Genomic DNA, 72,089 nt, shown 5'->3' with positions numbered 1-72,089 from the left:
AGAAAAGAACAAGTAAAATACATTCTAACGGAAGACTGCTAAGACCGGCCTCGACGAGCATTCGCTCAGTCATAATATGCTGAAAATGAGTGTGCCCTTGTCATGAATAAGAGCATCAAAAGTGTAGCACTCGTTGACATCAAGCTTAAGGACGTGGTCGGGGTGGTCCACGATGTTGCAAAAACTAGTTCGGAAGAGGTCACCCCAGTCACCATCTTCCAATTCTAGAACAAAGAATTTCTTTTTCCACCCATGTTATGAATCTGGAAGAGAAAGCGAGTTGACAATGTTGTCAACCCCGGGTCTATGATTGATTTGGATCCAGCAAGCTCTAATTATTGGACATTTCTTAAGCATAAAGATGCTTTTGAAAATGGTGGTACTCAACGGGATGCCCAACTGATGACATTTTATTATAAAGACTATAATAACTGCCCAGGCATTTGGGTAGAGAAGGAAGGGATAAGCTCCAATCTCTGCTAGCAACTTTACTATAAATGGATGGACCAGAAATCTTAGTCTCGTAGTAATGGCACACTTGAAGACAAACAACCATTTTGGATCCCAGTTACAAGTTCGGTCGTTGTCATAAGCCATGCGGGCTTTGACCCCTTGAGGAAAGCTATATAATTGTTTGATATGTCTAAATTCACTTTTATTGAGTTCATTTATTTGACGAGAAGCGTCGAGATGAACACCTGCGGTAAATTATTCTGTTAAATCTTGGAACATATTTGTCATGCTCGTAGCAGCCGAACAAGGTTGTAGAGACATAGATGAATTAAGTGTCATACCTCGATGAGACCTTGACTTGGCACATCGAGTCATGGCCTCGGTAAGGGAGATGAAAGTGGCGTTGCTCTATTGAGACATCTTCGAAATAGCTTGAAAGGCTTGAAAGAGCTAAAATTAGAGATAATTTGGGAAATTGAGAAGTTACGAAATGAGAAGTGAATGAAAATGAAAACTTTTCCTCTTCTTTTATAAGAAAAATGACACTTGCTATGTAGCAAGTTGCAACCCAGATTGGTTTGCGTTTGCAGGTTGTTTACAAGTTAATGCCTACAAATGACTAAAATTGCTCGTTGTTAGTAGGAAAGGTATACAAAGAATGAATAAATGTTTCGTCAGGGCTGAATTTATGGAGACAGTCCTAAGTATGCTTAATTTAAGCTAAGATCAATGTATTAGTCTTAAATTAAGATTAGCGATGCTAATCATTCAAATTAATGAATGAGTTAGAATTTATCTGTAAATATCTCAAATGGTTTTCAAGGCTTTTCAGCCCCCAAGGATGTCACCTCGTTTACTCTCGGAAGAGTAAGATTATTTTGAAGGCTTTTCAGTCGCCAAGGATGTCACCTTGCCTACTCTCGAAAGAGCAGAATTATTTTGAAGGCTTTTCAGCCGTCAGGGACGTCATCTCACCTACTCTCGGAAGAGTATGATTATTTTGAAGGCCTTTCAGCCGTCAGGATGTCACCTCGCCTACTCTCGGAAGAATAAGATTATTTTGAAGGTTTTTCAGCCTCCAAGGATGTCACCTAGCATACTCTCGGAAGATTATAATTATTTTGAAGGCTTTTCAGCCATCAAGGACGTCATATCACCTACTCTCGGAAGAGTAAGATTATTTTTGAAGGCTTTTCAGCAGCTAAGGATGTCACCTCGTTTACTCTCGGAAGAGTAGACATATAATAGTAAGATTATTTTGAAGGTTTTCCAGCCACCAAGGATGTCACCTCTCCTACTCTCAGAAGAGTAGATTTATTTTAAAGGTTTTTCAGCCCTCAAGGACGTCGCCTCACCTACCCAAGGAAGAGTAGGATTATTTTAAAGGCTTTTCAGCCGTCAAGGATGTTGTTTCTCTAACTCCCGAAAGAGTATAGCGTCAACGCCACAAGCTCCCGGAAGAGTAGGACGTCAACATCACAAGATTCAAGAAAAAAGGATTTAACTTGCAAAACAATAGGGTCGAGGACCCCGGGGTAACGAGGCTTCAGGGGAACCACTCGAGCCGAGTGAACTCGACCGAGTAGGCTCCCTGGAGCTCCCGGCCGAGTAGGCTCTCTGGAGCTCCCGGCCGAGTAGCCCTAGCTGAGTAGGCTCCAAAGGAGCCTCTCGGCCGTGTAGGATGTCATAAAAAAAATGAAATTTTTCAGCCGAGGAGGCCTATACCAAAGCCCCCTAGCTGAGTAGGAGGCCATGGTGAAGCCTCTCCGGCCGAGTAGAATGGGTCGAGTAGAGTGGGCCGAGTAGGCTCCAGAAGAGCCTTTCGCCCATCATCGCGGTCACGATTACGCCAAGAAAAAGGGAGGAGGTTCCCACCGAGTTGGCCTCCACCATGGATCCCCTCAGCTGAGTAGGAGGAGCCAAGTAGGCTCCAGGGGAGCCTTCGGCCCTCCGTCGCGGTCACGGGTGAAAATTTAGCTCCCTTGTCACCACCAGGAATGAAAATTTTGGCTCCTCATGGCGAACACTGAAAATAAATTGATGATTTTTTGCCGAAAAATTAAAAATTTTAGAATTACTAATTATCCCTGATAAAGGCCGATTAGTGAAGATTAGTTAAAAAAAATTAGTCCTGATTAGGACCAATTAGCCTCGATCGAGACCAATTAACGTAATAAAACTTATAATTAACCTTTATAAATGTTAATTAGTAGCTTACGCTTAATATTTAACCCGGGTTAAGACCAATTAGCCCTGTTTAGGGCTGATTAGCTTTGATTAAGGCCAATTAGCATACTTTAGCTCAAAATTAGGTTACGTTGAGCTTACTTAGCAGCTGTTACCAGGAAATTTAGCCTCGTTTAGGGCTAATTAGCCTTGACTGAGGTCAATTAGCATACTTTAGCTCAAAATTAGGCGACGTTAAGCCTAATTAGCAGCTGTTACCAAGAAATTAGGGCCAATTAACCCTGATTATAGTCAATTATTAGTTGTTACCCTGAAATTAGTCTTTTTTAAGGTTAAAAAATGATTAACGCTCGTTTATTAGCCTCGATAAAGGCATAGTATCTTTAAAAGCTATTCAATTAGCCTCGTGATGGCCCAAAAGTGTGAAAAAACACTTAAGAAAGTATAACTGTACAAGCCATTGTGAATGTGTAGGTCGCTCCACACTTCGCAACATGACTGAACCCAATAAGGCCCAAATTAGGTCATGGCGGCCACAATACAAAGTAGGTCGTCGTGACCACGACCCAATATTGGCCCTAATACCTCAGAGTCCGAGTAGACTATGACGGCGACGACCCAATATAGGTCGTGAAGTCCATGGCCCAATATCAGCTATAAGATAGGTCCGCCGAGTTGACCTAAAAATTAGGTCAATTGCAACACCAATAACAACATCCAACATGAAAACGGACTCGTATAAGGAAGGATCTACAATTCACCATCTTGAGTAGTCCTACTTACCATCTAAGTAGAAGGCTTGTACCACAAAATCTCCCAACCCTAGTGTAACCTTATACTCAACATCTATATAAAAAGGTTCTATCCTTCAACCTAAAACTATGTTTTGGTTTAATTCTCTACAACACAGAGATATGTGGGCATATTATAAGGACCGTATAATTACGAATACAAGCACAGTCATTAAATACAATCACAAGCCTAATTTTTATTTTTATTACACAAGAGCGTGCGCATATAAGTTATAGACGGAACCATTTCTTGGGCTATGGCCAACGAACCCTGTGTTAAGTCCAAACTGTATAACAATTTTAAAGAAGAAAGTCTGAAGGATACGTCGAGTAAATGGAAGCCCAAAACAATAAAAAGAACCCAATACAATTTGTAATTCTATTGCAGCAGCTGGAAAATGAAAAATAAAACGAAATACCCTCTTGAACTCTGTGTCCCTGTTCGCCGATATTCTACTAGTGCAGTGCCGAGGCCGAGTGACCAATCAAGAGAGATATATTTCTACATGGAACCCATTCGAAAATATTGATGGGTCCGCCAACAATAATTCTATACATCATTCCTTAGAACTGGGCAGCTGATAATAGAGGGTAAGATGCCAATAGCAGACTTGCTTTCCGGGATTCTATTAGCTGCTGTATTGATCAACTAAATTGAGGAGGAGATGTTCCTGTGCCTGGAGGACGCATTGGTAGCCTTAAACATGTACATCAGCAGCATCACAAAATGACTGTTAACTTCAAGCATAAAACATATCCAATCTTAGCAATAAATTTCTTTTTGCCAAAATGAAAAAAGTTTATTCTGTTCTAAACTTTTTATCATGCATGTCACCGTAGAAATAAAGATTTAAATAAAACCAAACGCGTGTTTATGTATCAATATAAGAACCTGGGCAGAGAGTACAACTGTTTTGATACTTTAAAAGTGCTTTACTCCTCTAGCTAGTAGCAATAGTATCCATTTTACAACATTAGATTAAAGGCCTGTTTGGCAATATACTTATAAGCCCGTAACAGTTTATCGACGAGTGTTCGTCGATCCAACTTATAAGCTGAATTTACAACTTATAAGCTGATAAGTTTAAAGTTGACAGTGACGTACTTTTTTCCAACTTATTTTCATTTTTTCACTTTTTTCTAAAGTTTTGATTTTAAAATATAAATTTTTAAATATTTACTAATTTAAGATCCATGAACTAAGATAATTGTATTTAATAATTATTTGTTTTAATTCATTTAAGTAAAAAAACTTCTGACTTATAAGTAAATTTATTCAAACACTTATAGAATTTATAAGTATTTATGAACTTATCACTTATTTCGCACTTAATCATTTTAAGTCATAAGTTACTTATTTTAAGATTTCTCAAACGGGCACTAAACACCTGTTGCTATTACGGTTACTTGATTTCCATTAATGTTTATATTAGTACCGTCGAGTTTAAGTCTTTGATGAAAAAATAAACGTGTATTAAAATTTTGCGAATATTAAATTACACGCCTTAACTTATATTTTAGCAATTGTTATACACCCATTTTCATAATTTCACTAAATTAGGGTAAATTCGGAAATGTAACAAAAATATTAAGTAAATTATATTTATATCTTTTAAATAATCTTAAAAATTGAATTTTGATACAAATTTGTAAGTTTTTAATTTTTAGATGATAATAGTTTTTTCAGTTTTGATTTTCATTTTATAATGTTAATATTTTGTAATTCTATAAAAAATAATTTTAATAATTAGTTTTGATTATAAAATTAAATTTAATTAAGTAGAGTAATAAAATTTTGAAATTGATATTATAAAATGAAAATCGAATGTAAAATTAATAGTGTTATTTGAAAATTGAAAATTTATTATTTTATAGTTGATATAAAAAATATAAAAAATTAATATTATTTGAATAAGATAAATTTTATTTTGATTAAGTATATTGCTGAATTTTCAGTTTTACCCATACCCAATTCAACAAAATTCTGGAAAAAAAATGGGTAATAAATCTCAAAATTGAAGTGTACGAGTCCAAATTGAATTTTTCAAAATTATGATACATATTTGTTTTTGAAACAAAGTAGTATGATACAAAGTGCATTTAATCCTATAAATTATTAAATATTACTAAACTATATTAGTATGTAAATGTTGGGCCAAAGAAAGAGGAAGAACTTAAAATAGGAAATTAGAACCTTATTATATAGGTTTGTAACAAAAAGCCCAATAGAGGCCCAATTGTAAGGGAAAAAGCCCATTAAAGGCTCCCTATAAATATAGGCTAATTGCCCTACTTGTAGGGGGTTGGAAAAATAAGTATCAATAAAGAGTATTGTTATCACATAAACATGGCTCATATTTAGGGTCATCATTTGGCGCTAGAAGGAACTCTTAAATTTGATACTTCAACATGATTATTGAAGAAGCAGATCCAGTGTGGAAACACGACTGAGATCCAAACTGTTCAAAAATCAGAACATGTTGCTCCAGCAGAAAGAGATAAAGCACTGTCGACCCTCAAGCCAAGACGGTTGTTTCCAGTGGAGTAAAACCCCCCACCTGAGGGATCTCAGGCGCAGAGACCACCAGTCAAACGCAAGAGGAGAATCGTTAAGAATACTTGTTCTCGTGTTTTAACAGAAAAGGGAAAGCAGGTGCTCTCCAATGATGCTAGATTGCATTTACAAAAGTTGAAGAAGAAGAAGCTCTTACGAGAGCAAGAGATAGAGGGTGTGGAAGGTTCGGACGAGGAGCTCGAGATGTTAGAGGCTGAAACCCAAAGACTAGAGGCGAAGCTGGAGAAAATAAGGGAAATTCAACGTTTGCAGCAGGAGTTAAAACAGGCATCAATTAAGGAAGGTGGTGATGAGGAACTCGGTTATGTGGAGCTTTTAGAGGATGATGAGGATTACTATTATGACGAAGAGGAGGTTTCTACTGAGTCTATATATTCAAGACCCCAACGCCCCAAGACATTCTCTTTAGAGGGAACTCCGCAAGGGTCGATGTCAACAGACCTGATATCACATGAGGAGTTCTTGAAAATGCAAGAAGATATGGCTCAGTTGCGAGATTTAGTTCGAACTCAATTAAGATTCGAAGCCCCGGTGGAAAGCCCTCTCCTCGAAGAATCGAAAAAGCTAAGATAGACAGGTCTCTGAAAACCCCGACACTCGACCAACCGACCCATCAAGATTCCTGTTATGGATAAAAAACTAAGGTTATTATTTGCTGTATTTATTGCTAAGGTTCGGGACCTCAAGGCCTTTAATGGCTGCTCTCGTGTTTCGTAACTTAACTCTGCCTTTACGAGATGCCTACGTATCTCTGTGAATTGGAGAATCAAGCCAAAAAACGTAGTTCTGATTTGTGGGGTGAGGCCCCTTATATAGATGTTGGGAGTCCTTGAATTGGACTTGGGTTAGGAGACTTGGTGGGAAAGTCTCTGAATTAGAATGGACTTTGGAGTCCTATATAGTAGGAAACTGATTCATTATCCTTCTAGGTCCCTTAGAAGCTAATCTGCAAGGATTTATGTCCTTATTGGGACTCTTCTCAGTAGCTGATTTTTCCCTTATCAATTAATTACGAAATTAATTAATATTCAGGGTTTTGGGCCTTTTTTGTTCCATCAGGCCCGATCTGGTCCATCAGGTCTGACCAATGTGTTAACCTTTTTGGTCTGAATGTCATACATCTTCTTATTGGGCCTGGCAGCCCAAATCATGTATAATTACTGTAATATTTAATTACATAATCAGGATTTATTTATCCCTATCATTTGTCCCCCAACTTTTGGGAAACCGTATAAGATTTCGTAAAAATTAAATTCATTCATTCCCTTCCAGGGTATCGTTTTACGTAAAGTGTGGAGCGACATACACGCTTACAACGATTTGCCTTGTACGTGGCTTCAGGGTCGTTTAAAAACTTCCCCTTCTATTTTCTTACCTTCTCCCTATTTTTAGGAATTTTCTGGTATTTTTCAGGAATTTTCCCTTTTTCCCGATATTTTTTCATATTTTCTGCAATCTTTCACAAATATTCAAATTTTCAACCCTTTTTCGACCAGGATCCTAGTCGAAATTTTGACCTGGATCCTAGTCGAATTTTGGGCCAGCTTTCCAATCCTGGTCGAAGGACTTTGACTAGGATCCACGACCTGGCTTTCGACCTGGATTTTGGTCGAAAACTAGTGTCTTTCTTTGCTTCCTGGTCATTTGGTTTCGACTAGGATCCACGACCTGGGTTTCGACCAGGATCCTAGTCGAACCTTCGACCTGGATCTTAGTCGAGACTTCTATGCTTATTTGCTTCCTGGTCGTTAGATTTCGACTAGGATTCACGACCTGGGTTTCGACCAGGATCCTAGTCGATTCTTCGACCTGGATTTGAGTCTAGGTTTCTGCACCCATTCTTTAAAAATATTATGCTTGATTCAGGAATTCGACCTCAATCATGGTCTGACTTTCGACCTCAATCCTGGTCTATCATACCCGTAATTTTTGGGTGTCTGTTCGAAAGAATTCGAGCAGAATTCATGACTTGAAATTCGACCTCAATCCTGGTCTATTATACCCGTCATTTTCGGGTGTCTGTTCGAAAGAATTCAAGCAGAATTCACGACCTAGAATTCGACCTCAATCTTGGTCTTATTGGGCTTCATTCTCATCCAATTTTGGATTGGGCCTTGTTTGGGCCTTATCTTTTTTAAGGGCTTTGATTTGGGCCTTCTATTTTTCCAAATCCTAATTGGATTTGGGCCTTCTATTTTCCAAATCTTAATTAGATTTGGGCCTCCTATTGGGCCTCTTATTAATCTGGGCTTAATATATTAAAAACCTTCTTTAGAATTCTCTAGAATTCTCGAAAAATTCTTTGGAATTCCTTGGAATATTCTGGAATGTTCCATTTCTGGGCTTTTTTCTTTGGGCCTTTATCCTTCTGGGCTTTTTGTCCCTTCAACTTCACTTTTTCTCCTATATAAAGGAGTGAGTAAAGTCTACTGCTCCTCACTTTCTCATTTCTAAATTCTTCTTCTTTCTTCTTCTGTTAAGAATCTCATAGCAATAACAGTAAGTCGGAGTATCTTAAGCTCTAAAGCCTTTTTTAGGAGCATTACTTCAGGTAAGACTTCTCCCTTTACTTTTTGTGCTTGTTTTTGCATAGTTTGCGTTTTAAAATTGTCTCCTTATGTGCCCCTTTTTTCTTCAGATGGCTGATAACAAAATGACTCGTTTGGCCAAGATGAATGTGGCCAGAAAGTCCAATGAATTCCCCATTCGGTCAAGGTACACTTCCTTGATTGATATAATCAACACTCGAGGGGACGAGTACCCGTCAGACGCGCATCTAGACGCGCATGACCATATCAGCACCTTGCGGGATCCAAAGGAGCTGGACAAGTTGAGCGGTTGTTTCAGAATCAAGGATCCTTTCAAGCTAGTTCTTGCAGGTCCGGCCGACAGGGCCTGTCAGTGGAGGAAAGACGCATTATGCGTCTACAGGGATACTTTAAGGGCAGGTATTAGACTCCCCTTTCACCCATTCATCCCTGTTTTGCTAGCTGATGTGGGCATCAGCCCTTGCCAACTCCCTCCTAACTCTTGGAGGTTGATTCTGTGCTATCTGTCGCAATGCGCCCAGCACAATGCCTCTACCTCTGTTGTTGTTATTAGAAAGATTTTCCAGTTCAAGAACAGTCCTGACAAGAATCCAGGGTGGGTTTCTTTAAACCAGCGCCCAATCGTTCCCCACATAGTGAACGGGAAGTCCATCCCTGACAACAACTTGGGGTGGAAGAAAGATTTTATGTTCGTCGTTCGGGAGGGTGGCGATTGGGGCACCCTATTTCGCTCGTCTTTTGGGCTAGCCGTAGATGGGAGCCCAAACGATATAATTTTGTCTGAGGAGGAGACAAGAGCTTTTAACCTCCTTATGCAATATAATGGGACTTCCCATTCTTGGGATCTTATCAAGGAGACCGTTCTTGTAGAACGCGGCCTTTCTCCCGTCCCTAAGAAGAGTACGTGTCCTTCCTTATCTAGTTGTTTTCGTTCCTTCTATCTTCCATTTTGCTAACTTCTCAACTTACTTATCTTATTTGTTGCAGTGGCTGAGAAAATTGAGGAGGCTCCAAAGCCTAGACCTGGAAACGACCAGGATGAAGCGTGCTCGAAAAGTCTTTAAAGACCCGCACCTTGGGGATCGTTTCCCAGAGTTCCTACTCCAGGCAAAGGAACCGGGCGAAGAAGGCCCCAGCCAAGTTTTACGAACCATGCAAAAACCAGGGGCTTACTTCCAACCTGCTTGGGGAATCCGGGGCAAGGATTCGATTGTTGGCAGCACAGCACTTGCCAAGGAATGGTCTATGCATTCCATTTCCCCGGTTGACTATCAAAACTTTGTCCTCTAACAGGACTTAGAGTCTAACGATCTTTTCGGAGCTCAGGCTTTGGCGACGGTACGTCTTTTTCCTTTGCCATTCATAATTTTTTGCCTTTTTTATTTTTTTCATTTCTTACCTTTCCTGTGTATCTTGTAGGCGAACGCCCATTTTCAAGGGGCAATTCATCAAGCCAAGGCTTGGAAGGTTGGCCTCGAGGATGCGAACAAGAAGCTGGAGGAGGCCAACCAAACAATAGAGGCCCTTGAAGCCCAACTTGCATCATCTACTTCTGACTTGGAAACAGCCCGGGCCGAAAATGTTATCCTCAAGGCTCAAAAGGATAAAGCCTTTGACGGCTGGATGGACACTTAGGAGTTCAAGGATTTAATGGTGGAGCACGATGCCCTCCTTCATCCAGTCAGCTATAAGGAAGGCTGGGACGCCGCTGTGGAGGCCATTCAGGACGAATTTCCAGAAGTCCTCAAACAGTCCTCCTTCCATTGCCCTGTGCGAGTTTCGGCACTTGGGGCGTTACAGATAAGCTTGCTGATTTGATCAAGGACGGCCCATCGGAGAGTCAAGGCCAAGGCCAAAAGAGGAAGGATCTTGAGTTCAGCTCTGAAGAGGAGGAATCTTCTTCTGAGGAGGAGCCTGAGCCCGTTGTAAAGAAGGCCAGGGTAGAAGAGCCTCCAAAGACAGCGTCTCCTAAACCAGCGTCTCCTGCAGCATCCAAAGCGTCCGAAGATAGTTCTGAGGGAACCTCTACAAAGATTTCCGAGGGGACTTCCGAGGGACCGACTCAAGAGACATCCGAGGAGACTTCGGATAGTAGTTCCGAAGAATCCCAGTCTTCCAAGGCCTATGTTTTTATGTATTTCTTCTTTCTTAATATTGAACTTTGTAATTGACTTTTATTGTTTTCAGTAGTATTTTGCCCAAGTATCGTCGTATTTTTCTTTCGATTTTTCAAACTCAAGTTTATAACTCGGTTTTATCCTTCACAATGCATCAATCTAATAAGCTGAGATTAAGTCGAAGGCTTTATATTATAACTTAGTATTCTTGATACCTTACATGAAATGGGTTCAACCCTGATAAAATCTAAACATAGCTTCTATATAGAAAAATCCTAAGCAAGCAAAGCTTCAAGATTCTTTTAAACCTACTTGTCATACTGACAAGTGAGAATCGTACTTTAACTATTCTACACATAGTAAACCTTCAGGTTTTGGGCATGCCAAGTTCTCGGGACTTCAAAACCATCCATAGTCTCCAGCTTTTAGGTTCCTCTACCCTGAACGCTCTTGACTTTGTACGGCCCTTCCCAATTTGGGGCAAGTTTCCCTTTCTGTCCAACACCAGAAGCTTTCACTTTCCTCAAGACTAAGTCACCTTGTTTGAAGAACCTTTCTTTTACCCTTAGGTTGTAGTAGAATGAAGCTTTTTTCTGATATTCCACTATCTTCGCATGTGCCTCATCTCGTACTTCGTCAATTAGATCTAGGGCTAACTTTTGCCCTTCTTCATTTTCCTCAATATTGAAAGCTTGAATCTTGGGGGAGGAATGTGAGATCTCTACAGGAACAACTGCTTCTGCACCATATGCTAACATGAAGGGAGTTGCTTCAGTCGTGACTCTACAGGTAGTCCTATAGGCCCATAGTATAGGGAGTATTTCATCCACCCAGTTATTCCTTGACTTCTCGATCCTCTTCTTTAGTCCATCCAGGATTATTCAATTTGCCACTTCCGCTTGCCCATTGGCTTGCGGGTGAACCACGGATGTGAATCGCAACTCAATTTCATTTTCCTCACAATATTTCTTGAATTCCTCGTTGTTGAACTGTGTTCCATTGCAGTGACTAGGATGCGGGGAATTTCATACCGGCACATAATACTTTCCCACAGGAATTGTGCAACCAGCTTAGTAGTGATCTTGGCCAAGGGTTTGGCTTCAATCCACTTGGTGAAATAATCAATGGCTACAATCAGAAACTTCCTTTGTGTCGTGGCCATGGGGAAGGGCCCTAGTATATACATTCTCCACATAGCAAAGGGGATGGGCGAGTTAATAGAGGTCAGCATCTCGGGGGGTTGTCTAACAACTGGTGCGTGCTTCTGACAGCGGTCACATTTTTTCACATATTCTTTAGCATCAGCCATCATTTCTGGCCAATAGAAGCCTAAACAGATTATCTTATGAGCCAAGGCCCTGCCCCTCAAGTGTTGCCCATATATGTTTCATGTACTTCTTCAAGAGCCAAGCGAGCCCATCGGGCCTAAGACATCTTAAGTAGGGAACCACGAAAGACCTTTTATACAGAATTCCATCTATCAAAGAGTATCTCAGTGCTCGAACAACCAATTTTTGTGCCTCAGTAGCATCGTTTGGTAACCAACCGGTTTGAATATGAGCCTTAATGGGATCAATCCATGATGTCCCCAGGCCTATAGGAGCCACAAGCTTAACATCAATGCTCCGTGTTTTCAAAACGTGATATTATACACTTTCAGAACTTTCTTCCATCTCAGGTGAAGCAAATTTAGACAACGCATCTGCCTTGGCATTTTCCTCCCTTGGAATGTGCTAAACATGGCATTCATCAAATTGGGTCATCACGGCCCTTACCAGGCGGACATACTTAGCAATCGTTTCATCTCTTGCCTCAAACTCTCCCTTCACCTGGGATATGACCAACTTCGAGTCTCCGCAGACTTTTAAGTTCTTGACTCTAAGTGTCCCTGCTAAGCCAAGACCAGCTATCAGAGCTTCATATTCTGCCTCATTGTTTGTGGTTGGGAAGTCTAACTTCATGGCATACTCAATTAAGAACCCATCAGGGCTTTGTAAAACCAAACCTGCTCCACTTGAATTTGTTTTTGATGCTCCATCAAAATAGAGAACCCAATATTCTTTCTCCTTATCAACCTTCTCTTTGTCCACCTTATCAACTTCCTTGTCTTGAGGTATGATATCCACCTGCCCCCCCGACTTCTTGGTTGGGTATGGTACATTCCACCACGAAGTCGGCTAATGTCTGGGCTTTTATTGTCGTCCGTGGCTTGTACTTAATGTCGAACTCTCCCAGCTCTATTAGCAACTTGATCAACCTCCCACTAGCCTTGGGACTATGAATGATATTTCTCAGGGGCTGACTTGTTAGCACCTCAATTTGATGAGCCTGAAAGTAAGGACGTAACTTTCTTGAAGCCATCACCAAGGCTCGAGCAAATTTCTCAATAGTTGAATAATTCAACTCAGCACCATGCAGAATTTTGCTGACATAGTATACGGGTTTCTGGATTTTCAGTTCCTCTTTAACCAATACAGCGCTCAAGGCACTCTTTCAAACAGCTAAGTACAAGAATAAAACTTCATTCAAAGCTGGCTTGGCCAATAACGGGGCCTGGGCCATATATTTCTTTAATTCTTCGAAAGCCTTCTGGTTTTCCTCACTCCATATAAAGTCCTTAATGTTTTTTAGTGACTTGAAGAATGATAGGCACTTGTCTCCTGACTTGGAGATGAATCGTCCCAGCGCAGCAACCCTTCTTGTGAGCTTCTGAACATCCTTGACAGTTTTTGGTGGTTCCATGTCCAGGATTGCCTTTATTTTATCGGGGTTAGCCTCGATCCCTCTCTTGGAGACCATCAATCCCAAAAAATTTCCAGACCCTACTCCGAAAGTACATTTTGTAGGATTTAACATCATCTTGTGTTACCTCAGGACCTCAAAAGCTTCCCTCAAATGGGTTATATAGTCAGTCTTTACTAGACTCTTGACTAACATGTCATCGACATAAACTTCCATAGTCTTGCCAATAAGATTCTTAAAAATTTTATATACCAACCTTTGATAGGTGGCTCCTGCATTCTTAAGGCCAAATGTCATAACTAGATAACAATAAACACCAAAGTCAGTGATGAATGATACCTTTGGAATGTCATCCTTGTGCATCTTGATCTGATTATATCCACTGAATCCATCCATGAAGCTCAGCATTTCATGCTCAGCAGTGGTATCTATCAAAGTATCGATCCTTGGTAACGGGAAACAGTCCTTAGGACAGGCATCATTTAGATCAGTAAAGTCCACACACATCCTCCATTTTCCATTGGCCTTCTTCACCATTACAGGGTTTGCTAACCACTCTGGAAATTGAATCTCCTCAACGAAACCAGCCTCCAAGAGCTTCTCCACTTCCTGTTTTATAGCTTATTATCTTTCTGGAGCAAAACTTCTTTTCTTTTGTTTTACTGTCTTCCGATTTGGGTCCACATTCAGCTTGTGAGTAATCAGTTCCGGGTCTATCCCTGGCATATCAGCTGCTGACCATGCAAATACGTCACTATTTTCTTGCAAAAATTTCACCAACTTCCCTTTAAGGGGCTCCTCGAGTGTTGCTCCAATAAAAGTCACCTTCTCAGGATCTTCGGGGGCTAAAAGAATTGAAACCAAGTCTTCTGCTGGCTTTCCTCTTTTCTCATCATTCTCTCGGATATCCAGATCTTCAATAGGAAGAACCTGCCCCCCAACTCCATTTGCCATCAAAGAGGCAACATAACAGCTTCTAGCCATTTTTTGGTCTCCTCTCTCTTCTTCGATCCCATCCCGGGTTGGAAACTTCGTAACTGAATGGTAGGAAGAAGGGACTGCTTTGAAGGCGTGTGTCCCTGTTCTTCCCATAATAGCGTTATAAGTCGAACTAGCCTTCACCACCACAAAGTCCAACATCTGAGTTGTTTGCCTTGGTTCCTGCCCTATGGTTGTTGGCAACTTGATTATCCCCTCTACGGGCCACTCCACTCCCGCAAACCCATATATTGGCATGTCGGTTGGGGTCAATTGGGAGTCATTATATCCCATCCTCAAAAAAGTGTCATGGGGTCTTCATGGGGAAATTTCACACCCTCCAGATCAAAATCATCAAAAGACATTGTTACTCCTGTCCTGGCCCTCTTCGGGGCTTCCCCAACAATATGCATAACTTCTCGGGCATACGTTTTCCTGGAGTTCTTGGATAACCCAGCACCAGTTGGTCCTCCAAAGATTGTGTTTATCACAGGCCCTCGGGGTCGTGGTCCTCCGAAGATTGTATTTATCACAGGTCCCCTAGGCTGGGGTTCCGCCCCTGATCATCTTGGTCCCTTCTACGATCTTCAAAGTTCTTTCTTTCATTGTTATTCCTATCCCCTCCATCTCCAGTGTATTTATTCAATCTTCCTTTTCGAATGAGGAACTCAATTTCATCTTTCAGTTGTCTACACTCATCAGTGTCATGACCGACATCTTTGTGAAATCTGCAATACTTGCTCTTATCTAGCTTGGCAGGATCAGCCTTCAAGGGATTAGGCCAACGAATATCTCGATCTTTCTCGATTTCCATCAAGATCTGGCTTCTAGGAGCATTCAGCTTAGCTTATTCACTGAACTTTTGCCCAGGTCCTCCCTTCTTGGGGGTTGAATCAGGGTTTTGCTCGGTTCTAGGATACTTGTCCTTAGCGATATACTCCAGAACAGTTTTCCACTTCTTGCCTTCAGTGGGCTCATTACTCACTACGGTCTTCCTCATGCTTTCTTCCACCTTGATGTACTTCCCTGCCCTATCCTGGAGCTGCAACATGCTTTCAGGGGCGTTTGGCTAAGGACGTCTTGAAAAACTCATCCCTAGTTCCTTGTTGCAGCGCTATCATGGCTACCTTATCATCAAGGTCTGGGACTTTTAAAGCCTCCTTTGTGAAATGATTCAAGTAGTCTCTCAAGGATTCCTTTGTTCCCTGCACAATGCTCATAAGAGATGCTGAACTTTTCTCATGTACTCTCCCGGTGATGAATTGCTTAATAAAAGCCTGACTTAATTCTTTGAATGACCCAATAGAGTTCGGGGCAGATGACTATACCACCTTTGATCCATACCCGACAGGGTTTGAGGAAAGCCCCAACACTTAATAGCATCATTCACGGGCTGCAATAGCAGTGCATTAGAGAATGTTCTAACATGATTAGTGGGATCTCACGTGCCGTCATAAGCTTTTATAGTTGGCATCTTGAACTTCCTTGAGATATGGGCATTCATTATATCTTCAGTGAAGGGTGGAGTAGGATCATCAGGATCTCCAAGGGGAAGAAGATTGCTTGGATCAGCCCTTGGGACAACAGCCCTTCTCTGCACTGGACCATCCAGGTCTATGATAGGAGGAGGATTTTTCCCCTAGGAGGTACTGGGGGTCTGGTGGTTTGGTGCGCCTCCAAGTCGCGCCTCAGCCTTTGAATCTCAGCCTCGTGAGCCCTGATTCTTTCCTGCACTTCTTGGGGATTCGTCCCTTGGGTGCTTTGAAGGCGTTGGCTACCATCATCCATCGGCTCTTTGCCAGCACGTCTCCTTCTTGGGGCTACTTCATCATCCGAAGATTCGGAGTCTCTCTCAGTGTAAGGACCAGAAAATTCTTGATCCTCAGGGATAGGAGCCAAACCTCGTATGTATGGGGGCGAACGCCCTCGTGCTTCACTACGTCCAGCATGTCTACTTCCTCTAACCTCGGGGTAAAGGGGCATCCCATAAGGGGGGTTAGTAGTAACAATAATTGAATATTCATACCCAATGGGTCTAGAATTCACAGATGCATGTACTTGTTGAACTTGAGGATTCGTACCTTGAGTAGCCGGGGGAACCGTCCCTTGTGGATGAGGTTCAGTTGCCCCTATCTGGGCTTCTCCTTGCGTGGTTGTATAGGTTGAGTGAGGAGGTACCTCCACAGTTAAAGAAATCACGTGGGTTGTCCCCGTTGGTGTTCCTCCTCCAAGGGCTCTAACTGTTCTCCGTGTTTTCATCATGATTATTGTTGTGCTTTCCCACATACGGCGCCAAATATTATGGATAAAAAACTAAGGTTATTATTTGCTGTATTTATTGCTAAGGTTCAGGAGCTCAAGGCCTTTAATGGCTGCTCTCGTGTTTCGTAGCTTAACTCTGCCTTTACGAGATGCCTACGTATCTCTGTGAATTAGATAATCAAGCCAAAAATGTAGTTCTGATTTGTGGGGTGAGGCCCCTTATATAGATGTTGGGAGTCCTTGAATTGGACTTGGGTTAGGAGACTTGGTGGGCAAGTCTCTGAATCAGAATGGACTTTGGAGTCCTATATAGTAGGAAACTGATTCCTTATCCTTCTAGGTCCCTTAGAGGCTAATCTGCAAGGATTTATGTCCTTATTGGGACTCTTCTCAGTAGCTGATTTTTCCCTTATTAATTAATTACAAAATTAATTAATATTCAGGGTTTTTGGGCCTTCTTTGTTCCATCAGGCCCGATCTGGTCCATCAGGTCTGATCAATGTGTTAACCTTTTTGGTCTGAATGTCATACATCTTCTTATTGGGCCTGGCAGCCCAAATCATGTATAATTACTGTAATATTTAATTACATAATCAGGATTTATTTATCCCTATCAATTCCTTAACACCTTTGATGGTCGAATGGCATTTTACGGACACTCAGAAGTCGCCTTTTGCCAATTCTTCTCTACATGCTGTTAGGGCGAAAACACGCGCTAATAACACAGGCAAGTATACGCGTTCGCAAGTAATATAGAATACTTTCTAGTTCATTCCCACAGAGACTCAGACTAATTATGTTCAATTAAACTCACTCACCAATGTATGATTACTTCTCAATGTTAAGACAATAACACTTAGAATTGTTAACTAATTATTAACTACAATTAACTACTAAAATTAACCACTTAACTAACACTTCGAATTAACAATATTAAAACACTCATGAGATCACAACTTCATTACTACTTTCTTCAATAGTCATTGTTATTACCCTTAGCATGCAACAGTGATGATATTAATCGAATAACACGAAACTGATAAAAGCCAACTTTCATTGTACTAATACCATTCTACCAGACATCCACAATTATGATAGAAGTTGAATAGGCATCAATTATGTTGAGTCCCTATATGTCTACAGAAATTGACAACATAATGATTTAAGCACAAATTATTCATTTTGATTACACAGGCGAATAAAACGGTTAGAGTTACCCATTAATCATACAACATCATACATGAACCTATGCTAGCATGGGAAGTTCTAAATCTCGAGATCCACCGTCGCTTCACAAGAGATTAACACCCTATCTTATATGTTCGCGACGTACATAAGACGAATACGTACAACCAATACTAGATATCATGCAATCATCACACACTAAGGTATTAAACAACTAACTAGAGAATTCCATAGTAAATCCGTTACGACCCCATGATCACGATTAGCCCATGTTAGCACTTATCGTCATCATGGGTTCATATGAAAACATGATAAATAAACACAAGAGAATAATAACTAAACTAATTATATTAAACCAGAGTACGACACAAGAGTAAATAGGTTCAAAGCAAGAAAACTAGCATCCAACATTACAACGAAATAAAGAATCACAAGAAAATATGCTTCCTCTTCGTTGCGGTGTGCTAAAATGGTCTTCTTCCTTATCTCCTTCTCTCCTTGCTTAATAATACGATCCAACCTTGTGAAAACGTCTCTGAATCTACTTATATAGAAGTCCCATAAAACTCAGATTAAACAGAAGTTGGAAGCCAAACAGAAATAGAAGTCTAAAATAATTTATCTAATTTCCCAACCCTGCGCGGCCGCTCAGCATAGCTGAGCGGACGCTCAGCTTCCTGCGCGGCCGCTCAGCATAGCTGAGCGGGCGCTCAGACCGCTACTGGATTTTTTCTGAGTTTGCTCCGTTTCTTCGCTGTAATCTGCTTCTCTCTTCCCTCTCGCAATGCTAAACACATGCCAAGGTTTATTCTTGATGATTACTCCCCCGAAATGCAACTATTACCCTGAAATGCACAAACACTAGAAAAACGCATCAAATACACAAAATACTTGATTTCAAGACACCAATTTAAGCTATTTTAAGACGTTCTAAGTGGTATAAAATGCCACTTATCACACCCGCAAACTTAAATCGATGCTTGTCCTCAAGCGTCACAGACTCAAAAACAAATAAAAACATGCATGAATATAATCTATATGAAATGCAGCGATCCCCCTTACTCCGACCAAACCAACCAACTTACAACATCTCAATAAATGCAATTAGGCAACTAAAGAGATATCAAATCATGCAAACGAACATACATCCAGAAACGTGGTGTGTGTAGATGCTTAACAGATATGCTTCGGAACTAGATCACTTATTATGACTCAACTATCATCAAGGCAATCACATGATTATACAAAGAATAAAAATTCTAGGCACAAAGTGACTTATAACACTACAAGAATTCTGGAGCTTATTACGGAATCATGCTTTTTATTCACAACAGCAATGCTTATTTGACCGTGCAATGAGTGAGGTCCACAAAAGACTTATACAATGGTATCCATGTAGCGAGCGTTAGGTTAGCGGATCCCAGACTCTAAAGCCTTAGGTCACTAGGCACAAAGTCCCCTAAGAACTTAATAACTCGAATACCAAAGAGCCCACTCGTGATCAATTATGCATAAACACATACCTTTTTTTTTCTTTTTCCATTTTTTTTATTTTTTTTTATTATTTTTTTCAAAATTTCTGAGGAAGTGCGTTTCGCTCCATCTTGCTCAACACTAGACTACTCGCATAACATACGAGCTGGCTACTAGCCATTTGACGCCTAGCCACAATTAGCAACAAATTCCATTTTTTACTCCATTTTTTTCTTTTTCATGCCTTTATCACTAAGAACCTATTATCAAATTCTAAGCATAATAAATAGATTAACCTCGAAAACAATCAGATCATAACAATAATCTAGTCCTTAAGCATTCTCTAAGATTTAGTGAAAATACAAGTGCTTCTAGCATGCATATTAACCTACATGACTCAACGTCACTTTAATGATATCATTACACTCGCATCAACATCACAAATCAGTCGGTAAATCATCGCAAAAGAGATCATGGCATATGCATGAGCTACATGACATGATAAACAAATAAAGCTATAAATAAAATAAAATAAAATAAAAAACTATATGGCAAAAATTATGCAACTATATGAACTAAACTATCATGAATATGCAGCTATATGACACACACACAAAATATTCCTTAACTACCACCCCCAAACTTAAAATCTTCACTGTCCCCCGTGAAGGTAGTAGAAAGAAACACAGGGTATACCTACTCGGAGTCATCATCATCATCATCACCCTCAGTGGGTGGAGTATCAGGCGGTGGATATGCAGAGTCCTCACCAAAAACTGGCCACTGGATGTCGGCTCCAAGGCCTCGAAAAGCAGTCCCTAGCGCAAGGGTGAGCTCCTGAGCAAACCTGCTCTGCGTCTCGTACATAGCATCCATCCTCCGTGACAGCCTCCTATATTGGGTATCAGCCATCCCAGCACCCTCCTGAGCTCTCAAAGAACCAGCCTCATCACGCCTAGGCCTCGCCATAGTAGCACCTCATGTTGGACGTCCTCCCGGAAGATGATAACCCAGCCCATGCTCCTCGGGCTCACCACCGGTCCACTCCTGCATCCCATTCAGAGTCCTGGAGTCAATCGAAGCGGCCGGCAACTACAACTGCTCATAAGACGGCCATTTCACTCCCACTGCTCGGCAAAGCTTCGTAACCGTGGATGCATAAAGGATGTTCATGTGCTTAGCTCCCCTCAAAAACTTCAGAATTCCTTGGTAGATAAACTCACCAAGGTCCACATAGTACTCCTCATTCAAAATTCCCCACAACAATTGTGCTCTCTCAACTGTGACCTCATGTGCATGCGAAGAAGGCAGAATATTAGCACAAATAAACGCATTACATGCACGGGCATACATGTTTATCGCGATCGCCGGAAAGTGACGATACTCATTAGTTCCAGTCTTGAAGGTCCAAACTATGCCCGGCCTACAGAGAGTAGCACAAATCAAATCCAAGTCAAAATCCTCAGCAGTCTTCTCATTCCAGTTCTCCTCCGTGGGCTTCCTCTCTCGCTGCCCAATCACACGGTGAATCACCGCTGGGTGATAATCAACCATCATCCCCCGGACCACAGAAAACCCATTCTTCTCAGCCTTCGCGATCGCATAGAACTCACGAACCACACTCATAGGCACTACTTCAGGTGACTCACATAAAGCTATCCACCCCTTCTCTGCAATCATAGGTAGCAAATCACCATCCCTCCCCGATGGCAAAAATCCTATCTCCTTCAGAATCGGCTTTCCCAAAAGCCTAGTGTACTCCTCCTCCGCAGCCCTGTCATTCAACCGAAGCCTCGCAGCAGTACCCCTCGAAGAATCAGCAGTAGGGACTGTGCTGCTGCTATCGATAGTTCTCGCTCTCTTGGGTGCCATTGAATCTGAATAAAAGTGATTGAGAACTATGTTTTTGTGTTTGGGAGAGAGTTTGAGTGTAGAAGTTGTGTGGGAGATATGTGGGATAGGTGTATGTATATATAAGGATTGGATTAGGTTAGAATTTGAATAGGAGTGGGTTTATGGCTGAATTTTATGTTTTATTTTTCTGAATTTTTTTGTATTTTTATTGACTAAAAAAAAATTTTGGCAGCCGACCCCTAAGCGGTCGCTCAGCAAAGCAGAGCTGAGCGGGCGCTCAGGGGGTCACTGGAAAAAAAATTTCGAAGCCCGATTTGTCTGATTTTTTTGTGGTTTTGGATAGGTTATTAACTCCTAAGGGTTCCTGTAACAACAAATCATGGATTGCCTCCCATGCAGCGCTTCTTTTTCGTCAGTAGCTTGACGTTACGTATCTTCCTCAAGTTGACAATAAAACGGCACTAACCACTTCTCGGTTTGTCGTGTCCCTATAGTAGTGCTTCAAACGCTGACCATTAACCTTGAATGCTTGGTCCGGATCATTCTTAAAAATCTCCACCGCTCAATGTGGAAATACAGTTTTGACAATAAAAGGCCGAGACCACCTTGATTTCAACTTCCCAGGAAAAAGTCGGAGACGAGAGTTGAATAAGAGAACTTGTTGCCCCGGCACGAATAACTTAGGATGTAGCTTCCTATCGTGCCACCTCTTCACCTTTTCCTTGTACATTTTGTTGTTCTCGTACGCTTGGAGTCAAAATTCATCAAGTTTATTAAGCTGAAGCATTCTCTTCTTACCAGCTGCATCTAGATCCAGGTTCAACTTTTTCAACGCCCAATAGGCCTTATGCTCAAGCTCCGCAGGTAGATGACATCCCTTACCATACACCAGTTGAAACGGGGACATACCAAGTGGAGTTTTGTATATTGTTCTGTAAGCCCAAACAGCTTTATCGAGCTTTAAAGACCAATATTTCCTTGACGGACAAACAACATTCTCTAGAATGCGCTTGATCTCTCTGTTAGACACTTCCGCTTGACCATTTGTTTGCGGATGATAGGCAGTAGCAACTCGATGATTCACATTATAATGCTGCATCATAGAAGTGAACTTACGGTTGCAGAAATACGACCCTTCATCACTTATGATTACCCGAGGCGTTCCAAACCTTGTGAAGATCTGCTTATGAAGAAAATTCAACACTGCCTTTGCATCATTTGTCGGTAGAGCTTTGACTTCTACCCATTTTGAGACATAATCGACTGCTAGCAAGATGTACTGATTGTTGCAGGATGAGAAAAAAGGCCCCATGAAATCGATTCCCCAAACATCAAAGACCTCGACTTCAAGTATCACATTTAACGGCATTTCATCCTTTCTCGTCAAATTTCCCACTCATTGACAACGATCACACCTTAAAACAAACTGATGAGCATCCTTAAACAAAGTAGGCCAGAAAAAACCTGTTTGCAGAATACGAGCTGTCGTCTTCTCACCACCATAATGTCCACCATAAACTGTGGAGTGGCAGTCTCGTAATATCCCCTCCGTCTCACAGAACGGGATACATTTCCTGATGATCTGGTCAGCTCCCTGTCTAAACAAGTATGGTTCATCCCACATATACCACTTCACCTCATGAAGAAACTTCTTCTTTTGAGCTGAGGTCAAATTAGGAGGCAAAATATTGCTGACAAGATAGTTTACAATATCTGCAAACCATGGCTCTTCCTCCTGAACTGAGAACAACTGCTCATCTGGAAAAGACTCGTTGATCAATGTCTTATCCTGTGAAGTAGACGCGGGATTCTCCAATCTAGAAAGATGGTCAGCTACTTGATTCTCAGTACCCTTCCGATCCTTGATCTCTAACTCAAATTCCTGAAGTAAGAGCACCCAACAAATGAGTCTCGGCTTCGAATCCTTCTTGGAAACCAAATAGCGAATGGCCGCATGATTAGTGAATACTGTCACTTTTGTCCCAAGCAGATAAGATCGAAATTTCTCAAAACCAAAGACTATAGCCAAGAGCTCCTTCTCAGTAGTGGTGTAGTTCATTTGAGCCCCGTTTAAGGTCTTGCTAGCATAGTAGACCACATGAAAGAGATTATTCTTGCGCTGCCCAAGAACTGCGCCTACCGCATAATCACTCGCATCACGCATCATCTCAAAAGGCTCTGTCCAATCCGGTGCTGTAATAAATGGCGCAGTGATTAAACTCTTCTTGAGAGTCTCGAATGCCGTCAAACATTCATCATCAAATTTGAAAGGCACATCTTTCTCCAGCAAGTTGCACAACGGCTTAGATATCTTCAAAAAGTCCTTGATGAACCGCCGATAAAAACCCGCATGACCAAGAAAACTACGGATTCCTTTCACAGAAATAGGTGGTGGAAGATTTTCAATGACTCCCACCTTGGCTTTATCCACCTCAAGACCCTTGCTAGAGACCTTATGCCCAAGAATAATTCCTTCACGCACCATAAAATGACATTTTTCCCAATTGAGCACCAAATTTGTTTCCACACACATTTTGAGCACGGCACGAAGATTATTCAAATATTCATCATACGAATGTCCAAAGACGGAGAAGTCATCCATGAACACCTCAACATTATTTCCAATCATGTCAGAGAATATAGCCATCATACATCTCTGAAAAGTGGCTGGTACGCCACATAACCCAAACGAAACTCTGCGAAAAGCAAACGTGCCAAATGGACAAGTGAAGGTAATCCTTTCTTGATCCTCTGGTGTAATACAAATATATTTGTACCCTGAATAACCATCCAGAAGACAATAATACTCATGACCAGCCAATCTCTCAAACATCTGATCAATAAATGGAAGAGGGAAGTGATCCTTCCTCGTGGCATTGTTCAACTTTCGGTAGTCCATGCATACTCTCCATCCTGTAACTGTTCGAGTGGGGATGAGCTCATTCTTCTCATTTGCTACCACAGTGATACCTCCTTTCTTAGGCACACATTGCACGGGGCTCACCCAAGAACTGTCAGAAATAGGATAAATGATGCCTGCATCTAGCCATTTCAGAATTTCTTTCTTCACCACCTCCTTCATGATAGGATTAAGTCTGCGCTGTTGCTCAACAGTTGGCTTACTACCCTCCTCTAGCAGAATCTTATGCATGCAATATGAAGGGCTGATCCCTTTGATATCTGTTATGGTCCATCCAATAGCCGATTTGAATTCTCTCAAAATCCTTAAGAGCTTATCCTCCTCACTACCTGAAAGGTCAGATGCAATAATAACAGGTAAAGTAGATGCATCACCTAAAAAAGCATACCTCAAGTGTTCAGGCAATGGCTTAAGCTCCAAGGTAGGTGCTTCCTCGATTGATGGTTTGAGCTTTCCTTCAGCATTCTTGAGGTCAGAAGTATCAAGAGATTCAAACGGCATGTCCAGCTTTCGCCTCCAGGGAGAAGCATTAAGATATTACAATTGCTCATTGCCATCTTCATCATCACTGTCAAAATCCCCCACTAAAGCCTTTTCTAATGCATCAGACATTAGAAAATGATCGAGTTCGGAAGTAACTGCGGAATCAATCACATCCACTTTTAAGCACTCCTCATCATCTATAGGGAATTTCATTGCTTTGAATACATTGAAGGTAACATCCTGATCCTGCACCCGCATAGTAAGTTCACCTTTCTGCACATCTATCAAGGTACGGCCAGTAGCCAAGAAAGGTCTTCCCAAAATTATGGGAATCTTCTTAGCCTCCTCGAAATCCAGAATAACAAAGTCTGCAGGAAAGAAGAGCTTATCCACCTTGACTAGCACATCCTCCACTATGCCCCTTGGGTAAGTAATAGAACGATCAGCCAATTGTAGAGACATGTAGGTGGGTTTTGGATCAGGCAAATCCAACTTTTTAAAGATCGACAACGGCATCAGATTGATGCTTGCTCCCAAATCACAAAGGCACTTGTCAAATGACAACTTGCCAATGGTGCAAGGAATGGTGAAGCTACCTGGATCTTTAAGCTTTGGAGGTAACTTTTGCTGCAGCACAGCGCTACATTTTTCCGTTAGAGCAACGGTCTCAAGGTCATCCAGTTTCACCTTCCTTGAAAGAATACTCTTCATAAACTTCGTATAACTAGGCATTTGCTCCAGAGCCTCAGTGAAAGGTATATTGATGTGAAGTTTCTTGAACACCTCCAGAAACTTATCGAACTGCTTATCCAGCTTTTGTTGTTGTAATCTCTTAGGGAAAGGTGGTGGAGGATAGAGCTGTTTCTCCCCTGTATTAACCTCAGACAGAGTGTGTTCAACAGTAGTCTTCCTTGGTTCCGCCGCTTTCTCCTTTTGCTTAGCTTCTTCATCTCTAAATTCAGCTTCTCCTTCTTTTGCCTTTTCATAATCAGCAACTTTCCCAGACCTTAAGGTAATAGCCTTGACTTGCTCTTTAGCTTCCTTCCTGCCTGGTACTTCCGTGTCACTGGGAAGTGTTCCAGGTTGACGATTGAGCACTGCATTGGCTATTTGTCCGATTTGATTTTCCAAGATCTTGATAGAAACCGCCTGACTTTTGCACAACAGCTTAAGTTCCTCAAAATCAGCACTAGTAGGTGCAGCTGCACTTCCCTGTTGAGGATATGATTGCCTTTGAGCATATTGATGCGGTTACTGAAATCCAGGTGGATTGAACTGTTTACTCACACCTTGCTGATATGGTGGCTGACCCCAGCTGAAATTTGGATGATTTCTGTTGTTAGGATGATAAGTAGCTGGCACAGGCTGCTGTTGTCGCTGATAATTGTTCACATACTGAATGGATTCGTTGACGAGAGAACACCGATCCGTAGCATGAGAACCTGCACAAAGCTCACAGACCATAGCTATTTGATTGACTCCATAAGTAGCTAGAGAATCGACCTTCATAGACAGCGCTTGGAGCTGTGCTGCAATAGCGGTGACTGCATCGACTTCCAGAATACCTGCTACCTTACTAGGCATCATCCTATGAGTTGGGTTTTGATGCTCATTTGCAGCCATAGTCTCGATAAGATTATAAGCCTCAGTATAGCTTTTGGCCCACAAGGCGCCTCCAGCTGCTGCATCGAGCATGGGCCGAGATTGGGCCCCCAAACCTTTATAGAAACCAGTGATCATCATCTAATCGGGCATTCCATTATGTGGACACTTTCTCAACATTTCCTTGTAGCGTTCCCAAGCTTCGCACATAGATTCTGTAGGTTGCTGCGCGAACTGAGTAAGAGCACTCCTCATAGCAGCAGTCTTTGCCATTGGATAAAACTTCACCAGAAACTTTTGCGCAAGATCTTGCCAAGTAGTGATGGACCCAGCTGGTTCAGAATGTAACCAGTCCTTAGCTTTGTCCCTCAGTGAGAATGAGAAAAGCCTCAGCTTGATAGCCTCATCAGTCACACCATTATATTTAAAAGTACTGCAGATCTCAAAAAAATTCCTTATGTGCATGTTGGGGTCTTCAGTCGCAGCTCCTCTAAAAGAAACAAAATTCTGCACCATTTGAATAGTGCCCGGCTTGATTTCAAAGGTGTTAGCTTAAATAGTCGGATGAAGAATGTTTGACTGAATATCATCAATTTTAGGCCGAGAAAAGTCCATAAGAGCTGGATCGGCCGGAACAATTCTCTGGAATATCAAGAACTTCGTCTGTCTCCTCAGCTGTATCTAAAGTCCTCTTGCGAGTACGAAAACGAGTTTGCATAAACGCTCGCTAAAGTACCTGAAACACAAATGGAAACAATAAGTAACAAAAATGTTTTAATCACTGAGTCCTAGCGACCAATGATGGTAAGTACATAAACTAAACAAATACGCCGAGTCCCGGCAGCGGCGCCAAAAACTTGTTAGGGCGAAAATACGCGCTAATAACACACGCAAGTATACGTGTTCGCAAGTAATATAGAATACTTTCTAGTTCATTCCCACAGAGACTCAGACTAATTATGTTCAATTAAACTCACTCACCAATGTATGATTACTTCTCAATGTTAAGACAATAACACTTAGAATTGTTAACTAATTATTAACTACAATTAACTACTAAAATTAACCACTTAACTAACACTTCGAATTAACAATATTAAAACACTCATGAGATCATAACTTCATTACTACTTCCTTCAATAGTCATTGTTATTACCCTTAGCATCCAACAGTGATGATATTAATCGTATAACACGAAACTGATAAAAGCCAACTTTCATTGTACTAATATCATTCTACCAGACATCCACAATTAAGATAGAAGTTGAATAGGCATCACTTATGTTGAGTCCCTATATGTCTACAGAAATTGACAACATAATGATTTAAGCACAAATTATTCCTTTTGATTACACAGGGCGAATAAAACGGTTAGAGTTACCCACTAATCATGCAAAATCATACATGAACCTATGCTAGCATGGCAAGTTCTAAATCTCGAGATCCACCGTCACTTAACAAGAGATTAATACCCTATCTTATATGTTCGCGACGCACATAAGACGAATACGTACAACCAATACTAGATATCATACAATCATCACACACTAAGGTATTAAACAACTAACTAGAGAATTCCATAGTAAATTCGTTACGACCCCATGATCACGATTAGCCCATGTTAGCACCTATCGTCGTCATGGGTTCATATGAAAACATGATAAATAAACACAAGAGAATAATAACTAAACTAATTATATTAAACCAGAGTATGTCACAAGAGTAAATAGGTTCAAAGCAAGAAAACTAGCATCCAACGTTACAACGAAATAAAGAATCACAAGAAAATATGCTTCCTCTTCGTTGCGGTATGCTAAAACGGTCTTCTTCCTTATCTCCTTCTCTCCTTGCTTAATAATACGATCCAACCTTGTGAAAACGTCTCTGAATCTACTTATATAGAAGTCCCATAAAACTCAGATTACACAGAAGTTGGAAGCCAAACAGAAATAGAAGTCTAAAATAATTTATCTAATTTCCCGACCCTGCGCAGCCGCTCAGCTTCCTGCGCGGCCTCTCAGCATAGCTGAGCGGGCACTCAGACCCCTACTGGATTTTTTCTGAGTTTGCTCTATTTCTTCGTTGTAATCTGCTTCTCTCTTCCCTCTCGCAAAGCTAAACACATGCCAAGGCTTATTCTTGATGATTACTCCCCCGAAATGCAACTATTACCCTGAAATGCACAAACACTAGAAAAACGCATCAAATACACAAAATACTTGATTTCAAGACACCAATTTAAGCTATTTTAAGACGTTCTAAGTGGTATAAAATGCCACTTATCACATGCTTACAAGGCACAGCCCTACGTTGGTATAACAATCTCCCATCTAGGTCAATCGATTCTTGGACTACATTGAAGACCAAATTTCAGACAAGATTTTCAAGCAATTACAAAGGGGGCAAAATCACGGCATCTTTAATTACGATGCGTCAAAGGCCTAGCGAGTCCCTGAGAAGCTATTTAGGTCACTTTCGTCAAGCTATATCTGAGATAACAGACCTAGAGGTGCCTTTGGCGGTGAATTATTTAGCAGCAGGCATTGATGGAAGCCGACATGGCATTTTACTAGAAGAAATCATAGAAAAACATCCCCAACATCTTCATGCGGTATTCCAAATTGTTGAACACCAAATGACACTCCAAGAAGCAGTGGGTAGTATAAGATCTCCGCGACGCTCTAGTTACAAGTATGACAGGTCAAGAACTCATAGTCCCCGGACCCCGAGACCGCGAAGATATAACTATATATCCCCTCGACGTTCACCATCAAGAAGAGATGTTGGAAAGGAAGAACATCGAACCCCAAGAGGTCAGGAATACCAGCGACGGTCTATTTCATATCAAAAATGGGAGCCCCGTGACAGAAAAGATAAAGAGTTTACCAAACTCACAGTCGATAAAGCAACAATTTTGGCAATTTTAAAGACAGAACCTGACTTTCGACCCCCGAGTCCGATGAAGCCGGGTCGTCCTCCGAGCTCTCGGTATTGTGACTATCATGAAGATATTGGACACACTACAGAACAATGCTACCAACTAAGTAATCTCATTGAATAAAAAATCAGAAAAGGCCATTTCGTCCATTACATTGAAGGACGGGGCCAAACTCATCAAAGACAAGACAACAGAGTAGTCGATGTAATCTTCGGGGGTTACGCCGCTGGAGGCATGTCAAATAACTCTCGTAAGTCATAAGCCCGAGAGGTGTGTAACGTTAATCCTCAATGTCCCAAGAGATACAGACCATCTCCATCTCTCAACATATCCTTTTCGGACGAGGATTATGCTCCAAACATTATATGAGGTCATCAAGATGCGCTGGTTATCACCGCCAAAATCGACACTAACACAGTAAAAAAGATCCTTATCGATAATGGTAGCTCCGTCAACATCCTCTATCATCATGCTTTAACGCGAATGGATACAGGTGATAGAAAGCTAGAAAATACCCTTTCGCCTCTTTATGGCTTCACGGGTAATAAGGTAAAAGTGGTCGGAACAATTGACTTTTCAGTGCTTTTCGGAATGATGCATTGCCAAGTATGGAAAATAGTTAAGTTTCACGTAATAAGTGCAAACTCAAGCCACAATGCCATACTGGGTCGAACGAAAATCTCGGCATTAGAAGCCATTACGTCGATTCCCCATTTGAAGATGAATTTCCCAACTTAATTTGGAGTGGGAGAGATGTGTGGCGACCAAGCGGTGTCAAGATAATGCTACTTTACTATCGTCGTGCATAAGAAGCAAGATAATAATTCTCAATTTGTCAACGAAGTTGTTCAGATAGACCCCAGTAGCATCATCGACATTCCAAGGGACCCCTCGTTCTCACCTGTTGGTGAAACGGTCGAGGTTGCGATAGATGAGAATTCTCCTGGTAAAACGGTTAAAATTGGAAAAGATTTAAGTCCTAGGATAAAAGATGAATTAACAAGGTTACTTTGGGAATTTTCAGACATATTTGCATGGTCACCATCTGACATGCCCAGAATTTTAACCGATGTAGCGAGACACTCCTTGCATGTCGACCACCAAAAGAGTCATGTCAGAACAAAGAGGCGCACATTCTCAGAAGAAAAGCGTCGAGCTATCGACGAAGAGCTTGATCGGCTATTAGTGGCCCGTTTTATCGAGCCGATGAAATTTCCTACATGGATTGCTAATGTTGTCCTGGTGAAGAAAAGTAATGGAAAATAGAGAATGTGTGTCGATTACTCCGACCTCAACAGAGCATGCCCTAAGGATAATTATCCTTTGCTGAATATAGATCAACTTATCGACGCAACGGCTGGTCATGAACTGCTATCTTTCATGGACGTGTTCTCAGGCTACAACCAAATCAGTATGGATAATCAAGATTGGGAACAAACGGCGTTAATCACACATCAAGGTGTTTTCGCATATCGGAACATGCCTTTTGGGTTAATCAATGTTGGTGCAACATTTTAGCGCATGAAGGATGAAACATTTCAGTTGGGTCGGAACCTCGAGGTGTATGTCGACGATATGATAACAAAATCAAAATTTTCAAATGGTCATGCCATCGACCTTCGAGAGACCTTTGAGAACGTTTATCGTAATAACATGCGATTGAATCCGTAAAGTGTTCTTTTGGCCTAACATCTGGAAAATTCTTGGGATTTTTTGTCTCCCAACGAGGGATCGAGGCTGACCCCTCACAAATAAAAGCCATATCTGAAATGAAAGACCTTTCATCCTTTAAAGAGGTTCAACGTCTCACTGGATGTATAGCGGCCCTTCAGCGTTTCATACCACAGGCCTCTAAAAAATGCAGTCCTTTTTTCAAGGTTATCAAAGAGGCTTCAAAGAAAAAGAAGTTGATATGGGATGATCAATGTAAAGAAAGATTTGAAGTGCTGAAAACTTTCCTGACAAGCCCACCAGTTTTAGCAAGAGCATTGCCCCGTGAAGCTTTAAAGGTATACATCTCAGTGATGGGTCGGTAGCCTCCGTTTTGGTCAAAGATGTCGAGGGAAGTGAAGCCTCAGTTTACTATGTCAGCCATACTCTGAAAGATGCAGAAACGCGTTATCCACATGTGGAAAAACTAGTTTATGCTTCCGTTGTAGCAAGCAGGAAGCTCCATCACTATTTTCAAGGTCGTCTTATAAAAGTTATGACCGACCAACCCTTGAAGCGCATCTTGCACAAACCGGATATGACAGGGTTTCTCGCCGCTTGGAAGGTGGAACTTAGCCAATTTCACATCGAATATCTACCCCGGAGTGCAATGAAGTCTCAAATCCTATCAAACTTTGTTGTAGAATGCAAATTTAATGATCCTATAACTGAGGAAACATCGTTCTCACAGAAGGCTTGGACTCTTTACGTTGATGGATCCTCAACATCATCATCAGGGGGTGCAGGTGTGATTTTAATCAGTCCAGAAGGCTTCAAAATACAACAAGCTTTGAAATTCTCATTTCTAGTAACAAACAATGTAGCCGAGTATGAAGCTTTGTTAGCAGGGCTACGTCTAGAGATTGAGTTGGAAGTGAAGATTTTAGAAATATTTAGCGATTCTCAGCTTGTCGCCAAACAGTTACAAGGGGAGTTCAAGGCACACGATGCTCGAATGTCGACATATTTGAATCTGGCCATGTCCCTTATGGAGAAAGTTTCATCATGGACAATCAGAAACATTTGCAGGGAAGAAATCAATAGGTCGACGCCTTGTCCAAATTAGCATTGTTCGTCTTCGCAACATCAGAGGCAATTTATGTCGAGGAAAGAAGTGTTCCCTCTATTGATATGAGTCCTTTGTCCCCCGACATGCTGAAAGTTAATGAGATCTCCTCTATTGCAGATTGGCGTCAACCTATTTTGGAGTACATCTTGCTGAATAAGCTGCCGCAAGATTAAGGTGAAGCCAGAGCCATATCATACAAGGCAAGGAACTATTTTGTGCTAGAAAATAAATTATATCGATGAGGTCTCATAGAGCCACTGCTTCGATGCCTAGGGCCAGACCACTCTCAAACGTCAATGGTCGAAGTCCATACTGGAATCTGTGGGGATCATTTAGGGGGCAAGAATTTAGCCCTTAAGATAGTGAGGCAAGGTCTGTTTTGGCCTACAATGCGAAGTGATTGTGAAAATTTTATACGAAAATGTAAGTCAAGTCAGTTATATGGGTCGGTTTCTCATCAACCTTCGGTAGAAATGATTCCCGTCGTCAATCCATGCCCTTTCTTTCAGTGGGGCATAGATATCGTTGGCCTCTTCCCAAAGTCCAAGAACCAAGCCCAGTACATTGTCATGGATGTCGACTATGCAATAAAATGGATCGAGGCACGACCCCAGGCCAAGATCTGTGAGAAGGAGATGATTGAATTTTTGATGGAACATATTATGTTCAGATTTAGGGTACCAAGAATCGTTGTAACTGACAATGGAACCCAATTTGTGGGAGAAAAATTAGCATAAACACTTTCGCAACTCAAGATTAAACACATTAAGTCCTCGGTAGCATACCCACAGGCCAATGGACAGGTCGAAGTATCTAACAGGATAATCCTACAAGGGCTCAAGAAAAGGGTTAATGAGTTACAAAGGCCATGGGTCGATGAATTGCCAAATGTACTTTGGTCTTATAGAACGAGCCCTAGAGGTTCAACGGGCATATCTCCTTTTAAAATGGCTTTTGGCTTGGAAGCTACCTCGCCGGTCGAAGTATCTCTGAAATCCCCAAGGGTCGAGTATTTTGATGTTGAAGCATCACGAGAAGGAATCCAGCTTCACAACGTTCTTATAGAAGAAGTCAGAGATGAGGCATCAAAGAGGGTCTTTCAACAATAAGCGCACACAGCAGCTTACTTTAACAAGAAAGTAAAAGGTAAATAGTTTTTGGTTGGGGATTTAGTCCTCCGAGAGTCGGCAGCATCCCAACCCACCATAACAGGAAAGTTCAAGGCCCCGCGGGAAGGACCTTATCAAGTGACAGGGGTCGTTGCACTAGGCACTTATCATCCGTCGACACTCGAGGGTACACCTATCAAGAATGCTTGGAATGCTATTCACTTGAAGAAATTTTATCAGTAGATTAAGTTATTTGGATTGTGTAAGGAAAAAGAAGAAAGTCGTCTGTTAGACTATAAAAATTAGTTTTAACAAAAAGGGGTTGATATGAGATCCCCGTTAAAAAATAAAATCTTCCATTTTAATCTATCTATGGAAAATAGTACTTATGAATAAGTTTTAAGTTCGAAAAGTTACAAAAATCAAACGTTATTGCACAATCAGTTCTGATTACAAAAAAAACACAACAACAAAGAAAAAGTCGCGTAAAAGTCATGAAACTTGAATACTGAAACAAAGTCCGTCTTTTTCTTGCTTGTCACTACAGCAAGTTTCTTTACTGCAATTATGTTTCCATTCGCTATAATTCCCTGTTTATGACATAAAAATTAGCTCCACAAAGTTAATCACATGTGTTTAGGTAAGTGGGAGACTGAACTCGCCTTGTGAATATCTCTAAAACCCCTTTCTCCTACTTTGTATTCTAAGCTAAAATTATTTGTTGTTAATTTTTAAGTCTTTATAAGTGTACATAATTGCTCCCTGCAACTTAGTTACGCCTAACATATCATGTAACACCCCCAGCTTCGGGGTCAAGATTCTGGGTCGTCACGCAATCCTTCAATCATGTGTAACCTGCATTAAGTCAATAATCCAATAATTCCATATCACAGAACCCCCCCCCCCCAATCTCACACACTCACAAGTTATAGCCTTAGAAATGACGTACAATAAGTATCATCTGTTATTAAAACTCAAATGTACTTTACAGGATCTCAAACAATTATTCATAACGTCTACATGAAGTTACAATAATTACGACTGATATCTTATACCTATCTGATACTCTGGCCCACCTGAGACAAAGTTGCCAGGGATTCTTCCCATGACTGCAAGCGACTAAGTCTCACACCGGCATGCTGGTTCTCCGTTGTGTTGTTTTATTTAAAAGAAAGCAAGAGTGAGCTATAATGCCCAGCATAATAATGTACCGTATGAAATGACTATATGATAAACTCAAGTAAAACGTCATATATGATAAATACATTTTCTTTAAAAATAGTTTTCCTTGGTGATACACACCTTCTTATGAAAACAATTCTTTAATGGATTATTATCCTGCGAATACCTTAATGGTAAACCCGACACCTAGGCTCGGGTTACGGTATTGCATCACAATTCCAATTGGAAGAATAGGACATTCGTTGGAGCCACCGCATACGATGATCAGTTGTACTACGAAAATAGTAACCTCTTCTACTAGTAGAATGACGACACCTTCGTATCCCGGTTATCACCCTAGCCGCATTCGGGATTTATATGCTTCCCCATTCATCCCGGGTATATTTTGCATACTTCGTATGTCCTTCAATACACATGGTACATTCTCATATGGAAAATAAATATGGTAGTCTCCCCAGTCCATGAAGTACTGGATCTCTACCCCTCCCTTGTCCTTTTAAGAATCCTATCATATACTTGGAATCATCGAACTATATCGAAATTTTCCTCAAGCGTTTTTCTTGTTGATAGGCACAGTTTTACCTCATATATATATGTACTTCCGAAAGTTTTCGGAGGAAGTACTAAGGATGTGAGTTGACCGTTGTCAACATATAAGTAAATAAGGGGGAGAGTTTCCTTTGAAACTATATTCAAAATATTTAAAATAAGTCGAGATGATACTCTCCGACGATCTAAAAATTATTCGAATGATTTTTCGAAAATCAGAAAGTATTTTAAATCCGGTTTTATGATTTTTAAATCATAAATAAATCCTTTAATAAATAATTAATAATTAAATATTAATCGATAAATAATTAAACCTCGAATAGTTATACTTTTAAAAGAATATTGAAATAATATTCCTCAACTTATTTATGTTTAAGTAATATAATAATCTTTAATATTTAATCGAGTTTGAAATAAATATTCGTTGGAGAATACTTCATCCATAATAAATGAATAGTTAATAAATATTTATTATTCGAGCAATAAAATATAGTTGAGGGAATACGATCTTTGGAAATTGCTTTAATAAAAGTTCGAGGTGTTTAATATTTCGTAAGTGGACGTTGAGTCCCTTGGAATAAAATAATTACGGATTTTTAATCGTCCAAAAGATCTCCGGGATGATTCCCGGGTTTATATTTTATAAAACAAAACTGACCGACTCTCGGTCTTACGACTTATACATCACGCTCTACTATAGCATTAATATTCTTAATTAAAATACCTCCGGAATACTTCCGGGTTTTTATCAATTTTTACCGACCGATCCTTGGTCTAAATTATATACGTAACACGCTACTCGCTAGCGTTAATATTTTCAAATATAAACTCCTCCGGGATACTTCCGGGTTTTTATAACTTATTCCGACTGACTCTCGGTCTAAATACTGAGCAATGTGATATATCTCAATTTCATAAAACTGTTTAAAACAATCTTATGTATATATCACAGTTTGTAAAATATTCACAACACAACAGTTCTCAAAAGGTAGGGTTTGAAAACTTGCCAGGGTATCTCGAGGTGAAGGATGCTCTAGGTTCCGCTCGGAAATCTATAATCATAAACAAAATTCGTTTTGTTAGGTCCCGTTCTAATTTACGGCGACTCGCACTCACACGCTATTTATTATGCACCCTCTCAACTTATATTACCCTTATTATTTCTTTAAGTCCTTGTTCTCATTGCGGTTGTTTCCTTTTTCGAAGTGTCTTAAGTCCGTTTTCATTTTCCTCGTCGGTTCTGCTTATGGATTCTACGATTTTCTAATCGCGCGGTCTCGGCTCTGATATTTTTATAAAATTGAAAAATTATTATTTTCACTTAAAATTTTTATGAAATTTAATAAAGTTAATTTAATACTCTCTGCAAAAATTTCATGATTTATGAACATTTTTAAGTCTATCCTTTTTATTATCAAAGTTCGTAATTCGTAGCAGTTTTTGTCACGTAAATCACTTTTTGTAAAACGGCCATAACTTTTGATCCGTAAATCGGAATCACGCGATTCAAGCGCCTAAACGATCCTTATAATATTTTATATCATAATCAAGTGTTATTTTTGAAGAAACTGCAGTTTACATCTTCGGGACTTTCTGCAGAAACTTAAAGTTGCGTTTTATTCATTTTAGCGAGATTACTGTTACGATCGGAATTTCGTTTATGCCTTAAATCTTTATACTACCACCAACAATAAACATATCATCATCACCACACTAACTCCTCTTAAGAACATCATGTTCTTGAGGCAACAACAATCAACCTTAAATCTACTTAGCTAAACATCAAGATTACAACAATACTTCCACCAAAACTAGGTTTATAACTATGTTCTAAAAGAATCTTGAACTTAAATCTTAAGTAAGGATGGGTCATAGATTTAAACCTTTCTTGAGAGCTTGAGATGTGTTCTTGATGATGGTAAAGTCTTGGGAGTGCTTAGCATGGTTTTTGGAACCTAAAACAACCATTAAAATCAAGAAACCAAATCAAAGTTACTATTCATACTATTCACTATCATTTTTCTTGAATTTATTTCACCCCTCAAACGTTGATAAAAAGAGATTAAAGATTTATCTATCTTACCTTAGTTTAGGTGGTATGAAGTTTGAGAATTAATGGGGGAATTTTTCCATGGCTAGAGCTTGGTGTTTTGATTTTGATTTCTCCTTTCTTTTTGATGAAGCCAAATGGTGATGTTTGGGAGAGAGAGAGAGAGAGAGAGAGAGTTTTTGTGTTACTTCTTGATTGCTTCTTACAATAATGTGTGATATCTTGTTTATTCTTCTAGTATAATTCATAGGATTGATTTTTGTTTCCAAATCTCTAGACAATTCTAGCTAGGCTTTTTAGATTACAAGCTAAGCTAATTAGCTTAGCCATTAGCTTCACTATTCTCTAGCCCTAGTTGATCATCCTACTTCCTTAGCTCACTATTTAATAAAGTAACCATGGTTACTTTTCTACCACTATTACGTTTATTTAATCATTTACGCGTTCGTTCGGTCGCTTAAACATTTTCGTAATACTTTCTCGCAAACGGTTCACGACGTAAATCCTTTCATATTTATTCCTCATGTTTTTAAGTATCGTCCTTGGATATAAATCCGTAGGGTTTTAAATTCATAATTATATTGTGATCCTCGTAATCCTCGATGATTCGTAACTATGGTCGTTTTTCAAAGTTTGTTTTCTTCGAAAACTAATAGCGTTTATATACACTCATTTGGTACGTATACTCATAATATCAACTTCGAAACTCATTTTCTCATGCACAACATAGTGTGGGCTAAAAAGTTTTTTTCCCGTCTGTCAGGGTTACTATTCATTAATCGTTTTACAAGGTCTCAAAAATTCGAGTTATTATATTACTATTCATAAAGGACTTTTACTGATGACAAAAATTTTGGTTTTTACATATCACCTACAGTACGAAGAAAACTAATAAATCAACAGATTGATATAAATCTGAAGATTTACGGAATCATTTATCTCATTTGAATGTATCAAAAGTTTGTGCAAAATATGGTTGTCGGTTAATATTTATCTCATTTGAATGTATCAAAAGTTTGTGCAAAAGTTTGTACACACACGAAAGCATCATGTAAAATCTATTGGGAAAAATACCCCAACTACAAAACCCAAAGCAAAAATATAAAGCAAATCTAGTAACTCAAATTAAGAAAATTCTCTCTTCAAACACGAATAAATCATTTTTCATGGAAACATCAAAGAATAATCAAAGTAACAATAACTTAACCATCGTCTTAGAAAATAGATAGTCTGAAAAATATCTGAATAAAATAATAGATCCAACGATTACATTATAAACGAGGCATCCATCGCCTTTAAGGGTCGACAGAATCAGCAGGGGCCTCAGTTTACTTACGCTCTGCAGCATAATCTTACAAATAGTCTTCAAAGCAATGACCTGATACGTCGAAACCCGCGGACTCAAATCTCTTACAACATCGACCGTATCCGTCTCCCAGGGCCCAAGCGATGTCCTCTACCCCTTTCTCTACTTCTAACTTTAGCTCGGAATTCTCTTTCTCCAAGGCCTCGTACTTCCCACGGAGGTTGGATACCTCGATATCCAAAGCTTCACAACACTTTGTTTCGCTGCTCAGTGAATCCTCCATATTCTTCACTCGAGATCCAATTCCCTCCAAGTCTTTCTTAAAACGGTCGTTGTCAATTTCAAGGTCACTGATCTAAAAAAAACAACAAACAACAAAGATAGAAGCTCCACCATGATGTCCAAACATATAAATATATAAACATATAAATGCATAATGATGAAAGGGAAAGTTATAAAGTAAATTAGCCTGTCTTGGTCCAATAGCTAGAGCTCGCTTTAGATAGCTCGATAATACGACCCTTAGCCTCTTCTAAATCAGCGGAAAGCTTTTTATTTTCATCCCTCAACATATCACGCTCCTTCTCGACCCCCGAGGCAGGACTTTTACTATCATCAGCTTTTTATTCCTCAAGAATGTGTAAAACATCAGATAAAAACTGACAAAATAAAAGAGGCAATGATGTCAAATAAATAAAGCAAAAGTAAAAAACTTCTTTTGATTAACAGAACTTAAAAAGAAAGTGGTTAGGTTAAATACCCTTCCGACACGTCCCAAGCAGCGATCAACAAGCTCGCCCCTCGACCTCTTCGCATAAGCACTAGAATCTTGCGGAAGATTAAACACACGAAAAGCCCGAAGGGGGACGTTCAACCCCCCAACCCACCTTTCAGACGGCCGAATTTCCACACGAATAACCTCTTTACTGGCCTCAGGGTCAACTGTTAGAAGCATATGTTGGGTTCCGAGGCATAAAACGCAGCGGATAAACGTAAATAAAACAAAAAATTTGAAACCCAAGAACAGGATCCATGTATAATTGTGGGCAGATTATGGAGATAACGAATCATACTTTTTAAGAGCTTAACTTTCACGAACTCAACGGAGATCCTAGCTATCATGCTTTGTGTCTACCTCTCAGATAAACACCTCTATGGTATCCACACGAGCACCTCCAAGAACGTCTCACGAACTTGACTACGGAATGGATGTACTAGCCTCCTTCTTGACGATCCGAATTGCCTCTGCCTCTCTTTGCTGCTAGGGTTTTTCTCCAAAACGTTACTTACCTCTTAACCTATCATTATCTATTTATGATAACTGATTAAAAGGCCCATAACAGCAAAGCCCAACCCTAGTAGGTATAGGATTAAATAATAAAAACAAATTTCTATTTTTAATTAATAACTAAGTCATACTTAATTATTATGGGCAAAAACATTCCCTTTAATTCGAATTTATATTATCTCAATTAAGTCTTACTTAATTATAATAAAATTTAAATAATCATCAATTAATTTAAATCCACAATTTAAATTAACTATTCCATTAAGTGCTCTATTTGTGTGACCCTATAGGCTATTATTTAATTGGCAATAATTTTATTTTCTAATAAAATTATAAACAATGAGCGGTATCTAGTAATACATCATTGTTACCCAATTAAACAATAATTAAATCGTGATTAGATAAAACATTTCGTGATTAATGTTTTTCGTGTAATATAATCCCTTTAACCATACATATTATAGATTAAACTCGAGACATGTATTTAGTCATCCTCTTCAACATTTAATCCGGGTTTACTTGATCCATGAGTAGACTATCAAGACAAATCATTATTTGAGCATGGCCATGCTTTTTATAATCTCACTCAATCAAGAGGCCAATAATATATCTCCTAATTATAGGAGGGTTAAATCCTTTATCTATCATTCATATTTCTCATACGATTCATGATATACCCGATGTCCACTTTTATCATCACCCGATCAAGAGTAACTGTTAATGTAGTCAACGTATATTAATCCTCGTATAGAAATATAATGATTTCAAGTCAAAGGATCGTTATATCATTATCACTGTGAGTCTTTCTTATAACTTTAGTAAACATGAAGAATCTCACTGTGGGTCTGTCCAGTACCATGTTCTCTCACATGTACCTATGTATTGACTTTAGTATCCCCATACTTATAACCAATGAGATGTGGTTATCTTGTCAAACAACATACTAGTCTATCTATATATTATTATTGTCCTATATAATAATACTCGACTAGGGACCTTTAAGAATATGATATATTATATAATCTCAAGTTCAAGTCATGTACTTAAACTATACAATGTGTATCATGATTCTAAGGACATTTATTATGCAAACAAAATATCGTAGTAATTAAGGTCATAATAAATACATTTATTAAATGATCAACTGAAATAAAGATTTAAAAGAATAATGTATTGCCTCTAGGGCACCTACACTACCAGCATAATCCCTCGATTACTGTAACACCCCCAGATCCGGGGTCGGGGATCCGGGTCGTCACGGTCTTTCTTTCCACAATATCACTTCACTTAATTAATAATAATAACCTTATGCTGTGACCCCACACTAACACACACCACAACCCGTTATAGTCTCAGAGATGAAATTTAAATAAGTACAAGTCTTTGAATCCACAATTTAAAAGTTATTACAACCCAAAATGATTTCTTGATAAATTTACAGTTAATTGCCATTATCTGCCACAAGTTATAATTATACATAATTGATTCTCAAAAGTAGATGGTCTGATCTACAATAGATCTACCTCTGCAGCTATAGCAGCTACAACATCAACGGGAAGACGCGGGACGCTTCCCACGCGCTTGCGCTGGGTCTGCTGGAGTCTGGCCATCTTTCCTAACTGTTGTTGTGTGATGAAGAAATAAAGCAAGGGTGAGCAGCAAGCCCACCAAAATAATATGTATAATGATTTACAATATATGAGCCTTCTCATAGTACTCATGAAAGTCTTGGTCAAAAGAAATGAACCAAGTTTGATATCTTAATGCGATGAAGTCGCAAAATATTCAGTATATATACATATATACTTTTCAAAATCTTGGAAGTCCTCTTCCATGCATAATATACACAGAGTTCCAGTGTATAACTGTATAAAAATATCGTTGCAAGGTGATCTCATATATCTAACCTTGTCTCAACGTTTTTCTGAAAATCTTTGTCATGCATAAGATAATCATTAACTAGATATAAGTTGAAAATATGAAGTTACAAGATACCCCAATATACTTATATCTTTTCCAAATATTACTTGAACTACCACCGTTCAAGTTATAATCAGTTCAAAAGTTCATCACATAGATGAGACTACAAGACAAGATTTGAATAGATTCAATCTTTGAAATATTATTGAATGAAATAAAGTTACGAGATACTTTATTTAGTCCCGATATATATCCACATATATATCTCTCATACATTTCCTGAAAACCTCTGTCATGTAAAGTATGAACAGAGTTGCAATATCCAATGAATTTGGAAGGAAAAGAATTTTGGCATAAACCAGATATCTTGCTGATCAGGCAAAGATACCAATAAGTAACCTTTTCTACTGTAGATGGATGAATTCCTCACCGGTCATCACCCTGGCCGCATTAGGACCTCGCGCTAGACCGTTACCCGGCCACTCACGCGTTGATGGACTGCCACCCAGCCACTTACACATTCATAGACCGTACCCCGGCCTGTCGCTTATGCCGACTCAATCAGATGGACTTACTTCCCGAATATTGGGCAAGTAATCAAATTGTTTTCTCAAAACAGCAACCATGTTGCGAATATAAAATACACCACAGAGCCGGATCCCCAAGATTTTTGAGCGAATATTCAAGTCTCCTTCGAAAGGAAGATCTTAAATCGGAAAACGAGTTTTGGTATCCGCTCTAACTTTTAAAATCATTTTGAAGACTCGAAAACATTTTTAAGAATGTTTGGAGTAAAGCTGATTTAATGAAATAAATCAGTCCCGATATATTAGAAAATATCTGAATATTATTATTTAAATAATATTCCCATAAAGAATAATCTTTATAAAAATAATTGAAGTAGAAGTTTTAAAACTTATACTTGAAATGAGTATTAAATAACCAAAGATACACTTATATGAAAGTATTATCTTTATTTGAATAATCGAAAATAAGTTTGATTATTGACACCTTATTCTTTAATAAAATAAAGAATATATTTCAGTAATAAGCGGAGTCATAATACCTCGAATGAATATTATAAATAATATTCACTAAATAAAATAAAGGAGTCATACATCCTCAAATGAATATTCAAATAATATTCAATTAATAAAATAAAAGGAGTCATAAGCCCTCGAATGAATATTCAAGATAATATTCAATTAATAAAATAAAAGGAGTCATAAGCCCTCGAATGAATATTCAAGATAATATTCATTAATAAAATAAAGTTATCAAATAAACCTTATTCGATTAATAGTTTTGAAAACTATAACCATATATATATATATATAATCTACTCGGGATCCTCGACTCCCGGTTTTAGAAAATGTTTTCACCTTTGGGTCCCTATACTAAGGGTATACGCAAATACCGCTTATCTCTAGAATAGGTATTATCAACTGAACCAACAGATATATATGGCAAGAATACGAAATAGGCATGCATATATATACCATATCAGCATGCTTCAATATATCGCAACATTTGCTAATAACAAATATGCATTTATCACAAGATCATGCATATATACATATACATCACAACAACAGTATAACGGGTAGAAAACTTGCCTGAGCGACTGGGGGTTACGAATGGCTCGGGACGAGTCTGGTAACCTATAAACAACAAGTAAGTTGGAATTAAACCAAAGTCACTTGTAAATCTATACTTTAACTAACTTAGACTCTAACGCTTGTTTTGCGCTCACTGATTCGCTTAAGTCACTCGGGTACCCTCGGCTCCACCATTTTTAATAATTTAACCTTTACGAGTTTTAAGGCGATTCCTTCGCGAGTGTCTTACTAACTGCCTAGCACACTTACCATAAATGTTTCATACATTAATTAACCCTTTTTGGTCTTTAACCTATGTTTCAAAGTAAGGCGAGGGGAAAAGTTTCGTTCGCGAAACGCCGTTACTTGAAACGGTCGTTTCTCCAAAACCGTGCATCGGAATCGAATGAACTACATATCAAAACGAAGCTCGTAACATGAGCTATCTAGACATGGCAATGGTCATAATCTAGAAGGGGGTTCTCGGGTCCTAATGTTATGCACAAAAACAGTCTAAAGAAAATCGGACGTTACGACGGCTATGTTTACGCGATTTCCAATATTTTAAACCATTCAAAACCATCCCAAATCAACCTCAAATCCAACATACCACCAACATCCATCCTTATCACATCATAACAACCCCAACCAATTCAATTTTAACATTCATACTTATGCCTAAGCTTAACTTTAACCATTCTTAAGTTCTTTTAATCAAAACCACAACATTTACCATTCCATTTCACTACCATTTCAATTCCCAAACTCTAATCACAACAACAAGCTACAATATCATCCTACTAATCAAAATCATCTTATAATACATAGGGATCTAGGGTTTGGAGATGGTATACCTTCCTTGAAGTGGTGGGAGGAGCTAGGAAGCCTTAAGAAGCTTTGAGAAGTCTTAGGAATGCTTGGATCTTCAAGGAAAACAAGAAAAACTTCAAGTTAAAAACTTGAAAACACTATTCATAGTCTTCTTCTTTGATTAAATGAAGAAGATGGAGAAGGAATTGATGGCTTAAACTCATGATATAGCCCTAACTAAGCATGAAGATGATTAGGGAATTAACTCACCAATTTAGGAAGCTTGGATCTTTGATTTTGAATTTCTTGCTCTTTTGAATAGTAAAAAGCCGAGAGCAAAGATGAACCATGCCTTGTTTGCTTTTTGATTTTGATGAAAAATGATTTTGCTTGGCTTGGTTGGCTTGTTTTTGTGTTTGATTTAGTTAATTACCTTGTTGCCCTTGAATTTGTGTGGTTCTCATTCAACCACACCTCCTTCCTTCTCATGTCATGCTTGTGTCATCCTCATGATGTCATCCTCCCCTCCTTGTCCTCTTTCTATTGGTTGGATGACATCATCCCCACTAATCCCTTTGATTAACTTCCTAATTGTTTGCCTAATGACCGCTGATCTGTTATACGGTTCGCTTAACTTTCGTTTTCGTTTATCGTTTGAAGGATCATACCCGGGATCTTATTACTTAGGTTCCCTTAACCTTTCTCAATACATTATATTCCTTTTTATGATCCTCTATTATAATCCTTTAATTTAAATCCTTTTTATCTTGTTACCTTATACTCAATTCTCTCCGTATCTAGTGGATTTCCGGGAAAAATCCAAGTGTTCGGAAATTGGATTCTGACGATCTTTACATACACTTATATACCACATAGAGTACTAATAATATCCCAGAAGATCAATAACAGAACCCCTACATAGTGTGGCATGAAAAGTTTTCTCATTCAGCAAAAACACTATTCATAAGGGTTTCAAAATCTCCAAAAATTGGGGTTATTACAGTCTCCCCTCCTTAAAAGGATTCCGTCCCGGAATCAGATAGAAAACAGTTGGGGATGCTTTTCTAGCATTGTGCCTTCTAACTCTCTAGTCAATTTTCCACATTGTGGTCCTACCACCAACTCTGCCTAGTTTGATAATCCTTCACCTAAGCACTTGTTCCTTTTTCAATCTATAACCCTTCCTGGTTGCTCCATATAGGTTACGTCTGGTTGCATGTCTATGCGCTCCTATGCCCCTATTTATCTGGCATCCGAATTACCCTTTCTTAACATTGATACGTGGAACACGTTATGAACTTGCTACAGGTTCGGGGGTAGGGCTAGCTCATATGCTAACTTCCCAAACGTCTTAATATATCTGAGGGTCCAACAAATTGTAGACTTAGCTTCCTTTCTTTCCGAACCTCATCAATCCTTTCCAAGGGATACCTATAACATTACTAGGTCCCATATTTCGTACTCTTTATCCTTTCGTGTCAAATCAACATACTTATCATGTCCATCTTGGGCTACTACCAGCCGTCCTCTGATTAGATCTATCATATCCTTGGTCCTTTAGACCACTGCTGGTCCGAGCATCTTGCGCTCTACAACTTCATCCTAACATAAGGGAGATCGATATTGTCTTCCCTCAAGGATCTCATAAGGCGATATCTCAATAATGACATATGATCTATTGTCGTAAGAAAACTCAATCCGTGTTAAGTGATCATTCCAATTTCTTTCAAGTCTATTGCACAGACTCTCATTATAGCTTTTAGCATTAGAGCTTTTGCTTCTCAATACCCATTCTTTTCCAGTTCGTAATCGCTACTACCTTCCGTTCCTAATATTATACTGGTTATACTTTTGCTCGTTAGCGTTCTATAACCTTTTAATAACCACGTCAACCTTAGTATCACGAATGTGTTTCCATTCCGCATACTACCACCACTTTATTACTCCTTTTTCAGTTGTTTCTATTTTCCAAAATTTTATCAATCAAATAGAAGTAAAGGAATTTGTTGAGAGATCACTAAGATCATGAACACTTGTTATATTGCATAGTTAGTACAGAAGGTGGCCAGCCTTTAGTACTTGACAAGCAATTAAACAACATGTGGTATCCTACTAGGCTTCTATCACAAAGATAGATAGTCATTCGGCAATACCTCCCCTTCTGGAAGGGTTGTTCTTCTCAGCTTACATGAAATGAAAAGAAGAGAAAAGAACGAACTGAAGAGAATTGTATATATGAAAAAAATATACTGCCACAAAATATCTGGCTTGGAACCTACCTCTGAACTATAGAGGTTTGTCATAGGAGAACAAAACATATACGTATTTATATCAGCATCAAGCATTATAGCCTCGTATTTCCCATGCCTAAATATTTTCGCTATCCCGTCCATCATTCTATGGACCCACACTCTTCCTCGAGCTTATACATAATCACCTTTGAAACTCCCTCGACATCGAAAATCGAATCTGGGATCTCATTCTATACATCATCGTTACTAGAATTCTATGCTTGCACCGCAACCTTCCTCGTATAATAATACGACTCTCTATTGATAAGAAAGAATAATTATTCACTAGGTAGATACTCTACTTAATTAGTCTATCAATGATAACTTATACACTACCATGACCCGATTAGTGGTACTCAATCTCAACACCCATTCCAATACAACTCTCATGGTTGTAATCAGCTCACTACTCGCAGAATCATTGCTGCCTTACTATGGTCCACCACTGACCCACTGTAGTCATTCATTTTCCCTGAAGTCTTAATAGCTAACCATACAGAGTCCATACATCTCGTATCAAATCCTTCTAAGGAGGTAACATAATCACCATTCCTGATTCATGAAGAACACTCCTGATCCTGACATACATACATGACATGAAGCAGATAAAAGTGCAGAAGAGTTTCAATCAAAGCAACGATAGCAGGTTAATACCATTCTTAATCATACGCCCTAAATAGAAGAATTAACTCAAGGGTTCATCTAGTCCTTTTTGAAACATGGTCCTGGCTTATCTCAAGATAGGACCTTCTAAGATAGATAGCCCGTTCATGGCGATTACACGAATTAAACCTTTACCAACTACTATTACGGTTGGGTATTGCACAGTCATCAGAAGGAATGTCAATCTTCCAAACCATAATTCAACCTTCACATTTTTAACCATCATCACTGTATTCTTTTGGCACACGCGCCTATAATTATCCACTTACCTTTAAAGTGTCGGCCACCTCTTTGGCCTTTCCTGATAGTACAATTTCCTTATAGTCAATGTCATTTTAACCACCTCCAAATAATTTTCTACCTCATTTCAATCACAGCTTATGTGAAGATGTTTTCCTTAAAATCTGATGAGTAAAAAAAAAATCACCATTTTTCCATAAGTTATTGCCTCAGTCTTTAGAGGTTAATCACTGTCATGACTGACTCTCAATTATACTTAGAGCATCTTCTATCTTAAGTCCTAATTGCCCTGAACAATTTCGACCATTACTGGTTCGATCCATACCTTCTCGTGGTTTAACACGTGCCTCACTTGGCATCAATATAATTACGTCATATTTCCTTTATCAACATTTCTATTCTTGAGAATTTTGAATATTACCTTTTTCCTTATAAAACCTCTAGGGTTATCCTTGAATCGTTCCTCCTGTATTCCTTAGATACAGGGCATATCAAAATACCATTTACTACTACTAGAACCATTGTCTATATACTTCTGAAAAAAATTCTCCACTGATTCTTAAAGGTTGTTATTACCTTAATCCTTTCCAATTCATCCTGTCAAAACTCATACTGTCCCTATTAAGGGTGAAATGCCAACTTTTATGCATTCCCCTAGGATTCATTTTAAGTTACCGATGTTCTATTCTTAATTCCACCTTTAAAAAGGTACATGCATCCTTCCATGGATAAATCAAGTCATATATCCTTGATAGATTATCTTATTCATCATTCCCACCTCGATAGTCTATACCTAACTTCATAATAGCATCCTTATTCAAATTGAGGTCAATCCATATGGCCTCCAAAAGATAACAATGGTCATCCGCTTTTCTTTCCTGATTTGGTAATGATAACATGGATGTTCTGGAAGATATTGGTCATGTTCAACGTGAACCTCTTCTTAATAATTCCTTATTTACTTTTGTTGTTTATCTCAACAGTCATCTCAATGTTGGGATATCTCTCATACATGGCGTCTCCCTTTCTAGGTATCGAGCCACCGGTCTTACATTTCACATTATTGAAGGTCACTTCCTTCATCCAATTTTTTCCTGATTTCTTACTTTCTTGTCTCCTCAGTCTATCCGTGTCTCAATATTTATCCTTCGAACTATCTCAAGGTTTCCTCGAATCCTCCCAACTTAAAGGGGGTACAATATATGTATCTCTTATGCCTTCAACCATCAATTTTAACTCATGGTGGATCATCATCACCCTGACGATTACATACTTTTCTATTTCTATTGCTATGAGTCTTTAGGGTTTCCTCATACCCAACTCCCTTATCATTCCTCAAACTCTATTGCCTTTATATTCCTTTCCACTTCAGTTTCTTTTTATTTTCCTTTCTCTTATCATTATTTCATGAACTAACACAACATAAGCATTGATTTCAACATCCCGTCATTCTGGATTCGTGCCCTTAGAACGAATCTTGACCACTTTTACAACTTAAATTCACAATTCATCATACTCGTCTGCCTTTGTTCTGGCTCTAAAGCTTTTACACTCTATCCATAACCTTGGGAATTACTTTCCCGAAAACAATTGGCTGAACTTTAATCAGTTTATCATAACCTCTGGCTCCGTGCCTTTCTTGGTCTTTCACCAGCGGGTGGTCTCTCTCTTAGGAGGGTAAGTGACAAAAACAGTCTTTTGTGATTCGTCAATCATTTAGAATCTCAAATAATTCCTATATTTCCTTTAGCCAGGCTCTTGCCTCGGCTGGGTCAGCTTGTTCCATGGAACTCTGAGAGCTTAGCGACTTAAAGGTCCTGAAAGAATTTCTCACCGCACTGTCTCCTCAGGGTGGTGGTTGGGGATAATAGTCTAAGTTCTTTTTAGACAGGTCCATGAATTGCCGTATAGGAGTACCGTCTCGGGTCTCCTTTCCTTACTCGACTTTCTGTTTCCTTAGTATGAAATGTTTCATCCTACTCCCCATAATTGGGGTCATCTTTTAATTTAAAATCCTTATTTTCCACTCCATTATGTCATGGGTTCCTTCTATCTTGATGGCGACCTCCCTGACTATCACGTTCAGGGTTTACTCTAAATCTTATTCCTCAAACTATGGCTCTCATCTAAGTTCTCATCCTTACGCTCTTGAACTTTCGGAACCCAAATTCTATAAGAATACCTCATTATTCCCTTATCATCTTTCTCGATATTAATCTTTTATCTAATTGTTGGCTCCCTGCCTTCATTCATAACTTTTTCTGGCACAATATGATCTTTTCCAATAATTCGGGCTGTATTGCAATCTCAAACAGCTTTTCGGTACCGGCTCCGGTTACCTTCACTTCTATTTCCATTTTCTCAAAATCTCTTATAAACTCTCCAAAAGACATTATCATCTTGAGTCTCTCCTTTTTACTAAGGGCATCAGCCACCATATTGGCTTTCCCCGAATGATAAAGAATCTCCCAATCATTATTCTTGATTAGCTCTAACTGCCTCCTCTGGCATATGTTGAGCTCTTTCTACGTGAAAATGTACTAGAGCACTTATGGCTTAGGTAATTCTCGCACTTCTCTCCATACAAGTAGTGCCTCCAATCCTTAGGGTAAAACTATTGCCACGAGCCTAAGCTCATGAGCGGGGATATCGAATTTCATATTACCTTAATTGTCTTGACATGTACGCGATTACCTTACCGTGCTGCATAAGCACGCACCCTAAGCCCTTGTGCGAAGCGTCACTACACTTCACAAAATCTCCTTTTCCATCTGGCAACGCCAGCATAGGGGCCATCACCAACCTCTGCTTCAGTTCTTGAAAGCTGTTCTCGCATTTCTCTGTCCATTCGAACTTCTCAGTCTTACGAGTAAGCCGCGTTAAAGGGGCTACTATCTTTACAACTTGAACGAACCTCCGGTAGTTACCGACCAATCCTACCTCTGGTAGTCGACCTAACCATGGTCATCAATTCATCAGTGGTCCTTTATTCATTCTTGTCAGGATCCTCCATGGGATCCTTCTCAGCAACTATCCCTTCTAGGATAACATCCTCAACCGCTACATTCTCAATATCAACATCATCCGGTCCTGCATTAGGACACTCTATCGGATCCACAATCCGATCTCCAATTAGTAATAAACATCATCGCGCTGTTGCTCCTCAACCTCAGGGTTCGGAGTCCCGCTACCATCTACGATAACGAACTACGCTTCTATCACGATATTTATAAGGGTTCCCATAAGGATTTTAACTGTCAGTGCTACGTTAGGTAGCCCGACTATGAACTTGGCAAGAGTTCTTATTATCTTAGTTAACTTATTATCTTAACGTCCCATCATCTCTGAGGTTTATAACGCTTGGCTCTGATACCATTTCTGTAACACCCCCAGATCCGGGGTCGGGGATCCGGGTCGTCACGGTCTTTCTTTCCACAATATCACTTCACTTAATTAATAATAATAACCTTATGCTGTGACCCCACACTAACACACACCACAACCCGTTATAGTCTCAGAGATGAAATTTAAATAAGTACAAGTCTTTGAATCCACAATTTAAAAGTTATTACAACCCAAAATGATTTCTTGATAAATTTACAGTTAATTGCCATTATCTGCCACAAGTTATAATTATACATAATTGATTCTCAAAAGTAGATGGTCTGATCTACAATAGATCTACCTCTGCAGCTATAGCAGCTACAACATCAACGGGAAGACGCGGGACGCTTCCCACGCGCTTGCGCTGGGTCTGCTGGAGTCTGGCCATCTTTCCTAACTGTTGTTGTGTGATGAAGAAATAAAGCAAGGGTGAGCAGCAAGCCCACCAAAATAATATGTATAATGATTTACAATATATGAGCCTTCTCATAGTACTCATGAAAGTCTTGGTCAAAAGAAATGAACCAAGTTTGATATCTTAATGCGATGAAGTCGCAAAATATTCAGTATATATACATATATACTTTTCAAAATCTTGGAAGTCCTCTTCCATGCATAATATACACAGAGTTCCAGTGTATAACTGTATAAAAATATCGTTGCAAGGTGATCTCATATATCTAACCTTGTCTCAACGTTTTTCTGAAAATCTTTGTCATGCATAAGATAATCATTAACTAGATATAAGTTGAAAATATGAAGTTACAAGATACCCCAATATACTTATATCTTTTCCAAATATTACTTGAACTACCACCGTTCAAGTTATAATCAGTTCAAAAGTTCATCACATAGATGAGACTACAAGACAAGATTTGAATAGATTCAATCTTTGAAATATTATTGAATGAAATAAAGTTACGAGATACTTTATTTAGTCCCGATATATATCCACATATATATCTCTCATACATTTCTTGAAAACCTCTGTCATGTAAAGTATGAACAGAGTTGCAATATCCAATGAATTTGGAAGGAAAAGAATTTTGGCATAAACCAGATATCTTGATGATCAGGCAAAGATACCAATAAGTAACCTTTTCTACTGTAGATGGATGAATTCCTCACCGGTCATCACCCTAGCCGCATTAGGACCTCGCGCTAGACCGTTACCCGGCCACTCACGCGTTGATGATCTGCCACCCAGCCACTTACACATTCATAGACCGTACCCCGGCCTGTCGCTTATGCCGACTCAATCATATGGACTTACTTCCCGAACATTGGGCAAGTAATCAAATTGTTTTCTCAAAACAGCAACCATGTTGCGAATATAAAATACACCACAGAGCCGGATCCCCAAGATTTTTGAGCGAATATTCAAGTCTCCTTCGAAAGGAAGATCTTAAATCGGAAAACGAGTTTTGGGATCCGCTCTAACTTTTAAAATCATTTTGAAGACTCGAAAACATTTTTAAGAATATTTGGAGTAAAGCTGATTTAATGAAATAAATCAGTCCCGATATATTAGAAAATATCTGAATATTATTATTTAAATAATATTCCCATAAAGAATAATCTTTATAAAAATAATTGAAGTAGAAGTTTTAAAACTTATACTTGAAATGAGTATTAAATAACCAAAGATACACTTATTTGAAAGTATTATCTTTATTTGAATAATCGAAAATAAGTTTGATTATTGACACCTTATTCTTTAATAAAATAAAGAATATATTTCAGTAATAAGCGGAGTCATAATACCTCGAATGAATATTATAAATAATATTCACTAAATAAAATAAAGGAGTCATACATCCTCAAATGAATATTCAAATAATATTCAATTAATAAAATAAAAGGAGTCATAAGCCCTCGAATGAATATTCAAGATAATATTCAATTAATAAAATAAAAGGAGTCATAAGCCCTCGAATGAATATTCAAGATAATATTCATTAATAAAATAAAGTTATCGAATAAACCTTATTCGATTAATAGTTTTGAAAACTATAACCATATATATATATATATATATATAAAATCTACTCGGGATCCTCGACTCCCGGTTTTAGAAAATGTTTTCACCTTTGGGTCCCTATACTAAGGGTATACGCAAATACCGCTTATCTCTAGCATAGGTATTATCAACTGAACCAACAGATATATATGGCAAGAATACGAAACAGGCATGCATATATATACCATATCAGCATGCTTCAATATATCGCAACATTTGCTAATAACAAATATGCATTTATCACAAGATCATGCATATATACATATACATCACAACAACAGTATAACGGGTAGAAAACTTGCCTGAGCGACTGGGGGTTACGAATGGCTCGGGACGAGTCTGGTAACCTATAAACAACAAGTAAGTTGGAATTAAACTAAAGTCACTTGTAAATCTATACTTTAACTAACTTAGACTCTAACGCTTGTTTTGCGCTCACTGATTCGCTTAAGTCACTCAGGTACCCTCAGCTCCACCATTTTTAATAATTTAACCTTTACGAGTTTTAAGGCGATTCCTTCGCGAGTATCTTACTAACTGCCTAGCACACTTACCATAAATGTTTCATACATTAATTAACCCTTTTTGGTCTTTAACCTATGTTTCAAAGTAAGGCGAGGGGAAAAGTTTCGTTCGCGAAACGCCGTTACTTGAAACGGTCGTTTCTCCTAAACCGTGCATCGGAATCGAACGAACTACATATCAAAACGAAGCTCGTAACATGAGCTATCTAGACATGGCAATGGTCATAATCTAGCAGGGGGTTCTCGGGTCCTAATGTTATGCACAAAAACAGTCTAAAGAAAATCGGACGTTACGACGGCTATGTTTACGCGATTTCCAATATTTTAAACCATTCAAAACCATCCCAAATCAACCTCAAATCCAACATACCACCAACATCCATCCTTATCACATCATAACAACCCCAACCAATTCAATTTTAACATTCATACTTATGCCTAAGCTTAACTTTAACCATTCTTAAGTTCTTTTAATCAAAACCACAACATTTACCATTCCATTTCACTACCATTTCAATTCCCAAACTCTAATCACAACAACAAGCTACAATATCATCCTACTAATCAAACTCATCTTATAATACATAGGAATCTAGGGTTTGGAGATGGTATACCTTCCTTGAAGTGGTGGGAGGAGCTAGGAAGCCTTAAGAAGCTTTGAGAAGTCTTAGGAATGCTTGGATCTTCAAGGAAAACAAGAAAAACTTCAATTTAAAAACTTGAAAACATTATTCATAGTCTTCTTCTTTGATTAAATGAAGAAGATGGAGAAGGAATTGATGGCTTAAACTCATGATATAGCCCTAACTAAGCATGAAGATGATTAGGGAATTAACTCACCAATTTAGGAAGCTTGGATCTTTGATTTTGAATTTCTTGCTCTTTTGAATAGTAAAAAGCCGAGAGCAAAGATGAACCATGCCTTGGTTGCTTTTTAATTTTGATGAAAAATGATTATGTTTGGCTTGGTTGGCTTGTTTTTGTGTTTGATTTAGTTAATTACCTTGTTGCCCTTGAATTTGTGTGGTTCTCATTCAACCACACCTCCTTCCTTCCCATGTCATGCTTGTGTCATCCTCATGATGTCATCCTCCCCTCCTTGTCCTCTTTCTATTGGTTGGATGACATCATCCCCACTAATCCCTTTGATTAACTTCCTAATTGTTTGCCTAATGACCGCTGATCTGTTATACGGTTCGCTTAACTTTCGTTTTCGTTTATCGTTTGAAGGATCATACCCGGGATCTTATTACTTAGGTTCCCTTAACCTTTCTCAATACATTATATTCCTTTTTATGATCCTCTATTATAATCCTTTAATTTAAATCCTTTTTATCCTGTTACCTTATACTCAATTCTCTCCGTATCTAGTGGATTTCCGGGAAAAATCCAAGTGTTCGGAAATTGGATTCTGACGATCTTTACATACACTTATATACCACATAGAGTACTAATAATATCCCAGAAGATCAATAACAGAACCCCTACATAGTGTGGCATGAAAAGTTTTCTCATTCAGCAAAAACACTATTCATAAGGGTTTCAAAATCTCCAAAAATTGGGGTTATTACAATTACCAATTATAGTTAACGTTTTATTTACACCACTCCCCGCAACATCCTTGAGAATTTTCTTACCTGCAACTTCTGGTGCATCAACAGCAACACTTCGGGATCCTTTTCGAGAAGGATTCCCCACTCCTTCATAGACGACACGCTCAGAACCTCCCACGACTTTGTTCCCTTGGTCGTCTAACAATTCAATTGAGAGCGTCTGTGAGGAGGGATTCTCCTCAACCCTCGGCAGATCGACAGCCCCGGCCTTCGACTTCTTAACTAACAATATCATAGCCTTGTCCATTTCCGCCAACACCCCGCTCTCCAATAAATTCTTCAAGGTATTTCCAGCAACTGTAATAGAAACAATTTGACAGAAATGTTACGTTAGTAAGACCAAAGACAAAAGAGAGGTAAAAAGGAACAATATAGTCACCACAAAATACAAGTAATAACATCTTACGATGGTGCTCCTCGAGAAACTTAAAATCTTTCAAATCATTATGCGTATAGACAGGTCTCGACCCCTGAAAACTATCAAGATATGTTGTTTATCAAGATTATTCAGATATTCGAGGGTCGATTGCGTCACCTTACGACATGGTCTAACGAACTCTAAATATTTTCCCCCAATGTAAACCCATTTTGGATGATAACCCGAATTAGAGGATTTAACACTAACAATTTTAGGACGCTTATTTTGGGTATCAAAGTAAACCTGCCCGTTGTGATAACGAATCAATATATGGAGAAAAACAATTTTACAGATGGGATCCTATCTCTCTCGTTACATAAAGCTATGAAACCGTTATTCTGGGCCACTGAATTAGGCGACAACTGCGCAATACCACAACCTATGGCTTCGTACATCGCTAAGTGGAACAGATGCATTGGAAGTCAAAGCACATACTCAAACATGATTAACGGCACACCGTGCATACCAAATTCCGGCATCACCCACATACGATCTTCGGGGGTCGGAATTTGTAACCTATATCCACCCTTTAAATCGACCCACGACTCCAATTTTGCCATATTTAATCGATTGTTAGAGAAATGGCTTATGTAATCCAGACTACTTCCATGGGGAAACTCAACCCGACCCAATTCCTGACTCTTACGAAGAACACTCTCCTTATACGCTAACGTTCGAGGGCTCATTGGCGGAGATACCTTTGACGTTATCTCAACACCAGTAAAGAGATCATCTTCATTCATAAAGTCGAATGATTTACAAGAGTTCAAATTAGGAATCTCCAAATTATCTAAGTTAATGGCGGATTCCTCATCCCCCTCTTCTAGTGGGCGTTTTTTAGAGTTCCTAAAAAGGTTCGTTTTAGAAAAGGAGAAATCTAGATTTGCCATAGAAGTAGATACTTGAGCAAGAACGTGAATAACCAAACCCGAGAATGCAGACGGAAATAAAAGAACTTAGCTTTACAAGACCCAAGATCAAACTAAAGAAGAAATATTTAGAGGATTGAGAACTTATGGTCGCACGGAAGAGCCCGGAGAAAAGCTAGATCTTCTTAAAAATACGGTAGCGCCTTGTGGTTAAGTGAGAAGGAAGATGAAGAGACTCCTCATATTTAAATTAATATATGTTGCACAATCACTTTGGTACATCTCTATTCGACCCGCGTAAAAAAAAGCAAAGCAAGCAACAAAACAGTAAATAATAATAAAAAGGTAGAAAAAAGGTAACAAAGTTCAAAAAACATATACATATATTTTAATTCATTTTTCTTTACTCTAACTTATTTATGTAGATTTTAATCAAGAACCTAGATAGCAAATCTAAAGATATTGCAGTAATGTTCGCGCGGGACAAATGTTGGGCCAAAGGAAGAGGAAGAACTTAAAATAGGAAATTAGAACCTTAGTATATAGGTTTGTAACAAAAAACTCAATAAAGGCCCAATTGTAAGGGAAAAATCTCATTAAAGGCTCCCTATAAATATAGGCTAATTGCCTACTTGTAGGGGGTTAAAAAAATTAATACTCCCTCTGTTTTTTTTATTTGTCGTTTTGATTTTTGCACACATTTCAATGTCCTTTGACCGGCTAGTTAAAATTATCATTTATAAAAAAAAAATTGTAAATAAAAGTAGACAACTTATATTTTAATTCACAAAGAGAAAATTTTTAAAATCATATTTCTAACTAGCCGGTCAAATCACATTGAAATACGTGCAAAAGTCAAATCGACAAATAAAAAAAAACAGAGGGAGTATCAATTAAAAATATTGTTCCTCACATAAACATGGCTCGTATTTAGGGTTATCACTAAAGATAGCATAATTTTGGTTTAATCATTAGTCTGTACTCGTAAAATGTCATTGTTAAGAGTGTAAGTGCAAGATCCGAGCTACACGATCGTGCTCAATACCCTTGCACAGTTGCACTAAAATAAAAAAAACAGCCAAGTACAAGAACGAGAACTAAACAAAGCTTATAAGGAGCAGAGGACGTGCTTTTAAGGAGCTAGATGTGGTTCAATTGGTAACAAAATCCAGTTTCTGACCCATCAGTTGGGGTAGCAGACTTGCATAAGCTAGAAAAAAATATATTCACTAAAATCTCCATTTGTTAATAATTCACGTTAAATAAATATTTTTGATATTTTTTTCGAACTGGATATTAATAAAAATTATGCACGTCTTATCCTGATAAATTAATAAAATCTGTCAGATGTAGGGATGGCAATCAGGTCGGTCGAAACGGGTTTTGTAAATACCAAACATGAACCTGATTGTCTTTGTCAAACCCGAACCCGAAAAAATCCGAATTATCAAACCCAAACCCGAATCCGAACTGATCGGGTTTTCTTCGAGTTCGGTTCGGGTTCGGGTTTGTAGATCTCTATCAAATTATACTTTAATTTTCACAAATTTTATTGAAGGGTTATTAAGATCTTATTCGAGTAAAGGGCTTATAGATCTAACGATATTAAAATTTTTGGGTTGAATTAGAGGATTCGGAGTAGATAATGGATTAGAATTTTAAGGATGGAGTTGTGGGTTAAAAATGCAACAACCTTAACCTAGAATATACTAGTATCGACCCCTACTACTGAATACATATTTAATGATAGTAGTTCGCTAATGTTAGACTTTAACGTAATATTAGTAATATATGATATCATATATTATATTAATACTTTTAAAATATAAAATATTATTTATATATTAATACGGGTTTCGGTTCAGGTTCGGGTTTGGATTCTAGTCAACGAAATGGGTTTCGGGTTGGGTTCGAAACGGTATGCCTTAAACCTAAACCCGATCAGAAAAGAGTTCGGGTTTAAAAATCATACCCAAATTCGACCAAAACCCGAAATATTCGGGTTCGGTAAAACCCGATCGAATCGATACGGATCGGGTATTCATCATTTCGGTACAAATTATCATCCCTAGTCAGATGTCGTAATTATTGATTTATGCGGATTTAACGGTGTATTTATAGGAAACGGAATATTCGGTGGCATTTAGCAAGGAGGGCCTTGTTATGGTTGTACCGTACGCCCTTCGATATCAATTTATGTCAACTTTGTATAGCTTGGTTTGTTATGGTTTATGTCAACTTGATATAATGAGATTAAATATGAAATACTATTATGATTTGTGATATTCTCCGTAGAATGGAATCTCTGTACAGATTTATCTTTATTTATTTATCACATGTATCAAATACAACATATTTTAATCCATAAAATAAAATGATATAGCAACTGGAGCATCCATTATTAGGTTGATGATCTACGATTCCTTAAATTTTGGATCAACCCAAACATGTAATGTACAGCTCATAACCACCCCCAATTAACGTACATACACAAGTTAGGTGACGGATTAGCAGGCCCTAATGTTCGATCTAAATTGATTTCAAAAATAAGCCAAACACTTATTATTTCTACAATTCGGTTTAAATATAAAATTTATGAAATTGTTTCCAGAAAAGTGATCAGAAATTTATGAAATTGCCTAGAATTTGTAATTGTGAGTATCTATCATGGGCCCATGAACTCTAGCTGGATAACGCAAGTGGCGCCATCTACATAATAAATGAATAGATAAGTTATCAAGGTCATTCCACGTCACCGCCTTATCAAATTACAATGGGTACTACTTTCTCACACATTGTTTTTCCTGCTATTAATTGCATATTTAATTTCATGTTTTATTTTGTAAAAGTTCTAGCTTTCACTCGGCGAAAACGAGGTCCTGAAAGTCTTTATATAATCTTTGTTACATTGTAGGATAATTTATACGGATTTATTTCTGTTGTGTGGTCATAGGAATATATTATTCATAATTTTTTATAATTTTAATTTATTTTAATTGATTAACACTTTTTAAAAATGATAGATCCCTTATATTCACAATAACTATATCAATCAAAATATTTTAAATTTTTATATATTTTAATAATTAACATTTATATATTTTAATAATTAATATATACACATGGGCACGTACCATACAAATCTTAATTTACATTCGTATCAGTTGATGCTTGCCTGTGCTACAACATGGTCGGAGAGGGTCTTGTATAATTAACTACTACTGACGGTCACTAGGCTGCTCCCGCAAATAGCAATGTATTGTATTCGTGCACACGTGTTCTTCGAAACCCGAAATTAAGGGTGCTCATGAGATCGCACATACCGTAATAAATATAATTGCAAAATATAATTTTAATTCTCGTAATGTAATTGTATGTTTGATTTTTTGCAAATCGCGCGATCCGATATTAATTGTGCTTTTATATTTAAATATTATATTTTAAATCGCACCGCATTTAATATTATAATATAAAATTTAATTGATATATTTATATTTTGTACTTATAAATATTAAATTATATAACTTTATTTATATACTCCCTCTATTCCTTTAGGATGTATACATTGAGCGGCACACATTTTAATACTTCTTTACAATATACTTTTAATAATTATTTTAATTTTTTTCTTTTAAATAAAAATTTAATTTTTATAGTTTAAGTAAAAAAATACAATAAATTATAAAAATATACTTTATATTCATCTTAAAATATGTGTCGAACAATAAAAAATCAGTAAAGAAATGAATTGAACGGAGGGAACACTATTTTAGTAACGTGATAGTTGATATACAAAAGATAAAAACAAATTTTATATTATAATAAGTTTATTTGAAATATTCAATTAACTATCAATTTTATATTTATAATAAATTTTAAATTGATATCAATGGATGCTCATGACACATGACAGGTTATAGATCCCTTCTATCACAGTTTAAGGAGAAGGTTGGCCCAAGTGTTTCTTATAGAGATGGCAACTTAGGAAAAATCTTGGGTTATGGCAAAATCAAACTTGGGAATGTCATCATTGAAGATGTAGCTCTAATTGCAGGACTCAAGCATAATTTGATCAGTATGGATCAGATCTGTGATAGAGGATACCGTGTGAATTTTTATGAAGAACATTGTGCAATTGTCAGTAAGTCTTATAGAAAGATTTCAATGACTGGTGTAAGACATGGTAACTTATATGAAGCCAGGGTCTCCACAAATACTGATAGATCAGAAGTTTTTCTACATAGTAGAGCATCTGTGGAAGACAGCTGGAACTGACATAAAAGACTTTCTCATCTTAATTTCAACAATATCGATGAACTTGTAAGGAAAGATCTTGTGAGAGGATTGTCCAATGCAGTATTTACTCTGGATGGCTTATGTGACTCATGCCAGAAAGCCAAGCAAAGGAAAATATATTTCAAGAGTAATACTGAATCCTCTATTCTTGAACTATATTTTCTACTTCATATTGATCTCTTTGCAACAGTCAATGTAATATCAATTGCCAAGAAGAGGTATGCACGTGTAATTGTTGATGAATATACAAGATACGCATGGTGTATTTTATACGATTTTTGAGTTATGGTGCAATCACGAGTTGAAAAATTAAATAAACTACATGTGTGGGTTGATCTGTGTTATAGGGAGAATTTCGTATAACAGTGTTGTGGAGGTTAATGGGCGGAACAAAGATCAAGGACGGTGTTTGAGGGCGGAGGAAGGTTGTTTGGTGGTGGCTGAGCTTGTATGTTGACTCCTTAAGAAAGAATAAGGTTTGTTATTCTCTGTCAAGTGTCGACTCATGTCTCATACAAGTGCCTACGTACCCTATTTATAGGGATCAAGCCTCATGTAGTTCTTGGGGGACAAGTCACGTAGGCTAGGGTTAGGGTTTTCCAACCCTTGCAGCCCAAGCCCACGATAAAGCCAGGCCTTCGGCCAATTAGTCACGTAAATCTCAACCGGCTCCACACGCTTCCTACAATCTCGCGGCATCTCCGCAATCCTTCCCGTGATTGTAGGAACAACCCATGTCGGTCCCGAAATCTACGAGCAACTCAATCATCTATGAGTTACTTTCCATGTTGCACACAAATTCCTACGACGCGAGCCGGCATGGTCACCTCGGCTCGCACCGCCTTCCTTTTCAATTAATAAATACAATGTTACCTTTGATTTCATATTGATATGGGCTCATGAGCCCGGTCCGCATGTGGGCATCTGAGCCCGGCCCGCATGTGGGCACTTGAGCCCAGCTCGCTTGAAGGTACTTGAGCCCACCTCGCGTGAGCATAACCGAGCCCAGCTCGCATATGAGAGCATAGATGACAATAGGAGCCCACCTTACATGTGTGAGCCCAGCTCGCATATGTGGTCACGTGAGCCCAGCTCACACATCATGAGCCCAACTCACCTGTCACGAGCCCAGCTCGCATGTCATGAGCCCAAGTCACATTGGTCCACGATTCTAGCCCACATATGATAGTCCAGCCATTCAATGCATCAAAGTGGACCTGTTTAGGGCCCATGACCGAAAGCGGGCATAACAACTATCCCAAAATTCCTGGTTGCATCTGGAGGCTAGGAATTTTCCAGTCTTTCATGGCCTCGCAGGTGCGAGCCCACCAGGCTGCACAAAACCGCCTTGCGCGCCTCGTCTCGCACGCTTTTTATTTAACATTCATTTTGACAGTCATTGGACAGTTGGCGTGGGGATCCGTGTCGTCATCTAGGATGGTGACACGTGTCACCTCCCCTTTCTCTCTCCTATCCCCTATAAATATGTGAGATTTGAATTCATTTCTCACATTTCCAAAAACACTTTCTGAATTGCTGCTCAATTTGCTCAAGGATCTACCATGGCGAAGATCATCATCTCAACAAGAACCATCAACCGGCAGCGATATTCTCCCGGCACAGATTCATCTGGATCTTCATACACCTCTCCAACAGGTAATCTTCGATTCGAGCCCGTTTTCATTCACGCTTGTTTATGTGCACCATGCGAGCACACACCACCTATTCGATGCGAGCTCACACACACCCACAACATGTGATGCGAGCCCGTCTGCTCGTTTAAATACTTAGGTGCGATTTTGTGTGAGATGCGAGGACACTTAGGTGCGACCCCATACTTGTTTTTCTTTTCTTTTTAGGGCCACACACTAATTTTTACCATCTTTTATAGATGTCAAGTGCGTCTTTAGCCCGTTCCTATGGATCGTCTTGCTCCTCCTCGAGCCCGGCTCGCACTTCTGCTATCCCGGTTCGCTCTTCTGCCACTTCGTCTCCATTAAACCAATATCCACCCGAGCAGCGAGGCTCAAAGGACTTTCAACGCGAGCTGACTTCTCTTTCTGGCCGTCTCAGCCAACCTATTTCCCCTGGCTCTGCTATCACCACTCAAGGGGCCCTAAACATTGCTAAAGTCGAGAACTCGATGCGAGCAGCTGGTTCCGGCTCGCTGGATATTCACCTTGACCCTAACCCTGAAGACTACACCAGGGAGAGGAATATTTATGATTGGAGAAAAAGACCCGTGGATATCTCCAATATACCAGCTTCCCTTGGGGTGGAAGAGCTCCTAAACCGCGAGCCCGCTCCTTTGGACAAAGAGCGAGCTGGAGAGATTCTAAGAGAGATGGTTGCAGAGAGGGCAGCCCGCCTAAAACAAGCTGCAGCTAACGACCTCGACCTCATTCACCTTGACTCAGAATCTACCGACAGCGACCTGGGGAGTGCATACTATGACACCAAGAAGAAAGGAAAGGAGCCCGTAGCTGCTGAATATCCCATCTTGGGGCTCGAGGGTGAAGAGGACGGCTCGCACTGGTCCTATGACTCTCCTCAGAGCGAGGAGGTGGCAGATGTTACAAGTCAGTATAAGATTTGTAACTATAACTACATCCTGGCGGCCTCTCCTGAGCCTTATGTGCCTCCTGCCCAGCCCGAGCTGGAGGGTGAAATTGTTTTTAAGAGGCAGATCATTCCTGATGGGGAAGAGAGCTCGAATGTCAACGAGGAGGTTAAGGTGCTCGCTTGCCGCGACCTGTCTACCTCGTTGACTCAGAAACATCTGGCCGAGCATATTGAGCAGTTCCAGCTCGAGGGCCATGTTGTCTTTCCCCTGCCTCATATGAGGTGCTACAGATTTAACCATCCAGAGAATGGAGGCAGGGTACCTCGCATGGTCTTGTCTACCTTCCTTCTGAGGCTAGGCATCTATTCTCCTCTTCATCCTTTCATCAATGATGTCTGCGAGTACTACCAACTCGCACCTTTGCAGATCAACCCGAATGGATACCGGGTCGCCCTCGCATTATACATCATGTATAGTAAGTGTGGGTTTCCTCCTCTCACAGCGAGGCAGCTGGGCTACTTTCTTAATCTAAAGCATTCTCCAAATGACTTTGGATACTTCTACTTCTCTGTCTGGCCGTGCTTCAACAAGAAGAATCTCATTCACAATGGGCCGAGCAACTCAGGAAAGTGGAAGAGCCCCTATTTCTACATCCACGAGGTGCCTCGAGTCCAGACTCATTTTTATTACAATCCATGTAAGTCTTCCCTGGCCGCTCTTGGTTTTCCTACCATAATTCCCTCTTTTAACAAGAGATGTTTTTTTTATATCTCCAGCCACCCCGCCTCGCACTGTCCTTGTGGGACAAGAAAAAACAAATGCAGAGAGCCTACTAGACCTTCCCAAGGAAAACAGGGATATTCGAAAGCTCATAACGACCTCAAACCTGGTCGCGTGTGGGTTTTTGAAAGAAGGAGTGAGGCTGACTCCTCAAAAGAAGAAATCTAAGAAGAGAGCCAAAAATGGTAAGAATATCGGGCCCGCATTTGCGGGCCTGTTTACTCGCGTGCGCGAACTCGTGGGCTCGCGTGTTTACACTTCCTGCATGTATCACTTCACATTGCACCTTAATTTTCTGCATTTTTTATCTGCTCGTCTTACTTTTTTACATTTCATCTCGCTGTGACTAATCTTTTTCTTCATTGTTTTCCTTTTCAGAAATGGCCATCTCCCCCATCCCCTTCATGGAAGAGGCTGAACAAGCTGCGACCTCGGGCCCAGTTCAGCCCGCTGCAGCGACCACATGGGCTCACTCTCAAGTCCCCCCTCCAGCTCGCATGAGGACCCTTACTGAGCATTTCAAAGGCTCAGGGCCTTCTCCTCAGCTAAAAAGGCATCGAGGTCACAAAGAAGGAAAAACTGGCGAGCCTGAGCCAAAGAAGGCTGCTCAATCTGATGCTCCTCTTCCCTCCTCTTCTTCTGCCAATATGGTTGCGACCACGTTCGGCCGGCTCGCTCAAGGTCACATCAGCGAGCAGGATGTAAAGGGTTGGTCTTCTTCGGCTCTCGAAGTCAATCAGGATGCACTGTCTCGAGCTGCGGCCAAAGTTTACTATCGTCAGCTGTCTAAGGCTCGAGAGATGCGAGCCCTCAGCCATACCAACACAAAGCTCAAGTCTAAAGTCAAATCCCTTCAGAGTAAGGTCGCTGAGCACGGGCAAGAGAAGGTTACACTGGTGAACAATTATAATCAGAAGATAATTAACCTGAACGCTGCTCACGACCAGGCCCTAAGGGAGCAGAAGGAAGCTCATGACCTGACTGCTAAGGCATGGAAGAAGGAGAAGGATGCCCTCGAAGAGAGGATGCTCGAGCTGGAGGGATCAGTCTCTGCCCTGACCGAGGGCCGTGAGGCCGCCCTCGTTGATGCTAGGAACCTGGGAGCCAGGAATTTTATGAAAGTCTTTATGAAGAAGGTTCCTGACTTCGATTGGGCGGCTCTGGGTGTGAGCACAGCGAGGCATGCTGAAAAGCTGAAGCTAGAGATGGAGAGGGATGCCCAAATTGCTGAGGAGGCTCGGCTCGCGGCCGAGCAGGCCCAGGTCGCTGGTGATGAAAATCGTAGGGGAGCAGAGGCTGATAACCCTTGATGTAATTTTAATTAGAACTCGACTTTTGACTGGGTAAGCGGGCACCCCTCTCGCTTCGCGCTTGTATTTGAAATATTCTGCCTCGGGGCCTAACTTATTTAACTTTTGTTTGTATAAAATGTCAAGTCTTTTGTGCCCGCGTATATCTTTACGGTGCTAGCTGGCTTTCTTTATTTTTTGTGTTTTCTTATCACGCCTCTACTGACCAAAAGTTATCATAACTCTGGCCGCGTATGGCGAGCGTTACACTTTCACAGCGAGCCCAGCTAATCAGCTTGCACATTTTGTTCAATCGATCAAAATTTGTCGAAAAATGCTAAGTGGAACATGCTCGCATCATTACTAATTCACAAGTTTTGCACGCTTTGTCGTATGGGCTCGCATGATGCGACCCTGACCATGTTTGGTGGAGGGCTGGGCCTCCTAGGTCGCATTTTGGGAGCCTGCGAGCCAGGGTATGGGCTCGCATCGCGTGCCCACCCCTCTTTTAAGCTTCATCTTTTATTTGCTTTGTGCTCATATCTTTCTAAGCGGGTCGTGGCCCAGCTTGTCTCCTATATTTATTATCAAGCGGGCCGGGGCCCGGCCTGATTTGTGATTTTAACATGATAATAAAACAACCGTTCTTTCCTCGCATGGGTTCCCAAGGATGGGCTCCCCTGCTGGGTGTTTAACAAAAGTTAAAATGTCAAGTGCATAAAATAGAAATCAATCGTTTTATTCATAGATAATGGGAACTGAAAGGAGTACATGCTTGTAGTCTCAGGGAGGCACCTATATGGCACTACCCCCCGAGACTTAGGAGTATTATAAGATAATATTAAGTCTGAAAAGAATAATATTACTGATAATATTTGCGGAGGTGTTCCGCGTTCCAGGCTCTCGGGATCAGTTTGTCCTGCATATCATTGAGGTGGCAGGTTCCCTCCCAGAGCACTGACTTTATCTTGTAAGGGCCTTCCCAATTCGCTCCAAAGACTCCGTGACTCACCACCTTGGTATTTGGCATGACCCGGCGTAGAACCAAATCTCCCACCTTGAAAGTTCGGGCTTTAACCTTACTGTTATAGTGCCTAGCTGTCCTCTGCTGATATGCTGCTACCCTGATCTGAGCATCTTCTCGAGTTTCTTCGATCATGTCCAAATAGAGCCGATGATTGACCTCATTTGCCTCCGAGTCATTGTTGTCCCTTCGAAAATATCCTGCTCCCACTTCAACGGGCACCATAGCTTCACACCCATACACCAGAGAGAAAGGGGTCTCTCCAGTTGTGGTTCGGGGTGTAGTGTTGTAAGACCACAGGACCTGGGCGAGCTCCTCTGGCCAAGCTTCTTTCTTCTCTTCAAGATTTGCCTTCAAGGTATGCTTAATGATTTTATTAACAACCTCCGCCTGCCCGTTACTCTGGGGGTGGCAGACTGCGCTAAAGCTCTTGTGAATCCCCAGCTGCTCACAAAACTCTCGCATTTCCTTGCTATCAAATTATTTTCCATTGTCAGATATCATCTTGTAAGGGATGCCATAACGACACACAATAGCCTTGTGTACAAACTCCCTGAGTTTTTTTGCCGTGATGGTGGCTAGGGGCTCGGCCTCTGCCCACTTAGTGAAGTAGTCTACCGCAACCACCGCATACTTGACACCTCCCCTGGCCTTCGGGAGTTCCCCAATCAGATCAATTCCCCACATGGAGAAGGGCCAGGGGCTTATGAGGGATGTGAGAGAGGCCACGGGGCTGTTGTAATAATTGGCATATCGCTGACACTTATCACAAGCTCGGGAGAATTCAAAAGCATCTTTTTTCAGCGTTGGACAGTAGTAGCCTTGACGGAGGATTTTCTGAGCTAGAGAGCTACCCCCGAGTGATTGCCACAAATGCCCTCGTGTACTTCCCTTAGGATGTAGTTGCATTCATCTCCATCTATGCATTTGAGGAGAGGCACACTGAACCCTCTTCTGTATAGTATCCCGTCGTATATCACATAGCGGGCTGCTTTGTATTTTATCCTCCTTGCCTCATTATTTTTGTTCGGAAGTGACCTTCTTTTATGTATGCTAGAATATGTGTCATCCACCTGGGGCCGAGCTCATTACTGAGGCTGCCCACCTCGTGCTCGGGCACACTAGGTTGCCTCTGTATATCAAGGGGCACGGTCCCTAGCAAAGTGCTCTCGCGGCGTGAGCCGAGATTAGCTAGCTCGTCCGCGCCTTCATTTTGCCCACGCGGGATTAGTTCCAGCCTCACCTCATTGAACCTCGCGATTATCCTCTGTGCGCACTTCAGGTAAAGCTCTGTTCTTGGCCCCTTAGCTTGATACCCCCCGTTTATCTGATAGACCACAATCATGGAGTCACTAAACACATTCAAATTCTCCACCTTCATTTCCAAAGCTAACTTGAGACCGTTGATCAGGGCCTCATACTCGGCATCATTGTTGGTTGCATGAAAGGCCAGATGGGTCGCACGTCTGATCTTGTGCGCCTTTGGGCTGATTAGCTCAATTCCATCTCCTGCTCCATCACCGTTGGAGGCTCCATCCACAAATAGGCTCCACCATGGGGCACTATTTTGTCTCTCCAGTCCAACTTCCTCTGTGCTAGGTATGACCACAAGGGCTCCCGGCTCCACTTCCTGATATGGAGGAAATTCCGGCACAAAATCGGCCAGGGCTTGACCTTTGATTGCGGTCCTTGGCTTATAATCCACTTCTAATTGGCCGAGATCAACCGTCCACTTCACCATTCAACCAAAAGACTCTGGTTTATGCATCACTTGTCTGAGGGGGCAGGAGGTTCGTACTTCTATCTTGTGTGCCTGAAAATAGGGCCTGAGTTTTCGGGAGGCCAGGATCAGAGCATATGCTAGCTTTTCGAGGCTTGTGTATCGAGTCTCGGCATCGGCTAGCCTTTTACTCACATAATATACCGGGAGCTGGACACCATCCTCCTCTCGGACTAATACCGCACTTATTGCAAAGTCGGAGACAGCCAAGTATAGGATCAAAGTTTCTCCTGCCTTTGGGTTGGACAACATTGGAGGGCTGCTGAGATGCTTCTTTATGTTCTGAAAGGCTTCCTCACATTCTTCGGTCCACTTAAAATTCCTCCCCACTCCTTTAATTGCTTTGAAGAACTCTTGGCATTTATCGGAGGATTTTGAGACGAAGCGGTTCAAGGCAGCCACTCGTCCCGTTAAGCTTTGAACATCCTTCACCCGTCGAGGGGATCTCATCTCGAGTAGGGCTTGTATCTTGGCTGGGTTGGCCTCAATGCCTCTATGGTTGACAATAAATCCCAAAAACTTCCCCGATTCGACCCCAACACACACATTTCTGGGGGTTGAGCTTCATTCTGTACTCCCTTAGGATCTGGAACATTTCTGCCAGGTGGCGGACATGATCCCTCACTTCTTTCGACTTCACCAGCATGTCATCTACATAGGCCTCCATAGTCTTCCCCAACTGATGTTTGAACATCTTATTCACCAGCCTCTGATAGGTTGCCCCCGCATTAAAGAGCCCGAAGGGCATCCCGATGTAACAGTAGAGGCCCCGATCAGTAATAAAGGAGGTGTGCTCCTGATCTGGCCCATACATGGGGATTTGGTTATATCCCGAATAAGCATCCATAAAGCTAAGCAATGCGTGCCCAGCCGTGGAATCAACCAGCTGGTCGATTCGGGGTAGAGGAAAGCTGTCCTTCGGGCAAGCTTTCTTCAGGCCGGTGAAGTCTACACATGTCCTCCACTTACCATTGGGCTTCTTGACAAGCACGGGGTTGGCCAGCCACATGGGGTAGAAGGCTTCTCTCACAAGTCCTGCCTCCATTAATCTATCCACTTCTTCTCTGATGGTCTCTACCCTCTCTCCACTAATCAGCCGTCTCTTCTGCCTAACCCCCTTCTTTTTCGGGTCCAAGTTGAGTCGGTGGCACATGACATTTGGGTCAATCCCTATCATATCAGAGTGTGACCATGCAAAGACATCCAAATTCTCCCTTAGGAAGCGGGCTAGATCCTCTCTCAAGTCAGGACTTAGGTTAGAGCCTATTCTGAGTACCTTGGAGGGATCATTTGGGTCTACCAAGATCGGGATTGTGTCCTCTACGGCCCCAGCCCTTTCGACCATTGGGGGCATTCTCAGGTCTAAATCTGCTCAAGCCTCGCTAGATTTTCCCATTTCCGTGATTGTCAAACCTTCTGTATCCTTGAGCTCGGGCTGGTGAGCTCGTGCTGGATTTATCAAGCGTTCAGAGACTGCAGTTACAGTGCGAGTGATTCCGTTGGACAGGTCCATAGTGATTGTTGTTTCTTTGCGTTCCCACTTCCCTCTCCTAAGTCTTGCAGCGATTTGTTCTGGGCTCTCTTCTTCATCACTTGCTTCCTCCACAATCCCTTCTTGTATCAACATGATGGGCTGAGAGGCTTCCATTAGCAAGGCCCCTGAGCGTGGTTCCACCTGAATTCCCATATGCTCGAAGTAGTTCTCGGGCAATTCCTAAATTGAAATCAAATTACAAGTCTCGTGGCCCTCGGGACGTATCCTTTTCCTGCCATCTGCCTCTTCCATGGGGACGTCGCATTCACCTGCTTCAGCTATCTCCCTTGAGGCATTTCTTGACTCGGCCGCCTTGAGTGCCTGATTGTAGCAGATCCTTGATTCGTATTGACAGCTCTTCAAGATGCCTACCCCCGTGGGGGTTGGGAATTTTATCGTCATATGATGGATTGAGGTCACCATTCTCATTGCCCTCATAAGGGGTCTGCCCACTATAATATTGTAGGCACAAGGCTGGTCTACAACTGTAAACATAGCGATCTGGGTGGCCACATGAGGCTCTTCTCCTATGGTCACCGGGAGTCGAATTGTCCCTTTCACTCCGATCGAGTTTCCCGTGAACCCGTACAGGTTCCCACCTGTCGAGGTTAACTCTCTATCCAACAATCCCAGTTTTTTGTAGGCATCATAAGTCAGAACATCAGCCGAGCTCCCGGTGTCCACCATTGCTCGGTGAACATTCACCGTCCCAATCTTCATTTTTATGACTAGGGCATCGGTATGAGGGTAATGCACCCATTTTGCATCGTTCTCTTTAAACACGATATCATCGGCCTCCCTTTCAAAAAGCTCCGGAGGCCTTTGGCTTAGATGGTTGACGTTGGTGAGGGGCTTGTCCTTTGCTTCCCGGGCATATCTGTCCATTGCCTTCCGGCTGTCTCCACCAATGTAAGACCCGCCTAGAATAATATGAATGCTACCAGCCCGAGGGACCCTTTCTTTGTCTTCTAGGGGTGGAGGAGGGACGGTATGATAATCAGTCATGTGCTTTCGAACCTCCTTGACAACCCACTCCGTAAGCTTCCCTTGTCTAATCAAAGTCTCGATCTCATCATTTAGTTGTCTACAATCAGCTGTATCGTGTCCGGTGGCCTCATGGTATGCACAATACTTCGAAGTGTCTCTTTTATTCTAGTCTGTGAGAGGGGTTGCCTTCCTGAATACCCCCTTCCCCGCATATGTAGCATATATGTGGTCGATAGAGGCTACCAGAGGGGTGTGTGTCTGCCATTTGCTTGTATAAGGCCTTCCCGAATCTTTGGCGGTCTCTTTGCCCCGGGCAGACTTTTTTGGGCTCGAACTACGCCGATATGTCTTCCTCCTCTCGTCAGGGCTTGAGGATCGGTCCCTCTTATCTCGATAGCTCTCGCGGATTTTCAGCTCTCTCATCGATTTCTCTACCCTCTTGAAGGGTTCGGCTTGCTCATAGAACTCGGCCAAGGTCCTCGGCTCACTCGCTTGGAGGCTCTTCCAAAATTTCGATCCTTCTTTCAGCCCTGCTATCAAGAAATTTTTAATGGTCTCCTCACTAGCTCCTCTCACCTTGGGGACCTCGGCGTTGAACCGACGAAAGTATTCTGCCAAGGGCTCCCCCTCCCTTTGTTTGATGTTGGCTAACGTGGCCACATGAGGCGAATAGTGGAGGGTGGACTGAAATTGTCTGGAGAACAAGTCCTCCAATTGCCTCCACGTACTTATGCTAGCCGGTCCCAACTTGGACAACCATTGTTGGGCAGTACCTCTGAGTGATGCCGTGAAGAGTCTGCAGCGGGTCATCTCCGGCACCTGATAGACTTTCATCTCAGTGTTAAATTGTATAAGGTAATACGCCGGATCGGCTTCGCCGTTGAATAGAAGGTCGGGGTTGTGCCTAAACACCCGAGGTAGGGGGGATGATCGGATAGCAGCCGTAAACGGAGAGGGGGCAGTTGAGGCAGGGGGCCCTCTCTTCTTTCTCTCCATCTCATCTAAGATCCTTCTTAGGTCCCTTACCCTAACAACTTTTCCTTCTCTATCACCACCGCGTTACTCGAATGGTGTGAGCCCTGAGGTCGTTCGCGGTGTCCCCCTCCTCCGGCTCGCGCCTGCGACTCCTCTTCACGATTGTCTCTGCGTCTACGTCGCTCCTCCCTCCTGGGCGAGGTGTGTTGACGTTTTTCCAGAGGGGTCGCTACCCGTTCTCTTTTTGAGCCTCTCTGATCCACGGGCTCTTTCTCTTCTCTCTCCTTCTTATAATTCTCCAATTTGAGCCTGAGGTCATGCTCGTTTAGTTTTTTACCCACTCGGTCTAGCACGCTAGTCGACCTTGCCTCAGATGAAGCTGGCTTTTGCCCCGATCTCGTAGAGATCTGGTTGCCCCGCTCATCATGACCTCGGGGTATATCTTCCTTTTCGCGCGATGTTTCTTTCTTCTGCTTGGTCTCGGTTGCCACGTCATCAAAATTGTGGATCAGCTTCTTCTGAGGGCCTTTGCCCTTCCAGCTACGTTGTGAGACCTTGAGGCGGCACGCCTTACGCTTGGCGTTCCGGACCGAGCTTCTTTCTACCCTTGACATTCGGGCGTTGATCTGATTCATCTGATCGGCCAGCCCTTTGAGATACGTCATCACAGCCTGCCCGTCCACGGTTGCAGTTGGTGGAGGTGGCGCCTGATTCTCCGGGGGCGTGTGTTCGACCTCATTAGGGTCATTCTTCTTGCCTCCGCTTCCTGGTGTCGCCGCTTGCTTGCTTTCTTTGGTCATCTTTCTCCCTAAGATGAATGAAACCCCTCCTTCTAGCACCAATTGTTATAGGGAGAATTTCGTATAACAGTGTTGTGTAGGTTAATGGGCGGAACAAATATTAAGGACGGTGTTTGAGGACGGAGGAAGGTTGTTTGGTGGTGGTTGAGCTTGTATGTTGACTCCTTAAGAAAGAATAGGGTTTGTTATTCTCTGTCAAGTGTCGACTCATGTCTCATACAAGTGCCTACGTACCCTATTTATAGGGGATCAAGCCTCACGTAGTTCTTGGGGGACAAGTCACGTAGGCTAGGGTTAGGGTTTTCCAACCCTTGCAGCCCAAGCCCACGATAAAGCCAG

The 72,089-nt window shown here is 40.4% G+C and overlaps 4 protein-coding genes across 4 annotated transcripts; 2 read left to right on the top strand and 2 right to left on the bottom strand.

Moving 5' to 3' along the window:
* The first annotated feature begins 28,443 nt into the window (after positions 1–28,443).
* LOC141699739 (uncharacterized) lies at positions 28,444–29,232 on the top strand. Its single transcript, XM_074503586.1, has one exon. The coding sequence runs from the start codon at positions 28,444–28,446 to the stop codon at positions 29,230–29,232; it is 789 nt and encodes a 262-aa protein (XP_074359687.1).
* Positions 29,233–30,878: 1,646 nt separating this feature from the next.
* LOC141699730 (uncharacterized) lies at positions 30,879–31,885 on the top strand. The gene is made up of 2 exons (XM_074503577.1): positions 30,879–31,035; positions 31,146–31,885. The coding sequence occupies exons 1-2, from the start codon at positions 30,879–30,881 to the stop codon at positions 31,883–31,885; spliced, it is 897 nt and encodes a 298-aa protein (XP_074359678.1).
* Positions 31,886–66,674: 34,789 nt separating this feature from the next.
* LOC141699695 (uncharacterized) lies at positions 66,675–68,808 on the bottom strand. Its single transcript, XM_074503551.1, has 4 exons — positions 68,338–68,808; positions 68,048–68,133; positions 67,599–67,947; positions 66,675–67,406 (listed from the first exon to the last, which is right to left on the bottom strand). Exons 1-4 carry the CDS (start codon positions 68,806–68,808, stop codon positions 66,675–66,677), a joined length of 1,638 nt encoding a protein of 545 aa, XP_074359652.1.
* A 360-nt stretch (positions 68,809–69,168) lies between these two features.
* Positions 69,169–69,993, bottom strand: LOC141699687 (uncharacterized). The gene has a single exon (XM_074503542.1). It carries the CDS (start codon positions 69,991–69,993, stop codon positions 69,169–69,171), a length of 825 nt encoding a protein of 274 aa, XP_074359643.1.
* Between the last annotated feature and the right edge of the window lie 2,096 nt (positions 69,994–72,089).

This window comes from Apium graveolens, chromosome 2 (genome assembly GCF_009905375.1).
Source record: "Apium graveolens cultivar Ventura chromosome 2, ASM990537v1, whole genome shotgun sequence".
In the NCBI taxonomy this organism is placed as follows: Eukaryota; Viridiplantae; Streptophyta; class Magnoliopsida; order Apiales; family Apiaceae; genus Apium; species Apium graveolens.
This window is presented reverse-complemented; position numbering and strand designations above follow the sequence as displayed.

Excerpts from the sequence above, each read along its gene's own strand:
- LOC141699730 (XM_074503577.1), top strand. The coding sequence starts at position 30,879 with ATGAAAGACCTTTCATCCTTTAAAGAGGTTCAACGTCTCACTGGATGT. Across the intron at positions 31,036-31,145 it reads GTTGATATGGGATGATCAAT|CCTCCGTTTTGGTCAAAGAT; the intron begins GTAAAGAAAGAT and ends ATGGGTCGGTAG.
- LOC141699739 (XM_074503586.1), top strand. The coding sequence starts at position 28,444 with ATGCCACTTATCACATGCTTACAAGGCACAGCCCTACGTTGGTATAAC.
- LOC141699687 (XM_074503542.1), bottom strand. The coding sequence starts at position 69,993 with ATGACTGATTATCATACCGTCCCTCCTCCACCCCTAGAAGACAAAGAA.
- LOC141699695 (XM_074503551.1), bottom strand. The coding sequence starts at position 68,808 with ATGCCCCCAATGGTCGAAAGGGCTGGGGCCGTAGAGGACACAATCCCG. Across the intron at positions 68,134-68,337 it reads TACCCCGAATCGACCAGCTG|TTGGGGAAGACTATGGAGGC; the intron begins GTTGATTCCACG and ends TTCAAACATCAG. Across the intron at positions 67,948-68,047 it reads GTCCGCCACCTGGCAGAAAT|AGGCATTGAGGCCAACCCAG; the intron begins GTTCCAGATCCT and ends TGTCAACCATAG.